The sequence below is a fragment of the Ranitomeya variabilis genome, chromosome 1, assembly GCF_051348905.1.
Source record: "Ranitomeya variabilis isolate aRanVar5 chromosome 1, aRanVar5.hap1, whole genome shotgun sequence".
NCBI lineage: Eukaryota > Metazoa > Chordata > Amphibia > Anura > Dendrobatidae > Ranitomeya > Ranitomeya variabilis.
In genome coordinates, this window is record NC_135232.1 from 1038218324 (window position 1) to 1038290412 (window position 72089).

The following is a 72089-nucleotide window of genomic DNA, read 5'->3' on the forward strand; positions in this document are numbered from 1 at the left end:
TACAGTGAGTGCCCACAGTCTGTATGGAGGCATGTGTGGTACAGTGAGTGCCCACAGCCTGTATGGAGGCATGTGTGGTGCAGTGAGTGCCCACAGCCTGTATGGAGGCATGTGTGGTACAGTGAGTGCCCACAGCCTGTATGGAGGCATGTGTGGTACAGAGAGTGCCCACAGTCTGTATGGAGGTGTGTGTGGTACAGTGAGTGCCCACAGCCTGTATGGAGGCATGTGTGGTACAGTGAATGCCCACAGCCTGTATGGAGGCATGTGTGGTACAGTGAATGCCCACAGCCTGTATGGAGGCATGTGTGGTGCAGTGAGTGCCCACAGCCTGTATGGAGGCATGTGTGGTACAGAGAGTGCCCACAGTCTGTATGGAGGTGTGTGTGGTACAGTGAGTGCCCATAGTCTGTATGGAGGCATGTGTGGTACAGTGAGTGCCCACAGTCTGTATGGAGGTGTGTGAGGTACAGTGAGTGCCCACACTCTGTATGGAGGCATGTGTGGTACAGTGAGTGCCCACAGTCTGTATGGAGGTGTGTGAGGTACAGTGAGTGCCCACACTCTGTATGGAGGCATGTGTGGTACAGTGAGTGCCCACAGTCTGTATGGAGGTTTGTGTGGTACAGTGAGTGCCCACAGTCTGTATGGAGGCATGTGTGGTACAGTGAGTGCCCACAGCCTGTATGGAGGCATGTGTGGTACAGAGAGTGCCCACAGTCTGTATGGAGGTGTGTGTGGTACAGTGAGTGCCCATAGTCTGTATGGAGGCATGTGTGGTACAGTGAGTGCCCACAGTCTGTATGGAGGTGTGTGAGGTACAGTGAGTGCCCACACTCTGTATGGAGGCATGTGTGGTACAGTGAGTGCCCACAGTCTGTATGGAGGTGTGTGAGGTACAGTGAGTGCCCACACTCTGTATGGAGGCATGTGTGGTACAGTGAGTGCCCACAGTCTGTATGGAGGTTTGTGTGGTACAGTGAGTGCCCACAGTCTGTATGGAGGTATGTGTGGTACAGTGAGTGCCCACACTCTGTATGGAGGCATGTGTGGTACAGTGAGTGCCCACAGTCTGTATGGAGGTTTGTGTGGTACAGTGAGTGCCCACAGTCTGTATGGAGGCATGTGTGGTACAGTGAGTGCCCACACTCTGTATGGAGGCATGTGTGGTACAGTGAGTGCCCACAGTCTGTATGGAGGCATGTGTGGTACAGTCAGTGCCCTCACTCTGTATGGAGGCATGTGTGGTACAGTGAGCGCCCACAGCCTGTATGGAGGCATGTGTGGTACAGTGAGTGCCCACACTCTGTATGGAGGCATGTGTGGTACAGTGAGTGCCCACAGTCTGTATGGAGGCATGTGTGGTACAGTGAGTGCCCACAGTCTGTATGGAGGTGTGTGTGGTACAGAGAGTGCCCACAGCCTGTATGGAGGCATGTGTGGTGCAGTGAGTGCCCACAGCCTGTATGGAGGCATGTGTGGTACAGTGAGTGCCCACAGCCTGTATGGAGGCATGTGTGGTACAGTGAATGCCCACAGCCTGTATGGAGGCATGTGTGGTGTGTGTGTCTGTCCCTTGCAGCTGTGTGTCTGGGAAGGTGTGGGCTGCAGACCCCGCCTCTGCCTCTACCTTTCCTTGCACCTGTCCATGCAGAGCATTAGGAGGACCTCCTGCATCCCGATCGCTCCTGTCTGCTTCTCCGGGATCTGAGGACCGGACCCTCTGCTCTGCGCTGCCGCCATCCCAGACGTGTCCAGGTGTCATCCCTCCCTATCCCAGGTGCCATCCCTTCCTATCCCAGGTGCCATCCCTCCCTATCCCAGGTGTCATCCCTCCCTATCATGTCCCCAGGGTGCAGTCGGGGCAGCCTGCAGAGAGATGTGGATTCTGGTGACCATGGCTGTGAGTGACATTACATGTGAATGGGCCTGCACTGGGGAGCAGACACTTTGCACATTGTGAACAGAGGTGTGAAGAAGAAACCCTGAGCTCCAGCTTCATTACCTTATGTCAACTGGGCCCCTATATAAAGTGCCCGCACAGAGAGCTCGGCAGCCGCCTGCCCGGCATCCCAGTATCTGCAGCCGGCGCCAGGTGCGAGCACAGGGACTCTCCAGGACTGCGCCCCGGCGCACACATGGCTCCACTGCTCGAGGTGGGGAACTATCTGGCCGGGCTGGACACCCTGGGACAAGTGGGCGCTCATTTCCTGCTGCCTCCTCCTGCCAGGGACACCCCCCTGTTATACAACGACCCCCTGGGACAACCTGAGCGCCTTTCCCGCAGCGCTCCATCCGACCTGGCGCATCTCCAGGGCATCCTGCGCCGCCGCCAGCTCTACTGCAGGACGGGCTTCCACCTCCAGATCCTCCCAGATGGCAATGTGCAGGGCACCCGGCAGGACCACAGCCGCTTCGGTAGGTGTCCGCTGTGCGCTCCGTGCGGAGGAAGGATTCCCCAACCTCAGCTACAGTTCTCACTGTTACCTCCTGTGATAGAAACGTCTCCTGCCTGACATTATGACTGCACACCTGCCGACAATGCCGTGTATACCGCACTTCGCCTAATTGTACTCACTCTGCAGGATCTTTGGGGTGATCACACATTCATATACCACATTATAAGTCTGCACACCTACCTCTATGCCGCACTATAGGACTGCGCACCTACCGCTATACACCATTCTAGGGTTGTGCACCTACCTGTATGCCGCACTATAGGACTGCACATCTACCTCTATGCTACACTCTAGGGTTGTGCACCTACCTGTATGCCGCACTATAGGACTGCACATCTACCTCTATGGTACACTCTAGGGTTGCCCATCTACCTGTATTCCGCAATTTAGGACTTCACAACTATTTGTATTCCGCATTCTAGAACTGCACACTTACCTGTATGCCGCCCCGTAGGGTTGCACGCTTACATGTACATCGCATTCTAGAACTGCACACCTACCTCTATACCACACTCTATGGTTGTGCACCTACCTGTATGCTGCACTCTAGTATGGGGTCACCTACCTCTATACAACATTTTAGGGTTGTGCACCTACCTGTATGCCACACTTTAGGACTTCACACCTACTTGTATGCTGCACTCTAGTACTGCGCACCTGCCTCTATGCAACATTCCAGGGTTGCACCGCACTCTAGTACTGCGCACCTGCCTCTATGCAACATTCCAGGGTTGCACACCTACCTGTATGCCGCATTATAGGACTGCACATCTACCTGTATGCTGCACTCTAGGGTCGCTCATCTACCTGTATGCCGCACTATAGGACTGCACATCTACCTCTATGCTACACTCTAGGGTTGCTCATCTACCTGTATGCCGCAGTTTAGGACTTCATGCCTACTTGTATTCCGCATTCTAGAACTGCACACTTACCTGTATGCCGCCCTGTAGGGTTGCACGCTTACTTGTACACCGCATTCTAGAACTGCGCACCTGCCTGTATACTGCCCTCTAGAACTGGACACCTGCCTGTATGCCTCACTCTAGGTCACTATAGCACTGCACACTAGAATTGCGCACCTGCCTTTCTGCAGCGTCTATTTTCAAGCTTGCATACCCAACTGCATAACACACTTCCGATTTGCACACCTACCTGTATAACACAATGCAGAGCGGCACACTTATCTTTGTGCAGTGTCTCACCTCTGCGGATCACACACCTGTTTACTGTTCATCAGATTTGCACACATCTGCCTACTGTATATGCAGCGTACAATACACTTTCGGATTGCTCAGCTCCCGGTATACGGCACCACAGACTGCACCCCTGCTCATATTCAGTGTATGTCGCCCTATCGGACCCCCACCTGTGCTGATTACACTTTATTTGATCACATACCTGGATGCTTTCCATCAGGATTGTACATCTATCTGTATGCAGTATATTACATTTTGCAATATCTTTTAGGTGGTACGCAGAAACTGTATATTGACTTAGGGTAATTTAGTGGCTGGTCAATATAAAGACCACCATGCAGCTACATACAAGTGTTGCAGGCACTAGGAGCATCTGATAATAGACATAAAATGTGTTCTGCACATGTAAACGTGACATAAACCAAATAATTCTGTAGATATTATCATATACACAACTGTTATATTCAATATTCTCTATTATTGTAATAACGAAACAATAAAAAATGTAATAATATTTCTATGATTATTAACTTGATACATTTACCTAAAAGTCTGGTCGGAGGACAAGCAAAGGATGTAAATGCTTATCTGACAGGAAGAGTGAATAATGATCAGGGTATTTATTCAATGTTCTTTTTATCTGAACAAACCAACTATTGTTGATAGGCGCTTTCCCCCCCTTTTATTGATTTAGCTGCTGTATAACTGATTAAAATGTTTTCCGTCACTTTCCCATAGCCAAGACAATAAATATCAATTATTCTTAACTCTTTTGATGCCTGACATCAAATAGACGCGGTTGTCGACTGAAGGGTTAATTAATCTTCCGAACTATAATAATCCCAAAGGGGAGGAAATTCATTTCTAAATGAATGGTGGTGCCAGGCTGTCACTCTGGGCAGGCCCAGGTATGAGAAGCACGAAAAGTGTTGTACGGTCTGTGAACAGGGATATTCTGCGAATTACCTGAAGTTGTAGATAGAGATCAAACACGCGTTGTTCTTTTATATCCCTCTCCTTTATGCCGCCCCTATTCTCATCGGAGCCTCCTCTGATGTGGTCTCTCGCCTGGTTGACTCACCTGCTTGTTTTTTTTTTTGTTTTTTTTTTTAAGTCTTGCTTTGAAAAAGATAGCATTAAAAAAGACAAAATACCACCATCCTCTACTGAAAACTAGGCAAAAGAAAGAAAAAAGAAAAAGGCAAGACTCATAGATGACCCAAAAACATGATTTGTGCATATCACATGCTTTCTGGAAAGCTCAGACTAACCACTAGATATTATTATTATTATTATTATTATTATTATTGACACTGACATTTATATCAGACATATTATTTAATAGTTAGGCTGCACACTGAAGAGCAGCTGAAAACACTGAAGAGCAGCTGAAAATTAGAGTTGAGCGAATATGTTCTGAATTTGTCATATTTGTGCTATTTGTGCCGGATTTATGTTTGATGACCGGTTCCGATCATATTTGGTAATTTCTGCTCCCATTGACTCCAATGACGTTCGGCGAATATTGCAAATACAATATTCGCCGCCGATCGTAATTTTGAAAAATTTGCTCAACTCTACTGGAAATGACTTTATAGCTAGAACATCATGTAACCTAGATCAGATGCAGGACACATCAGACATAAAATGGTTAAAATCCGGCACTGTACCCATAAAAAACAAATATTGACGCACACTAAAAATAAATGAAAAAGACGCTTAGTCATTTTGGGACTAATCTAGGTTCTTAGAGTAGATCTGAAATGAATAAGCAACTTTTTCATATTTTTTTTAGATTATTTCTACATTGTTCTGGTTTTATGAAGGTTGCAATGCTGGATATTTTTTTCCATTCTTTGATACATTTCAATTGAAATCTATCCACGCAAAGGAAGAGGCCATTTGGATTGATTGCAATGTACAATCATTGAGGAAATACATTGACAGAACGATAGATGTGACATTTCCAATTAATGGAACCCAGCACAACACACAAATTGTGACTAATGGTTTATTGTGTTTGGGCATATTAATGATGGATGCTCCAACAGGTCCTTTAAATCACTGATTTATAAATTTTATTTTCTGACAGGTATTCTTGAGTTCATCAGTGTGGCCATTGGTCTCGTTAGCATTAGGGGGGTGGACAGCGGTCTGTACCTAGGAATGAATGATAAAGGAGAACTCTTTGGATCGGTAAGTTTGGCAACCTTCGTGGTTCTTTTCTTTTAGAATCAATCAATTAATCAATCTACTAAAAAATGTGTCCTTTTTATAGTAAATTCCCATCTACCTCTATGGTACACTCTAGGGTTGCCCATGTACCTGCATTCCGCACTTTAGGACTTCACACCTATTTGTATTGACACATATAGACACAAAGGATTTCACAACTTCAAAGGTTTTCATTATTTTGACTCGCTTGTTAGTGCTGGTATCATAGCATGATGTTATTGAACTGGTACTAATGAAGTTTTACAGTATTTAGTTTATTCTGAAAGGGTCATTATTTTTAATTTTTTATATTTTTTTTGAGCTGAAATTTAAGGAACTAAAATTGGCTATAATTGTTCCATAAAACAGCCCTGGTACTTTTAAAATTATAGCATCATACTTCATAAGTCTCATTTTGTGGCAGACGTTTCATTATTACTAATACAGCTTCATGGAACTAATCTAAGAAACATTCATCAAAAAACTTCTGTAAGATATTAAATTTTTTTTGTCTTATTTTAAGGAAAAGTTGACTTCTGAATGCATTTTCAGAGAACAGTTTGAAGAAAATTGGTATAACACCTACTCCTCAAACTTATACAAACATGGTGACTCTGGGAGGCGATACTTTGTAGCACTTAACAAAGATGGTACACCAAGAGATGGAGCCAGGGCTAAGAGGCATCAAAAATTCACACATTTTCTGCCCAGACCTGTGGATCCAGAAAAAGTGCCTGAACTTTATAAGGAACTGAATGGATATAGTTGAGAATCTTGACAGCCTATCCACTTGCTATTTCGATACAGCTTTTTTCGCAAGGGAAAAGTGAAGACAGTTCTGTGACAAGACTATGGTCCCTAATAGCCATTGGTGACAATGACCGTAGAATGCTAGCGATCATAGTCAGGGCCACCTACTCCAGGGAAGTGGTCAATGTAACTGGTGGATAAAGCAGAGAGCCAAGACACAATTGCTGCTTATCTATTGAATTGGACCATCTGATTGGCGCTGATGACACCTCCATACCTCTAATTCAGAAGAACTGATAGGACGTGCCAATGTGCCCGCTCAAGTCGGAATGCAAATGTATACAAAGATGGATCTGCAGTTCTGTACCTCCCTACAGACATCTCTCTCTGTCTTGATAAAGATGCAATTTTCAACCTGTGGACTTAGTATGCATATATCTAAAAATATATATTTATTTTTTATACTTATTTATTTAAAATTCTATTTTTTACCAGTGCGTTCATTGACGGGTCTTGGTTCTTTGACCATGAGCTAAACTCGCATTTTAACAGCTGACTATGACATTCCAAATTTCTGACAACTCTGTGAAAGTCATGATTTTTGACAATGAAAACAATAGTTTATCTGATCAGGATACCTTGGGTATTGACAACAAAGGGAGGTACTGGAATCCTGCCATGTATATGAATGCCTTAAAATTGTAACAAACCAAATGTCCATTTTCCAAGGTATTAAACGCTGCGATGAAAGAGCTGGTATTGTTTTGTTTTTTGGCGTTTCTCTTAGCCTTGGTATCTACATCTGTTGACATTAAACATATCCTAAATGACTTTTAATACAGCTGGAGAGCTTGCTACCTGCTTCCATTCATTGTGGTTTGTCATTCCAGCCAATGCTAAAGAACATTATTTTTTTTAATATCTTTCGGAAGATAAGGCTGTGACTTGGCAGCACATTCGCTAGATTGTCATGTGCTTTGTTTTGGCAACTGTATCAAGTGAAAGGAACTCAACAAGTTTCCTTTTAAGTAATGCAGGGAGATAGCAAAGCTGCCAAAATGGGCCCATACAGGTATTAAAATTTCGTATTGCAGTCATGAGAATGGATGAACGTGAGAAAAGGTGCTAGGACTTACCTATCGTATGTAATAAAGACTTTTTATATACATGATGGGATTGGTTAGGAGTCTTGGTGGCTTCTGCAGCATACTAAGTCTCAAGAAAGAAGGAAACTTAATATGTAACACTGAAATTTGAAGGTTTTGTAATGTCTATTACTTGGTCCCTTCATTGTCATGATGGCTGTAAGTCCCAGCTCAATGATTTCTCTCCACCCCCAACCACTGACTTGTTCTATATCCCAGATGGTGAAAACACATTTTTAATTTTATATTTTAAAGTTATAATTTATCAAAGTATTAGATCTAGACCCCTTACGCTCCTGAATTACATTAATCAATACTGAAATTAAAAAAATATTATAATTTCAGAGGCAGAACATACCATTGATGGTTGCGTGGTGCAACAAGTCGAAACATTACCATCAAGTCCCTGTAGGTTGGTAGTCATGTTAGCAAATTCTGTTGGTAGCTACCTGGGCACCTCCAGCTTTGAGTTGTGAGAATAGAATATCATACAGGTTTGGAAATAGAATCTCAAAAAAGAGAAATGATGTTCACTAAAGGGGCATTGAGATATTGGCCTGATTGGTCTGAAGCTCCTGTATTCCCACAGCTCTGAATAGTTGCAGATAGGCAATAATAAAACTGAAGAATCTTTCTAAGCCAAATCTATATTTCTTTGTAAAACAACTGAATCAGTAGGTAACCAATCACCGGGGTTGTCCTTTGAGGAAAAAAAAAAATACCACCTATTCACAGGATGGATAATTGATAGATCTGTGGACATCTGATCACTGGGACCCCACTGTTTGCTTGATTGAGGAATTTTATATCCATTATCTCCATTAAAGCAGTGATTAAAGGGGTATTCCCCCGAACAAAGTACATTTTAATTAATAGATATTGGAATAATAATAATTTCCACAACAGGATGTGTTTAAATAAATGTTCCTGTGCTGGGATAATCTTACAAATGTGCCCCTGCTGTGTACTGTGTAATGGCTGTGTGTGACCGGGGCACGGTCTGATTACACCACAGCTCCTGGGCGGGGGAGGAAGCAAAAGACATTACAGCACAGCATCGCAAATGATTGTTTTTATGAGGCAAAACATTTCACTGCCTATTTTTAAGCAATGTTTTGCCAGAAAGAAGGAATTAGCTGTAATCCCGTGCTCTCCTGTCTCCTACACTTTTGCTTCCCCCCTGCCCAGGAGCAGGGCCTGTTCCTGCACGGTCAGACACAGCCATTACACAGTACACAGCAGGGGCACAGTTATAAGATTATTTCAGCACAGTAAAAAAAATGTAACATCCAATTGTGGAATTTATTATTATTCAAAGATCTATCGTGTAAAATGTTGATTGAAACTAACTTTGTTCGTGGGGAAACCTCTTTTAAGCACCATTTTGTTTGTTTCTATGGGACTGCCAAGCTCTGTGCTCAACTTTCTCCAGAAGCTCCGTAATAATAATAAATTAAAAAATGGATCAAAGATCAAGCATGCGCATTGCCGATCCATTCTAATGAGGATAAAAGTGAAGGAGGGAAGGAGTACAACTTGCCTACATTAGTGCCAATGAGGGAGTACTACCTGTGTTTATGTGATTTACTGGATGAAAAGGGGAGGAAGTACTATCTGTGTCTACATAATTTACAGAAAAGAATATATTGATTCAGCAACACAATCCAAGTACAAGTAGGGGAGGTGGCTATAAATACAGAAAAAAAAATCTTGAGTTTTACATTAACCCCTTTCTGACCTCGGACGTACTATCCCGTCCTAGTTCAGAAGCCCCGCTTTGATGCGGGCTCCGGCGGTGAGCCCGCATCAAAGCCGGGACATGTCAGCTGTTTTGAACAGCTGACATGTGCCCGTAATAGGCGCGGGCAGAATCGCGATCTGCCCGCGCCTATTAACTACTTAAATGCCGCTGTCAAACGCAGACAGCGGCATTTAACTGGCGCTTCCGGCCGGGCGGCCGGAAATAAGCGCATCGCCGACCCTCGTCACATGATCGGAGGTCAGCGATGCTTCTCCATTGTAACCATAGAGGTCCTTGAGACCTCGCATGGCCATATTGACCAAAAAATAAAAAAGTTATGGCTCTGGAAATAAGTGGAGCAAAAAACGAAAACGCAAAAACAAAAATACCTCTGGTCTTGAAGGGGTTAAAGGATGGTGGGAGTGGTTACCAACCAACATCAGCTGACCAGCTTAAAAGAAGTTGCCAGCAAGAGACTCGCAACTGTTGCTGGCCCTAAAGGAATAAAAAACGACATTTAAATTACGGTAGAATCAGAGCTGCCATGAATCCCATAATAAATCGTGACATATAATGTCACCAGTGATCACTGCATTACCTGTTCATTAAAACCATACAGAGCTCCTGTGTATAATGTTTCCAGTGGTAATAACAGTGTTATTAGTATTGTGGTTTTTATTAATTTTCAATATTGTAGTATTGGGTCACTATGAAGTGGTAGTACTGTATGTGGTCTGGTCATGGTTTGACTGTATTTATCCCCTATATGTGGTATTATTCAGTCACTATGTGGTGGTAATATGTGGTCTGGCCATGATGTGGTGGTATTTGTCCCCCTGTATGTGGTATTAAGTATTTGATCCCTTGCTGATTTTGTAAGTTTGCCCACTGACAAAGATATGAACAGTCTTTAATTTTAAGGGTCGGTTAATTTTAACATTGAGAGATATGATATCAAAAATAAAATCCAGAAAATCACATTGTATAAATTTTATAAATGTATTTGCATTTTGCAGTGAGAAATAAGTATTTGATCCCTCTGGCAAACGAGACTTAATAGTTGGTGGCAAAACCCTTGTTGGCAAGCACAGAAGTCAGAAATTTTTTGTTTCAGTTGATGATGAAGTTTACGCACATGTCAGGAGGAATTTTGGTCCACTCTTCTTTGTAGATCATCTTTAAATCATTAAGATTTTGAGGCTGTCGCTTGGCAACTCGGAGCTTCAACTCCCTCCATAGGTTTTCTATCCCCTGTTTGTGATATTACTTGGTCACTATGTGGTGGTAATATGTAGTCTGGTCATGGTGAAATGGTATTTAACCCCTGTATGTGTTATTATTTGTTCACTGTGTGGTGATGATAAATATGTAGCCTGGTCACGGTGTGGCAGTATTTGTTCCTTGCATGTGGTATCATTGGTCTTGGTACAGTGGATTGTGTTGTATATGGAGGGCGCATGCTGTCTCCAATATTAATAAGAGGAAGAATCACCTATCCTAAGGCTATGTTCACAGGCCAGGATTCACAGAATGGTCAGGATTTTACATTATCATTTGTAAGCCAGAGCCAGGAATGGGTGATAAATGCAGATGTGGTTACGTGTTTGTATTATACTTTTCCTGATTGTTCCATTACTGGTTTTGGCTTACAAATACTGATGTAAAATACTGACCAAAAACTGAACTTGGCCAAAGGATAAATGATAAGTTATTGATTGGTGAGGATCCGACTGCTGGGACCTGCACCAATGTGCAGAATGTGCAACTTTTATCCCTATTAGGCTATGTGCGCACAGTCCGCATTTGATGTGTTTTTTTTTTTCCATGCGGAAATGGGCCAAAAAAGCTATGGAATCCTTATGCAAGCTTATTTAATGACAATTCTGAAATGTTGTGCACATGATCAGTAAATTTGCAGTTCGTTTTTTTCTGCAGCATGGCAATTCTTTTTGCGTTTCTGCACCCATTGACTTCAATTGTGTCAGTCAAATCCGCAGCAAAAACGCAGGTTTAAAAATGTTTGCGGATTTGCTGAGTTATTGATTTGTGTTTTACCAGCTTCCTATGGTGTTTCCCAAGCTGTCATCTGTGTGACAGCGTGGGAAACACCGATGCGATAGTTCTTATTGGCAGTAACGCTACCGCCAGTAAGACCGTCGGTCAGAGCGCTGCGGGATCGTGCTGGCAGATGTCAGCGGGACCGCGCAGCTGTGACTGTGACCCGCAGGCATGGGCCAATGAGACTACTGTTCCGATCAGGTTATGTCTGCTGACACTAATAACAGTGACAGCAGGTGCCGCTGATGGGAGACATAGTCTCATCTGCCGGCGCCTGTGCTCACAGTTAAAAAAAAAAGTAAAATTACATACATATTCAAATAAAAATAAAAAACATTATACTTATTTTAATGCCCAATCCCCGATGCTCTCATCTCCTAGAAATAATGTAAAATAATAAACCAACATATACTCACCTGTCCTCCATAGTCCAGGTAATCCGAGTGTCCCACGGCGATCTCATGTGTAGAACAGTCACATTGAGAGATGTGACTGCTCTACCCGGCCACCGGTGATACACTGACAAGGGGTAATCGCTCCCGCAGTGTATCACTGATCTGCCATGAGAGTTCAACGGAGTTCTTCAGCTCCGATGCTCTCACGGCACCGCTGCATGAAAACTTTCCCACACAGCAGTGATGCCGTAAGGGAGATCACCAGAGCCGATGAACTCTGGTGAGCTCTCTCATGACAGCTCAGTGATACACTGCGGGATCGATCACCTCAAAGTGATCAGGATTGTCGTGGGACATTATGGATTATCTTCACGGCGGACAGGTTAGGTATATTGTGGTTTATTATTTTATATTTGTTGCAGGAGACATTGGCTTTGGTGGATTAGGTGTTCGGTAAGTATGGTTTAATTAAGATTATTAAAGGAGTCTCTGTCATTATTTCAAATAAATGACTTTATTCTGGGTGTCTGTTTTATACAATATCACTATGGGGTTACTAATGGATAGGTGTCTTATAGACGCCTCTCCATTACTAGCCTGTAGGCTTGATGTCACCAGACAATACAAAGGTGATATCAAGCCCACAAATATGAACACCACTTACCACCGCTACAGGGCAAGTGGGAAGAGAGAGGCTAAGTGCCAGATTTGGTGCATCTAAGGCTACTTTCACACTTCCGTCAGTACGGGGCCATCGCAAACCGTCGGCCCGACGTACCGATGGACATTGTGCTAAATTTAGCGCAGCGGATACAGTCTTATGACGCATCCGCTGCCCAGTGTGATGAGCGGGGAGGAGGGGGTGGAGTTCCGGCGGCACATGCGCGGTCTGAAAAAGCGGAACCGATGGACAAAAAAACGTTGCATTGAACGCTTTTTTGTGCGTCGCGGCCGCCAAAACACGACGCATCCGTCGCACGACAGATGCGACGTGTGGCCATACGTCGCAATGCGTTGCTAATGCAAGTCTATGGAGAAAAAACGCATCCTGCGGGCAACTTTGCAGGATGTGTTTTTTCTCCAAAACGACGCATTGCGACGTACGCCATAAGACGGAAGTGTGAAAGTAGCCTTATAGATGTGCTTTTTCTGGGGTGGCTGGGAGCTGATGTTTTTAATCTGGGAGGGGCAATATCCATGGCCCCTTGTTGGGCTATTAATATCAGCCCACAGCTGTCTGCCTATCCTTTGCTGGTTAGATTTTATAGAGGGACCCTATGTTAATTTTTTTCTGGGGTCCCCCTGTAAACTAGCCAGTAAAGGCTAAGCAAATAGCTGTGAGCTGATATTAATAGCCTGGGAACCTTTATGGCTATTGGCTCCTTCCCAGAATATTAACAACAGCTCTCAGCTGTCGGCAATTAACAGTTGCTTCCTGATTACAATTTATGTAAAGGTACCTTCACACGAAGCGACGCTGCAGCGATAGCGACAACGATGCCGATCGCTGCAGCGTCGCTGTTTGGTCGCTGGAGAGCTGTCACACAGACCGCTCTCCAGCGACCAACGATGCCGAGGTCCCCGGGTAACCAGGGTAAACATCGGGTTGCTAAGCGCAGGGCCGCGCTTAGTAACCCGATGTTTACCCTGGTTACCAGCGTAAAAGTAAAAATAACAAACAGTACATGCTCACCTGCGCGTCCCCCGGCGTCCGCTTCCTGTACTGTGTGAGCGCCGGCCCTAACAGCAGAGCGGTGACGTCACCGCTGTGCTTTTACTTTCACTTTAGGGCCAGCGCTCAGTCAGAGCAGGAAGCGGACGGCAGGGGACGCGCAGGTGAGTATGTACTGTTTGTTTTTTTTACTTTTACACTGGTAACCAGGGTAAACATCGGGTTACTAAGCGCGGCCCTGCGCTTAGTAACCCGATATTTACCCTGGTTACCAGCGTAAAACATCGCTGGTATCGTTGCTTTTGGTGTCAAACACGACGATACACACCGATCTGACGACCAAATAAGGTTCTGAACTTTATTCAACGACCAGCGATATCACAGCAGGATCCAGATCGCTGCTGCGTGTCAAACACAACGATATCGCTATCCAGGACGCTGCAACGTCACGGATCGTTGTCGTTCTCGTTGTAAAGTCGTTTCGTGTGAAGGTACCTTAAGTTCATTCTGTTAAAGCTCCTACATAGGCTGGTGAGAATGTGTATGTTTATGTGTTTGTGTTTACTTATCAGCTAAGTAGTGAGGGCTGACAACTTTTCATTACTAAGCCTAGAGCTAGGTGTCTATGACAGCTACTGATACAAAGCCCTACTACTGCATCAGCATGAAAAAGGTGATGTTGAACCAGCAAATTACTCCACAAAACTTTGCTTTTAAAATATCTTTATTTAGCTCAAAAAAGCATTCATTGCTGTATAAAAACGCATACATAAAACGTGGCAAAAACGCACCAAAAATGTGTGGTTTTTCGCAGCGTTTTCCCTGCCAAGAGATGAAGAAATCTTGCAGAAATTTCTGCAAGCAAATACTCAATGTGCACACATAGCCTTATTGTGGAGCAGCATGTGTGATTCGACCACTGATCCATTCATTTCCTAAGTAGCTGCACTTGGCTTTTTCTGGAAGCCTCCAAAGAGGATGAATGAGGCTGCAGTCAGACATCCCATCTGCCGCTCTATTTTAAAATGGGGATAAAAGTGCCCTGTCAGGGATAAAAGTTCCTAATTCTTCCGATTGGTGCAGTTTCCAATGGTTGGAGTCCAGTGATCAATAAGTTACCACCTACTTTACCTGTGGATCCATGATAAGTTGTTTTCATCAAGAACCCTTTAATGCAAACTACCATAATTGCACATCCCAGTGATGGTGGCGCACAGTAGATGTGCAGGCGCCTCCTTTGTTTTACAGTCAGTGCTCCACTATAACGGGGATAAGGGCTAACAAGTATTTGCATATAGCCATAGGGTGGGCCCATACCGTCAATTCTCCCTGTTGGCCCTAGACACCCCAGTCGGAACCTGTCCTCTATCCTGGTATATATGTCCCCTATCCTGGGCCCCATCTTGGTATATACAGTGGGGATAGAAAGTATTTAGTCAGCCACCAATTGTGCAAGTTCTCACACTTAAAAAGATGAGAGAGGCCTGTAATTGACATCATAGGTAGTGTCAAAAGGAGAAAAGAAGACATACACAAAACCAGGGATCACAAAAAGTAAATAAATCAAATTGCAAATTTTATTAAGTCATGAAAGACACATAACCAATTAAAAACACTTAAAAACAACAAGAATAGGTACATACCCCAACAAGGGGATGCCCCCCAAAAAGACCTCATAAAGGCTTGTTACCACACAATAAATGCACATAGGGTACAGCAATATACTCAAATGAGATGTATATATAACCTGTCTACATGTGGACCAAAAGATAGCTGCTCCTTAATGTTTCTTAATATTCTCCAGGCATGTAAAGCCTATAGCCTTTCTAGTGTTTACATAAGTATACGGGCATAGCGTTACCACTACAGAAGATGCTACACATGTGTGGCCCAGCACTTATAACAGGCCCAGATACAGTGCATGAAATAACAGAGATGTTGGCACCATGGACAACAGTTTAGATGCCAGAAGTATATAGCACGGTACATAGAATAAATAGATAATAAACCATAAATGTACCTACACACATCCTCATCAGCCAATATTGCAATCTAGAGATGCAAAACAATACTCAACCACACTTAGAACATATAAGTAAAAATACAAGTGTGTAGAACGTGCCATACCAGACCTGCCTGTAAAGACTGGATCAGCTGGACCATAGTGGAAAGAGAAGATCTAAGAAGTATGCATATGCCCTATTAGTCTGCCTGGAGCAGGAGACAACACCCGTGGGGTGTGAAGCCGGTCAAAAAAGGGGGGCACAAGAGCCCAACGCGTGTCGCCACAACTGTGGCTTCATCAGGGGCAATGTAAGGCATTTCTTTGGAGGGCCCTACAGCCCCTCCATGTGATATTCAGAGGTACCCTGACCATATGCAGGTGCATCCTTTTCTGAAGCCGGCAGCTGCCTTAAGCATGCAATTGTTTGGCTGCTGGCCTCTGATTGGCCGGCAGTGTATATTGCCACACACAGACTTGATGAGTCTTTGAGCCGCAATACACTTCAACTGAATGTGCGTTCGAGGATGCACGTCCAGTTGAAGTTTCTGCTGGAGTTGGTAGGCCCGTCACCTGTAAGTTCCCCCACCCGCACGGGCCTGCGGTCGTTATGCCCCTGTCTCCTATCACGGATTGGAAACTAAGGGAAGAAAACCCGAAAGTGGACCCTCTGGGTCACGGCTCCAGAGCCCCCAAGGATGAGCAAACCAGATGGATCCACCCCTATACAGGGAGCGTTAGGAGCAGGCCCAAGGGGGATGGAACCACAACTGCCGGAGCCAAAGGGACGACTGGGGCAAAACGAAGATTGTCGAAAAACGGGAAAACAAAGTAGAATCAGGAACCGAGGGTGGCTGGAGGCTGGGAGCTGGAAAGGAAGGGAAAAAGAAACAAATAGTAAACGGTGGATAAACTAATGGACAACTGAGACACAGGGAAGACAATAGGACAGGGCAAGGATGAGGCAAAGGAATGGAGGGAACAAGACAACCAGGGAAAAGCTTACTAACAGACTAGCAAAAAGGGGAAAAGGCACTGGGCTAGCGAGTGGGCAGCAGAGACATGGGACCTGGGGAAGAAGAGGGACACCTGGGCTAGGCAGGCGCCACTACGGCGAAGATACACAGTGTCTTACCTGGGTAAACGCTGAACAGAAATTCCCCGTGGGCACCGCCATGTTGGGGAGGAGCCACCGGGTCACGACCTCCCAGAACCCCTGGCGGCAGAAGAAGTGCTGCGCATGCACGAACCGCCGAAGCGCCCTAGAAGCCGGGTGGAATGCAGCAAGGGAGCATATCGGGAGCGCGCCGGCCGGACAGGTAAGTATCAGAGGATGTGACATCTCCAATATACATACTAGCACTGGACCTGTTAATGGAAAATTGCTTATGAAAATAAATGATAATCTATATGCAAAAAAAGGGGGTTTCGGTAAATCCTTGGCATGGCCATGAGCTGGGTGCACCGTTACATCCCCCTCATTTTGCGTCTTGAGGACTACTTTACCTTATGAGAGTGCAGCGAAGCCCCCTCATTTGTACCTGTAACAAGTACAGTGCTAGAATGATTTTTTATAGGGGTGAAGTCACCTATAACACTGTATAGTTAGTGTAAAGTTATTTTGTGGGTGACATACTCCCTTTAAATAATAAAATATTTGCTTGAATGTGTGTATATAAAAAATGTAGCAGATATGCAAAAAGTAATGTTTATTCCTATTGTTTTAATTCTATAACTAGAATGAAAATCTTTGTTTTCATGGTAACAGACTGCACACAAGCTCTATGTTGTCTGATCTTGCAGTCATGTTTTCTTTTCTCTCTCCCATACTTCTTGCTAACTTGAAAATATGTTAGCTCGATGTGAAGGACAGATAGATGGGGGTATTACTGAAAAAATTGACTGCACATGATTTGTTCGCTGTCTGTTACCATTGTGACATACATACAGATCTGTATCAAAAACTACAAAGATGCTTTAAATGGTAGCAAAGCTGTACATGTGTTTTGTATAATTTGGCTCCAGAAGTATTTCATATATCAACTGCATATTTAAAAAAGAGAGCCACTGTGAGTGATCTTCGTTTAGTCCGCGTGTAAATTTATATAAAGACCGAAAGAAAAAAATCTGTAATGAATAAACATCGTTTTAATTTTTATTTTAATAAATTAATAGTATACATGAAAATAAGAAACTTTGTAAAATATCTTATCAGAGAAATCTGCTTATTTCTCCGCCAGGACTCAGCATTCATTCTCAATTGTCAGTTCTCAGGTAAAATCTGTATTCAGTGCAGACAAATTGTTACATTACTGAGATAGGAGATGACAGATACTTATAATAGAATTCTATATAGGAGGGAGGAGCTGGGGCAGAGCTCCTCCTTCACCGTCTGCAATATCTGGGTAATGTAATAATCTGTCTTTGTTGAATACAGATTTTACGTCACATTTGAGAATTTTAAAAATGATGGATCAATCCTGGTAGAGAAAGAAGCAAGTATATTACAAAGCTGCTTATTTTCATGTGTTCTATTGATCTAGGAAATAAAAAATAAAACAACGGTTATTCCTTAAGCCGTATCTTCAACAATCGCTCGAAACAAGAATGACGCCCTTCAAGATTTTGTTTTACCACCAAAGAGGAGTGAAGTCAGATCTTTGGAGGGTAGGAACAAGAGGATCCATTTGGGAGTTGTCATTTATATGGGTTCTTCTCTCTCTCTTTCTATTGTTTTCTTTCATCTGCTTCATTGAAGAGGCAGGCAGTCTCACAATTAGATGCCACTTGGATGATGTGGTGCCAGAGAGTGTGTTCTGTAGCCAGAGCTTACCAGTTAGTAATGTTGATCTGCTTTTTTGAGATAGGTCTTAACGGTCTCTCTAACACAGTGTTCCCCAAGTTCGGTCCTCAAGAGCCCCAACGGGTCATGTTTTCAGGATTTCCTTAGTAACGCCCAGGTGAGAACTCCATAATCTAGACAGGCAACAATTCAATCACCTGGGCCATACTAAGGAAAACACGACCTGTTGGTGGCTCTTGAGGACTGGAGTTGGGGAACACTGCTCTAACAGCTTCTTCTGGTCACCCTGTATTCTATGCTCTCGACTCAGTTGAGAATAAAGAACGTTTCTAGGAAGATCTGAGCTGGGTGGAGGGTTCTGTATAACTTTATAAAGACATGAATTTTGATTGCCATAATCATTATTAAGCTACATTTCTTGGAGCGATAGTTTTTACTTACTTTGCAAATGAATCAACACAAATGAGAATATGGTATCTAGAGGAATGTGATATGTTATAACCACAATGAGCACATGAAAATTGGCATTTTCTGTTCATGTTTTTGTGAACAAATAGCATTGATCACTTGTGTCATCATGATACTTTGACTTTGGTTAGAATGAAACTTCACTTTGTGTTATCTGAAAGATGGCATGTCTCGTCTTAGTGTTAACAACCATACCCATTAACATTACAGTCACTTAATCATGCCCCATGAACAATGCAGATACCATTTCACAGCTCATTCAGTGTACTGGGAAAGGGTACTCCTAGGTCAGTGGATACAGCGTGTGTAAGTCACTTGGTAGACAAGGTACATGAATAATGAGATAGCACTTTAAGGAGTTTTGTACATTAGAGTAAAAGAAGCCTGATAGTGATATGTGAATTAAATGCCTGAAAGGAGACCAGGAATATACAGCTCCGGAAAAAATTAAGAGACCATCACATCAAAACCTTGTAATGGGCAGCCCAATCTCCAGACCTGAACCCCATTGAAAACCTCTGGAATGTAATAAAGAGGATGATGTTTAGTCACAAGCCATCAAAGAAGAACTGCTTACATTTTTGCGCCAGAAGCAGCGTGAAAGACTGGTGGAAAGCATGCCAAGACGCATGAAAGCTGGGATTAAAAATCATGGTTATTCCACAAAATATTGATTTCTGAACTCTTCCTGAGTTAAAACATTAGTATTATTGTTTCTAAATGATTATGAACTTGCTTTCTTTGCATTATTTGAGGTCCAAAAGCACTGTTTTTTTATTTTCATCATTTATTCTTTTCAGAAAAAAAATACAAAATTTATTGCTTGGAAATTCGGAGACATGTTGTCAGAAGTTTGTAGAATAAAAGAACAATTTACATTTTACTCAAAAATATACCTATAAAGAGAAAAATCAGAGAAACTGAAAATTTTGCAGTGGCTTCTTAATTTTGCCAGAGCTGTATAGTTATTTTCAACATTGTGGAGAAGTTGCCTAGGAGTGTCAATATATATATAATTGTCTAAGGGTTTTTCCGTCTGTCTGTCTGTCTGTCTGTCTTTCTGTCTGTCTGTCTGTCTGTCCTGGAAATCCCGCGTCTCTGATTGGTCGAGGCCGCCAGGCCTCGACCAATCAGAGACGGGCACAGCATGGCGACGATTATGTCATAAAGGTTGCCTCGACCAATCAGTGACGGGCACAGTCTGCCGTGAATTTGCCTCGACCAATCAGCGACGGGCACAGTATCGACGTACATGTCATAATGGTTGCCATGGCGACGCTGATGTAATAAATGTTGCCTCGACCAATCAGCGACGGGCACAGTCTGCCGCGAATTCTGGAATCATCATTGTCCATACACTACGGGGACATGCATATTCTAGAATACCCGATGCGTTAGAATCGGGCCACAATCTAATATATATATATATATATATATATATATATATATATATATATATATATATATATATATAGCGGGGAAAACATGTATTTGATACAATGCCAATTTTTATATTTCTGCCCACCTACAACGAATTGAAAAAAAAAACTACAGCGCATGTAGAGGTATTGTAACTCCGGAGGAAAAAAGAGCAATCAGGTATAGAAAAAGAAAATATTTTATTAATAGATAATAAACAGAACAACATACAATAAAGTGCATAAAAAATAGCAGGGGAGGACCCAAAGGGAAGCCGCAGGACTCCAAAACTGAGTACCCAGACATTTAGACGCACAGCACAAGTTTAACTCTTAGCCTAGCATAAAGTGCATAGTGCATAGTGCAATAGCGCTGCCACATCTAGGCAGCATATCCACTTATTACCCCGTAAGTAGCCGCATAGTGCTACAGAAATGCAATGATAGGTGACCCCTGGGGGTGGAATGCTTACCAGGCAATGAGTTTAGAGGAGTCCCGGGCCGGGTGTGCATGTCCCGACGCGCGTTTCGCGGGTAACAAGCCCCGCTTTATCAAGGGAATGTAGTAGTAGCCCAGGCAGGACCTTAAATTAGCCTTTGACCCGACATGTGACTTCATGCCGGCCAATCACAGATGGGATTAACGGCGCATGCGCACCGCGATTGCCAGACACTCGGCCAGAGAAGCAGAGCGTCATCGTCGTCACATGAGAGAGGGGAGGAGGAGCAATCCCCCGTCTCATGGAAGAGGATACAGACGCGCCGCTCCACAGCCGAATGCCGGCACCGCAGCACGCACGCGCACCCCCACTGCGCCACCACTATGGAATATGTATATACACAAAGGGTGTCAGAAAGTACAAAGTATAAATACAAATACAATACATATAAATGCAACACCATATAAAAATAAATAAAATATGCCGGTTCCAAGAAGGTCTGGGATATACGGCATCACATGGTGTCCCGTCCTTTGTGCATGTTCAGATATTCCAAAGGCAGAAATGAAAGATAAGGGCGGTTTGATGGTTGACAGCCATATTCAGTGGAGGTATAGTGCCTGGGATAACGAAAGTTATAAAAGATAAACAAACAAAAAAAGTTAAAAACAGTGAATTAAAAGCAAAAACCACACGCCCAAGCCCCGGGGAGAGGGCAAGAAGACAGGAATAATAATTTTTCTTTATTTTACAAGGAGTAGGTATAACTGTACGTATAGACCGAAACTGCTCAAAGAAAAGAGGAAAACGAGAGTGACTCATTTAGTCCTTTTGGGGTCATGGTATCTAGAACCACGATCCATTTAGCCTCTACCTGTGCAAGTAGTTTTTTATAATTCCCCCCTCGAATCCCCAGATGAATAACATCAATACCCCGCACCAACAATGATGTGGGATCACATCCATGAACTTGCCTAAAGTGGCGCGGGATGGTCTTAAGGAGGGATAAATCAGTCACTGTCCTGGCCGCACAAATGTCCCGCACGTGCTCACGCACACGTACTCTAAGTTCTCTTGATGTCAAACCGATATATATTTTTGAACAGCCACACGTGGCATAATAGATGACATTGGTGTTCCCGCACGAGATACGGTGCCTAATATCGAATTCTCTTTTACCATCAGATGATTTAAATGTGGTGCACCGCAGGACATTCGCGCATGCCAGGCAGTGACCACAGGGTATGGATCCAACAGTGGGCCCTCTGGACCCAAATGGATTGGCTCTAAATGGAACATAATGACTCTTCGCCAGGAGGTCTTTTAAATTTTTAGATCTCCTGGCAGTCATAGAAGGACCGATCCCTAATGATGTTTGTAAGGAGGGTTCAGCCCCCAAAATGGACCAATGTTTTTTGAGAATATCTCGCATCTCCTCCCATTCGTGGTTGTAGGTCGAGATATACCTAATTGGGCCATTGTCACGGGTCCCTTTTCTCGTCCTTGAAGGCTGTAGTAGGTCATTACGAAAGGTCTCTCTAGCCCGTTTATAGCCCCGTTTGATGCATCTATTCGAGTAACCACGCGCGGAAAACCGAGTCTTGAGATCCGCACACTGGCTCTCGAATTTTGCATCTGACGAACAGATCCGCCTCATCCTCAGGAACTGACCAACCGGGACGGCCCTAATCGTGGATGGATTATGAGCAGAGGATGCATGGATAAGTGCATTAACCGATGTTGGTTTGCGATAAACATCCGTCTGGATGCGACCAGTGTGGTCCACCTCAAAAGTGACATCCAAGAAATTGACTTTCTTGGTGTCATAGGTATAAGTTAGACGGATGTTTAAAGCATTCTGGTTAAGTGTCCCCATAAATTCCCCGAGCTGCTGCACCGTCCCGTCCCACAAAAAGAAGACATCGTCTATATAACGATGCCAGCACAGCACATGGGAGGCGGCCCTTGGGCCCTCGTCCCCAAATAGAAATCTCTCCCAGGACCCCAGGAAGAGATTTGCGTACGAGGGCGCACAGACCGCGCCCATGGCTGTGCCACGCGTCTGGAGGTAAAAACAATCTTTAAAGACAAAGTAATTGTGGGTAAGGACATAGTGCAGCAACTCGAGGAGAAGCTCACAAAAAGGGCCGTCCCGGTTGGACGCCCCGAGGAAGAGGCGGACAGCCTCAATACCGTGTTGATGGTTAATACAAGTATATAGGCTTTCTACATCTGCTGTCACCAACAGCGTGTCATGATCCACAAGAATGCCATCAACCCTCGCCAGGGCGTCCGTCGTATCACGTACATAGGATGGAAGTGTTTCCACCAAAGGTTTTAAATAAAAATCTATAAATTGGCAAATTGGATCACATAGACTTCCAATTCCTGATACTATGGGACGCCCGGGGGGGTCGATGGCACTCTTGTGGATCTTGGGCAGTAAATAAAAAGTTGAAATTTTTGGAAACCTAACTGTCAGACCCTCAAGGACTTGTTTGGTAATTAGACCCTCATCAAGGGCCCTAATTAGGATTTTTTGAAGATCCAATGAAAAAGTAGATGTGGGGTTAAAGGACAGTCTGCGATAGGTATCTCGGTCCCTCAGTTGGCGAAATGCCTCACGTTCATATTTATCTTGAGGCCAGATGACTATGTTGCCCCCCTTGTCAGCCGCCTTAAAAACAATATTAGGTAATTTTTGGAGATCTGAGATGGCCGTCCTTTCATCTCTTGTGAGGTTATCAAAGCGCCATCTAGTAGACAGTTCCTTGAATTCCTCTGTTACCAATCTCGTAAAGATGTCAATAGCAGGACTGAGTGACAAGGGGGGGAACCTAGTCGATCTGGCCATAATGGAGGATGGAAACCTACTTGTACTAGGGCCCTCCTGCTCCTCCAGGAGGTCCTCCAAGTCATGAAGGGTCTCTCTCTCGATCTCAGACATCAGTTCACATGATTCTTTCTTATGATGAAGTTTTCTGAGAAGTAATTTTCGAGAGAATAAATTGAGGTCCTTCATGGCTGTGAAAAAATTAAACGAATTAGTAGGGGCAAAAGAAAATCCCTTACTCAATACCCTTATTTGGGTCTCAGTTAGTATATGTTGAGAGAGATTCACTACCTGTAATCCTCCCTGCTGATTAGAGTTCCCTCCAGTTTGTTTTGATTTAGTTGTCTGTCTTGTGGTGCGTTTAGTGGTGGATATATTTGTAATAGAACCACCTTGTGAGGGGCCCCTCAATACTGGTTCGTCCTCACCAGACAGATTGGATCTCCTAGAATTTGATCGAGATCTTGAATAGGAGGAATTTCTCGACTGAGGCCTTGACCGATTATACACATTTCGCCACTTATAAACACGTTGGAGTTTCTTGTCCTCCACATCTCTTTGAAATTTCTTCGTTTTGAGCGACTGTACCTCTTGTACCCATTTTTGAGAGAGAGTATCAATTTCCTCATTAAATTTTTTTAAAGCGTCATTACTCAGCTCACGGTGAAGTATCACCTGAATGTCCTCAATCTCTTTTTCCAGAGATATCAAAGTTGCAGAGTTCATATCTCTGAGAAGTTCAAGGAACCCTCTGGAACAGGCATTCGCATAGTTCTCCCATCTATTCTTAAACCCCTCATCCAGGATCGGGAAAGACGGGAAAACCTGCACTCTAAGCCCCCTTGGTATCAGGTCTTTTTGAATATATTTTTCTAGGAACGCATGGTTCCACCAGACTCGGATCCTTTTTCTATACAAATCCTTAAATTTGTTGATATCGTCCTGTACATTCTTATCAATCCCCCCGACATACCCCTCGGGGTCATCCTGCATCACATCATTAATTAAAGTGCGCCACGTATGGTCACGGGCGCGAAAATCCATCTCTGGTTTGAGGTCAGCTGTGAGAAACACAGAAATAATTAATAGATAACACAACCTCAAAGGCATCATGTCAGTGCCACACATGTCACTCAAAAGATATGACAAGAGCCACACAACAAAAGAACCCGCTCAATAGAAAGTATTGTAACTCCGGAGGAAAAAAGAGCAATCAGGTATAGAAAAAGAAAATATTTTATTAATAGATAATAAACAGAACAACATACAATAAAGTGCATAAAAAGTAGCAGGGGAGGACCCAAAGGGAAGCCGCAGGACTCCAAAACTGAGTACCCAGACATTTAGACGCACAGCACAAGTTTAACTCTTAGCCTAGCATAAAGTGCATAGTGCATAGTGCAATAGCGCTGCCACATCTAGGCAGCATATCCACTTATTACCCCGTAAGTAGCCGCATAGTGCTACAGAAATGTAATGATAGGTGACCCCTGGGGGTGGAATGCTTACCAGGCAATGAGTTTAGAGGAGTCCCGGGCCGGGTGTGCGTGTCCCGACGCGCGTTTCGCGGGTAACAAGCCCCGCTTTATCAAGGGAATGTAGTAGTAGCCCAGGCAGGACCTTAAATTAGCCTTTGACCCGACATGTGACTTCATGCCGGCCAATCACAGATGGGATTAACGGCGCATGCGCACCGCGATTGCCAGACACTCGGCCAGAGAAGCAGAGCGTCATCGTCGTCACATGAGAGAGGGGAGGAGGAGCAATCCCCCGTCTCATGGAAGAGGATACAGACGCGCCGCTCCACAGCCGAATGCCGGCACCGCAGCACGCACGCGCACCCCCACTGCGCCACCACTATGGAATATGTATATACACAAAGGGTGTCAGAAAGTACAAAGTATAAATACAAATACAATACATATAAATGCAACACCATATAAAAATAAATAAAATATGCCGGTTCCAAGAAGGTCTGGGATATACGGCATCACATGGTGTCCCGTCCTTTGTGCATGTTCAGATATTCCAAAGGCAGAAATGAAAGATAAGGGCGGTTTGATGGTGGACAGCCATATCCAGTGGAGGTATAGTGCCTGGGATAACGAAAGTTATAAAAGATAAACAAACAAAAAAAGTTAAAAACAGTGAATTAAAAGCAAAAACCACACGCCCAAGCCCCGGGGAGAGGGCAAGAAGACAGGAATAATAATTTTTCTTTATTTTACAAGGAGTAGGTATAACTGTATGTATAGACCGAAACTGCTCAAAGAAAAGAGGAAAACGAGAGTGACTCATTTAGTCCTTTTGGGGTCATGGTATCTAGAACCACGATCCATTTAGCCTCTACCTGTGCAAGTAGTTTTTTATAATTCCCCCCTCGAATCCCCAGATGAATAACATCAATACCCCGCACCAACAATGATGTGGGATCACATCCATGAACTTGCCTAAAGTGGCGCGGGATGGTCTTAAGGAGGGATAAATCAGTCACTGTCCTGGCCGCACAAATGTCCCGCACGTGCTCACGCACACGTACTCTAAGTTCTCTTGATGTCAAACCGATATATATTTTTGAACAGCCACACGTGGCATAATAGATGACATTGGTGTTCCCGCACGAGATACGGTGCCTAATATCGAATTCCCTTTTACCATCAGATGATTTAAATGTGGTGCACCGCAGGACATTCGCGCATGCCAGGCAGTGACCACAGGGTATGGATCCAACAGTGGGCCCTCTGGACCCAAATGGATTGGCTCTAAATGGAACATAATGACTCTTCGCCAGGAGGTCTTTTAAATTTTTAGATCTCCTGGCAGTCATAGAAGGACCGATCCCTAATGATGTTTGTAAGGAGGGTTCAGCCCCCAAAATGGACCAATGTTTTTTGAGAATATCTCGCATCTCCTCCCATTCGTGGTTGTAGGTCGAGATATACCTAATTGGGCCATTGTCACGGGTCCCTTTTCTCGTCTCGCGCATGTAGAGGTCTGTAATTTTTAGCATAGGTACACTTCTACTGTGGGATGCGGAATCTTTAAGAAAAAAATCGAGAGGATCAAATGTATGATTTTTAAATAATGATATTGCATTTTATTGCAATAAATAAGTATTTGATCACCTACCAACCAGCAAGAATTCTGGCTCTCACAGATATATTAGTGTTTCTTTAAGAAGCCTTCCTACTCTGCATTCATTACCTGTATTAATTGCACCTGTTTGAACTTGTTACCTGTAAAAAAGAAACATGTCCACACACTCAGTCACACTCCAACCTCTCCACCATGGCCCAGACCAAAGCGCTGTCTAAAGACACCAGGGACAAAATTGTAGACCTGTACAAGATGGGGATGGGCTACAGGACAATAGGCAAGCAGCTTGGTGAGAAAACAACTGTTGGCACACTTATTAAAAAATGGAAGAAACACAAGATGACTGCCTATCTTCCTTGGTCTGGGGCTCAATGCAAGATCTCACCTTGTGAGGTAAGGATGATTCTGAGAAAGGTCAGGAATCAGCCCAGAACAACATGGGAGGACCCGGTGAATGACCTGAAGAGAGCTGGGACCACATGGATTAAAATCTTGCAGGACAGGCAAGGTCCCACTGCTCACCCCAGCACATGTCCAGGCCCGTTTAAAGTTCACCAATAACCATCTGGATGATCCAGAGGAGGCATGGGAGAAGGTCATGTGGTCAGATGAGACCAAAATAGAAACTCCACTCGCCGTGTTTGGAGGAAGAAGAAGAGTACAAACCCAAGAACACTGTCCCAACCATGAATGATGGTGAGGGAAACATCATAATTTTAGGGTGCGTTTCTGCAAAGGGAACAGGACGACTGCGCCGTATTGAAGGGAAGATAGATGGGGTCATGTATAGTGAGATTTTGGCCAACTGCCTTTCTTCAGTAAGAGCATTGAAGGCTTTGTTGTGGCTGGGTCTTCCAGCACAAAAATAACCCAAAACACATAGCCAGGACAACTAAGGAGTGGATCCATAAGAAGCATTTCAAGGTCCTGGAGTGGCATAGCCAGTCTCTAGACCTGAACCCAATACAAAATCTTTGGAGGGAGCTGAAACTCAATGCTGCTCAGTGACAGCCCTGAAACCTGAAAAATCTGTAGAAGATGTGTTTGGAGGAGTGTGCCAAACGTGGTTAAGAACTACAGGAAACGTCTGACCTCTATAATTGCAAACAAAGGTTTCTTTACCAGATAATTATGTTCTGTTGTTATATTGAATCAAATACTTATTTTATGCAATAAAATGCAAATTAATGATGTAAAAATACTACAATGTGATTTTCTAGATTTCTTTTAAATTCTGTCTCTCACAGTTGAAATGTATCTACGATAAAAAGATAAAAACTACAGACCTCTCCATCCTTTGTAGGTGGGAAAACCTGGCAGTGTATCAAATACTTATTTTCCCCACTGTATATATATATATTGCTCAAAAAAATAAAGGGAACACTTAAACAACAGAATATAACTCCAAGTAAATCAAACTTCTGTGAAATCAAACTGTCCACTTAGGAAACAACACTGTTTGACAATCAATTACACATGCTGTTGTGCAAATGGAGTAGACAACAGATGGAAATTATTGGCAATTATCAAGACAGTACCAATGCTTTCTGGCTGATGTTTTGGTCACTTTTGAATGCTGGTTGTGCTTTCACACTCGTGGTAGCATGAGACGGACTCTACAACCCACACAAGTGGCTCAGGTAGTGCAGCTCATCCAGGATGGCACATCAATGCGAGCTGTGGCAAGAAGGTTTGCTGTCTGTCATCGTAGTGTCCAGAGGCTGGAGGCGCTACGAGGAGGCAGGCCAGTACACCAGGAGACGTGAAGGGGGCCATAGAAGAGCAACAACCCAGCAGCAGGGCCGCTACCTTAGCCTTTGTGCAAGGAGAAACAGGAGGAGCACTGACAAAGCCCTGAAAAATGACCTCCAGCAGGCCACAAATGTGCATGTGTCTGCACAAACGGTCAGAAACCGACTCCATGAGGATGGTCTGAGTGCCCGACGTCCACAGATGGGGGTTTGTCCTCACAGTCCAACATTGTGCAGGGCGCTTGGCATTTGCCACAGAACACCCTGTGCTCTTCACAGATGAAAGCAGGTTCACACTGAGCACATGTGACAGACGTGAAAGAGTCTGGAGACACCATGGAGACAGATCTGCTGCCTGCAACATCCTTCAGCATGACCAGTTTGGCAGTGGGTCAGTAATTGTGTGGGTTGGCATTTCTTTGGAGGGCAGCGCAGCCCTCCATGTGCTCGCCAGAGGTAGCCTGACTACCATTAGGTACTGAGATGAGATCCTCAGACCCCTTGTGAGACCATATGCTGGTGCGGTTGGCTCTGGGCTCCTCCTAATGCAGGACAATGCCAGACCTCATGTGGCTGGAGTGTGTCAGCAGTTCCTGCAAGATGAAGGCATTGAAGCTATGCACTGGTCCGCCCGTTCCCCAGACCTGAATCTGATTGAACATATCTGGGACATCATGTCTCGCACCATCCACCAATGTCACATTGCACCACAGACTGTCCAAGAGTTGTCGGATGCTTTAGTCCAGGTCTGGGAGGACATCCCTCAGAAGACCATCCGCCGCCTCATCAAGAGCATGCCCAGGCTTTGTAGGGAGATAATGCAGGCACGTGGAGGACGCACACACTACTGAGCATCATTTCCTTGTCTTGAGGCATTTTCACTGAAGTTGGATCAGCCTGTAACTTCATTTTCCACTTTGATTTTGAGCATCATTCCAACTCCAGACCTCCGTGGAATATTAGTTGTGATTTATGTTGATCTTTTTTAGCTTTTATTGTTCTCAACACATTCCACTATGTAATGAATAAAGATTTACAACTGGAATATTTCATTTAGTGATATCTAGGTTGTGGGATTTTAGTGTTCCCTTTATTTTTTTGAGCAGTGTATATATATATATATATATATATATATATATATATATATATATATAAAAATATATATATACAGTATATATATATATATATATATATATATATATATATATATATTGTATATACACACACTCACACACACACACACACACACACACATACCCAAGAACACCATATCCACGGTGAAATATGGTGGTGGCATCATCATGCTGCTGGGATGTTTTTCGGCAGCAGGGACAGTCGAAGGGAAGATGGATGGTGTGAAATACAGGGATTTTCTTGAGCAAAACCTGTTTCAGTATGTCAGTGATTTGAGACTGGGACAGAAGTTCATCTTCTAACAAGACAATCACCTAAAGCATACTGCTAAAGCAACACTCAAGTGGTTTAAGGGGAAACGTGAAATTGTTTTGGAGTGGCCTAGTCAAAGTTCAGACCTTAATCCAATTGAGAATCTGTGGTCAGGCTTGAAAATTGCTGTTCACCAGAGAAAACCATCTAACTTGATAGAGCAGTTTTGCCTTGAGGAACAGGCTAAAATCCCAGTGTCAAGATGTGGAAAGCTCATAGAGAGTTTTCCAAAGCGACTTGCAGCTGTAATTGCCGCAAAAGGAGGCTCTACAAAGTACTGACTTTAGGGATGAATAGTTGTGCACAATGAAGTTTTTAGTTATTTTGTCGTATTTTTTGTTTGCTTCACAATAAAATGAAAACCAAACGTTCACAGTTTTAGGCATGTTCTTTATATGAACAGATGCAAATCCTCTAAAAAAATCAGTGAGGCAGCAAAATGCAAAAAATGCCAAGTGGGTGGGCTGTGAATAATTTTGAAAGCCACTGTGTATGTATATATATATCAGGTACAGACTGGGGCTGAAATTCAGTTGTGGCATTTGAAATCTCACAGGCCCATGTTGTCCCCATTCCCATGAACCAGATGGGATATATTACTAATATTATCCTGGATGTAGGAAAGGAAGATTTTCTACAAGACCAATATTTCTAATGATACCCATGGCCTGTTGGGGTAAGTGACGGAGTCAGCAACTTTGTGCTCCATCACAACTCTTAACAGTATGGGTATCTTGAGAACACCGATTCTGTTAACAACGTAGTAGACAAGGCAGCCCATGACCAGACAGGCCCTTCTGGCATTCCCAGAATTGCCCGATGGCCAATCCGGCCCTGATATACATATATTATGTGGTGCAGTGACCAATGTTACAGCCAGGGGGCGCTGCATGTGCACTTCAAGATGCGCTTGGATGTATAACTGTGGTGGTGAGACAAAGACCAGCAGGGTTATAAATGTCCGATATGTGTGTCGCAGAGGAAGACACTCTGTGCTGTCAGTCTAAAGTTATGTTGTGTTCTGGGACCTGTAGTCCCACAAGTAATTGTGTAGTTCTAATGGGAGACTGGCAGGGCTAGTTATGAGAGATGGGAGGGTCAAACTAGCCACACACACCCACACTCCCACCCAGGGGAGAGGTTACAGGTATGTAATGTGACCAGGGTGTGGGTCACATGGTTCCTGTGTTTGGATCTGAATGGTCCAAGTGCAAGGCCCTGGAAGCCTGTGTTAGAAATCCTGGGAATTCCTGAATAGCGCATGGTTGGGCTTTGGCACTGAGTGGCCTGTGTGCTGTAGGTCCTGGATGGTCAGTGTTGGAGTCTCCTGGGAGTGGAGACGTCCTGGAAGCACCTAGAGAACGTGGACCTGGACGGTCAGTGTTGGAGGCTCCTGGGAGTGGAGACATCCTGGAAGCACTGTGGGACCGTCGACCTGGACAGTCCGTGTTGAGGACCTGGGACTGACGTGGAGTCAACCTGTGGAGCAGGAGCTCCTGAGAGGTAACCCCTAGTATGGGGAAAAGAACTGTGTGCGCTAACATAGGACAGTTGCTGAACTGTGCAGTCACCGGTGACTGGAGAGATGCAGGCTTGAATAATGAATGATTTGTAAAGCCATATGTAGCGCCCCCACTGCCGCAGGGCCGAGGGGTACCCGGGACCGGGCCTCTGAGTCTCTGCTCTGGGGTTGTCACGGCGGCTAGGCCCCGGTCCGTGACCCTGCCGTGGGGCGCACAGTCTATAGGACTGGAGTGTGGTGATAGTGGTGCAGTTGTGGGGTGCAGGTCGCGGTAAATAACGAGGACACCAGGTTGCAGTCTCTTTACCTCTTTACTGAAGATCTCTGGGTCCTCAGTCCAGAATACGGTTCACCAGGCTGCGCAAGTCCGGCCGGTCCAATGGCACCTCCAGAGTTCTCTTCACAGGAGGAAATCGGTGCCTTCCCCCTAGCGCTATGTGTTGTGGTCCTTCCCTGCTGTGCTTACGGAAAGTCCCCACAACTGTTGTGTCTGTTTCTTAAGTTCCCTCACAACTCGATTAGATGATGTTCTGCTAATCCTCCGTCCCTCCCTGATGTTCTGGTTGGGACGGCACCCGTTTGACGGGTAGGCTCGGAGCTCTTCCGGGACCCTAGAGTCGCCCCTCTCCACAAGTTGCCCCCCAAGACTGCATAGGTGATTTTAGTTAGACAGCCCGCCTTAGACTGACTGCCCTGCCGCTGTTTGAAGTATTGCTTGAAGCTGAATGTTATGATACTTCCTCGGCGTTCCGGCCACCGGTAGTGCGCCTCAGCAGGATGTTGCTTCGATCTTACAGCACGACTCCTACTGGTATTTCTCCTTTGCGTGATCTCGTTTCTCACTCAGCACAATCTATCTCTCTTCTAATCCTTTCTTGGGCACCGCCGCTACACGGAGCAGGCACGGTCCCGTTACGTTCGTTCTTCTTGCCAAGCCTCTGTCAGGATCCCACCCCTGACAGAGACCCTACTGTATCTTCCCCTACAACACCCTCTGCCACAAGGTGTTGCCTGGTTCCAACCCAGTCAGCTTTCTCATCTAACTTCCTGCCTGACCCCCAGTTTACCCACTATGGTGGGGAGTGGCCTAATGAATAGCACCCTTAGCTCCCCCCGGAGGCCCGGCTGTGAAATGTATTGGTGTCTGTGATACCTGATCAGATGAACTCCTTCAGTGCCATCAGACGCACCATAGCTCCCCATAGTGGCGGAGCCACAGTACTGCAACGACCAGGACTCTGGGGCGCTGCACTCCCCCCTGGTTAAACACAGTACTCCGGGACTGGGAAGAAAACAACAATACAAGTTAGCAAAAAGACATACAGTTTTGTTGAGTGCAATAACGATAAGTATACTGGAACAGGCTTCCCTTTATGGGAGGTGAGGACACTTGAACGTTACAAACATAATTAAACGTTATAAATTACAAGCTATAAATAACTGGCTTTTACCCAACCGGGTATTCTACTAAGTGCAAAATTGTTGAACAATAATTTAACATTGCCTTTAAGGACTTACACTCGGAGTCCACTAAAGACCTTCTTATAATCACATTATAAGGCAGTTTTTGTTTTTTGTTTTTTAACTTTTTCATTCTCCTACTTTAAATCTGCAGGACCGCCTGTCCTATCGGCACCAGACCTACTGCCTCTCCTTTCTGTTACAGGACCGCCCCGTTCAGCCAGGGCCTACTGCCTTTTCAACTACTATACACAGTATAGAACATAACATTCTTTCAGTTTAGGACCACTGAGCCATCTTCGTATGGCTCCTAGGAGGACTCACTACCTAACCCCTACGGGTTCACTATCTGTCCTCTGTAACACATTATTAACTCTCTCTTTACAATAAACTAACTTTCTATGGAGGACTCAGGGTTTACCTTCTATCCCCACTTTCTATCAACATTATCAATCATTCCCTTTCTTCCGAGAAACATCATCATCATTTCTTCACAATTAACTGGTTGGATACATATAACTTTCTCATGTACACATTATCATCACTTTCTTTCATCAAACATTATTGCTACCTGTCTTAAAGCAATATCACCGTTTAAGTGCAACAATTGAACATCCCCTTTAAGAAGGGACCAAGTCTCTATGAGGTAGCATTTCTTCTCAAGCTACCAGTCCACGACCAGGACTCTGGGGCGCTGCACATATATCAGAGGTGTATCTAGGGTTTCTGGCACCTGGGGCAAGAATTCAGTTTGGTGCCCCCCCCCCCCCAGAACGTATGCGATTTTCACACTTAGCCATGTACCGACGAGCTCCTCTCCCTAATGCTCTCAATGTTCAGTGAAAAACTGAGAGAAGCAGAAGAGAAGCTCATTGTCACAGGACCATACATATGAAAATCGCATATGAGTGAAGTGTCCATGTGACGACGACTGGAACCTGCAGAGCTGAATCCTGACATCGCAGCTTCTGAATTCTCACAACGCATGCACTGCACACTTTTAGGATTCTCCCTGGCCAGTGGACAGTCATGTCAGCACAAGCATGCGATTTGTATACCTCTGGCCACATTCTGACTAGACGTGCCCGGCCTCACTCAGTTCATTTTCATTGACGGAGGCCACACATGTCTAGTCAGCATGTGACCACATGTACGTAAATCACCAGCACCAGAGAATCCTGACAGCGTGCAGTGTGCACTGTGAGAAGTTAGACGTTTGCAGTAACAAAGAATGACTGCAGACTCATCACAAACCTGGACATTCCCTTTAATGCTCCTAACATAAATAAAAACATGAGTGTTAGTCAGTATCACACATAACATTTATATCCAGGTACCTTATAGATGACGTCGTCTCTGGAGCCGTTCTCCTTTTCTTCATCTTGTCCAGACCCCATGATGAGTTTTCTCATCCACAGCTCATCTCTGCAGACCTCCATCTTCTCTGCTCTTTTGCAGAAAATCTCCACATGATGCCCTTAAAGATAGAAGTGTCATTAAAATGCTCCTGAATGAAAAATTGCCCCTCACTATATTGTCTGCATAAAATATGACCCCCACACTGTCCCTCTTATGGTACATGCTCTTTACACGGACCTCCCCTTTCCATACCGGCGCCCATTTTCACACTGTCCTCTCACACTGTGTCCCCCCTATAGGGCCCAGTATTTATACTGTACTCTCTCATCACACTCCCCCTCCTTTGGTATACTGTCCCCTCCTGGCTGTGCCCTTACACTGTCCCTCCATGCTACGCATGCACACATCCCAACACCCTCACTCCCCGTACTCTGTGCACATACGTTTTTCACATCGCTACCCATACTGTGTCTGCATACATTCCCCCGTTTGCTCCCCAAACTGTCTGCACCCATCCCCCATACTGTTTCCTCATATATGCCCCCCATTCCCCGGTATTGTTTCCTCATACATGCCCCCCCATCTCCCCCTTTGCTCTTTATTTTGTGTCCTCAAATCTCCCCCACACATTAAATCCCCCCATCCCAACTCCAAATATCACCCCACACCTTAAATCCCCCCTCCCCATGACAAATCTCCCCCCACTCACATTCAATCCCCCATCTCCACTCCAATTCTCCCCACACACAATAAATCCCCCCATCTCCACTCACATTAAATCCCTTCCCCACAATAAATCCCCCCATCTCCACTCATATTAAATATCCCCCATCCAATAATCCCCCCATCCCCACTCACATTAAATCTCCCCCCCACAATAAATCCCCCCATCTCCACTCACATTAAATCTCCCCCCCACAATAAATCCCCCCATTTCCACTCATATTAAATATCCCCCCATCCAATAATATATCCCACCATCCCCACTCACATTAAATCCCCCCCGCACCTTCGGTGTCTTCAGCTCCACTGGAGCACTTACCACCGATGCGTCTCTGCCTCTGCTCTGCCTCTGCTCTGCCGCGCGGGTGAGTGACGTCAGCAGCGTGATCACATGACCTGATCACGCTGCTGGCGTTGCTCTGACCCGGCAGTCAGAGCTTCAATTGTACTCACATCTCAGATGCAGTACAATTGAACACTGGGAGCCGGCGCGCTGCAGCTTCTCTGTGCCGGCTGTCAGCTTGACATTCGGCACAGAGAACAGCTGACTCCCAGTGCGGGGGGCGGCAGAATGCAGCCGCCGGGGGAGACACTGCGGACTGCCGCTTTAGGCGGCCCGACTGCGCCCCCCTGCCGGCTGCGCCCGGGGCACAGGCCCCGGCTGCCCCCCCTAGATACGCCACTGCCATATATGAAGTAAAGGACTATGTGAGGTCTGTGATACGTAACATGGCCTACAGTGGTTTATGCTGAGAGTATAATAAACCACATGGACTGTTTATCTGAAAAACCGTGCCTGTCTATGATTATTCTGCTGCCAAGCGAGTGTCCACCAAGACATGTAGTGGGCGAAACGCTACAATATATATATATTTGGCCAAAATATGCAAGGTCGTACCCACGTCACGGGTCCCCACGTTTACGAGTCCTAACGCTAAACAAATATAGCACAAAAAGAGGATTCAGAGATCCTCCAAAAATTCAGAAAACAGCAAAACGGCAGAGATGCTTACCTCTGCCGTTTTGCTGTTTTCTGAATTTTTGGAGGATCTCTGAAAGCACATTGTGGCCAAAACCAAACACAAAACCTATGTATAACAATAAATGACAACACTCTCGACTCTGCCCTGTCCTTCAAACATGCCCTACTACCTGTTTCCACCTCCAACTCAAAGTTTTTTTCAACAATTTGTCCTTTCCTCAATTCTTAATCTACTAAAATGTTAGTGCATGTTCACATCATCTCCCACCTGAACTACTGCAATATCCTCCTCTGTGGCCTCCCGACTAAGACTCTTGTGCCTTTCCATTCTGTTATTAAATCCGCTGCCAGAATAATGCACCTCTCCTTTCATTTCTTTTCTGCCTCTCCTCTCTATCAATCCCTTCCCTGGCTTCCCCAGTAAATCAAGTTCAAAGTACTAATCTGATACTTCCTCACTCATAATCTTCAGTTCTCACAAGACCTCCTTATCTCCTCTGCTCTCAGGCTGTGTGCACACGTAGCAGATTTTTTGCGTTTTTTTCGCGGTTTTTCGCTATAAAAACGCTATAAAACCGCGAAAAAAACGCTAACATTAAGCATCCTATGTAACAGAATGCAATCCGCATTTTTTGTGCACATGCTGCATTTTTTTCCTGAGCGGAATCGCAATCCAGAAAAAAACGCAGCATGTTCATTAAAATTGCGGAATCGCGGCGATTCTGCACCCATAGGAGTGCATTGATCTGCTTACTTCCCGCACGGGGCTGTGCACACCATGCGGGAAGTAAGCAGATCATGTGCGGTTGGTACCCAGGGTGGAGGAGAGGAGACTCTCCTCCATGGACTGGGCACCATATAAGTGGTAAAAAAAAAAGAATTAAAATAAAAAATAGTGATATACTCACCCTCTGGCGGCCCGACCTCCTCAACGGCTTCTGTGGTGTGTGTGAAGGACCTGCGATGACGTCACGGTCACATGACCGCGGGTCACGTGACCGCTAAGTCAATGGAAGGTCCTGAACACACAGCATTAGGAACGGACGCCGCTGAGGTCTGCAGGTGAGTATAACCTTTTTTTTATTTTTTAAATTATTTTTAACATTCTACCTTTTACTATAGATGCTGCATAGGCTGCATCTATAGTAAAAAGTTGGTCACACTTGTCAAACACTATGTTTGACAAGTGTTACCAACCTGTCAAACAGTTTTCCAAGCGATGCTACAGATCGCTTGGAAAACGCTAGCTCTCTGCAAGCTAATGCTTGCAAAACGCTAGTTTTCTGCGGGTATATGCATGCTAATTCTGCATGCGATATACCCGCGGCAGGAGGCGCAGAATTGCCGCGGAAATTTCCGCGGCAATTCTGCTACGTGTACACATAGCCTCATACTTTCCTCACCCAATTGCCTCCAAGATTTTTCCTGAGTATCCCACATCCTCTGGAAATCAGCACCTAAGCTTGTCCCATTCTCTCCCACACTTGGAAACTTCTGACATAACTTGCAAACTCATCTCTTCAGAAAAGTCTACAGCTAACAATAATCCCTCTGCCACTTCACTACCACTGGAGATGCTGCAACCCCCGACCTTCTGTCTTTCCTCAAAATCCTGTATATTGTAAAACATGAAGGCAGGGTCCTCTCCCCCTTTGTACCATTTTGTTTATTGTATTTTATATATGTTTTATATCTATGTAAACCCTCTTCACATGTAGAGCACAATGGAATTAATAGTGCTTTAAAAAAATAAAATAATAATAACGATAAATAGTTAAATAATAGATTGTGACTTGTAGGATCGCTACTTCCAACAGGTGGCACTATAGAGTTAAGTCCTCTTTTTCTCAGAAGAGGCAGTTTGAATATTTAATTTCCCAGAGGAGCATTGCACGGCGAATAAGCCTCCTTACCTTGACAAGCCAGCTGGTATGTCACTCTCCATAAGGAGAAACGTTACCCCTTAGACCCCAGTCCAGAGCCTCTCACCTAGCCAAATCAGTTCTCATGCTTTGCACTGACGAGGGCCAACAGCCCGAAACACCGTGTCTGCGAATTGAGATGCTGATTTGGCTTTTACCCTAAGTCATATTGTACGACTCATTAAAGGGGTTGATTGTGACTTGTAGGATCACTACTTCCAACAGGTGGCGCTATAGAGTTTAAGTCCTCTTTTTCTCAGAAGAGGCAACTTGAATATAACGATAAATAGTAACTCTAAAAAGTCTTCACCTTTTTGATTGCTTTTAACACAGAATAATTATCAAAAATATTTGCATGACTGTATGTGAGGTATGGCCAGAGCAGTAGTCGTGGCCACCATCATCTGAAACAGTGTGCCCTGGCCTCCCATCACATAAACACGCTGCCAATCATCCTGCATACCTGCAGCGTCTTCTTCAACCCCATCAGGGACCTCAGCACGTTTCAGGAGGTTCTCTGGCTCCACTTTGGAATAAATAAATTCACAGTCCATTCCAACTTTAACAAGAACTTCTTTACTAGGACTTGTGCACAGCATATTCATATTCTTTACAGTATCATCACCATCAGGGGTTACAGCAATTAACTCCTCTTCTGTCCCTTTCCTTCTCTTCCTGCCGCTAAGCTCGCTTCCGGGATGGACGGTATCTTTCCATCCCTCAGTGTCCTCTCTGTCCAGATTCCTTGCCTCATGTGGAGGTTCAATCAACAGCTGCTTCGCCCCAGCTGCGAGGGCATCAGCCCACGCAATCATCTGCCACATGATGAGCAACCTGCCCATACTGCTTAGCCTTTTCTTAGCAACTGCAGACCCACTTAAACTGCACTGCAAGCACTGCTGCTGTATCTCCCTCCTGTGACAATCCAGGTCCTGAATATCTGCTGGGTTCTGTGCCTTAATAACGTTGCGTGGCATGGTGTTGCCCAGGGCTAGCCAGCACTCCTGAGATAATGGGCTGTCATGGTTCTCAACACACAGAGAACATAGTTGAGCATACAAAAAGGACTAGCTCTTGGAAGATGGGAACTCGAGCTGACCGTGAGCTAAACCTATCACAACAACTGAAAGTGGCCGGGTAGCGTGCCTACGTTTTATCCCTAGACGCCCAGCGCCAGCCGGAGAACTGACTGACCCTAGCAGAGGAAAATACAGACCTGGCTCACCTCTAGAGAAATTTTCCCCAAAAGGCGGACAGTAGCCCCCACAAATATTGTCGGTGATATTAGAGGAAATTGACATACGAAGTATGAAAATAGGTTTAGCAAAATTGAGGTCCGCTTACTAGATAGAAGGAAGACAGAAAAGGGGACTTCACGGCCAGCTGAAAACCCTATTCAAAATTCCATCCTGAAATTACTTTAGAACTCTAATATCAACTCATGACACCAGAGTGGCAATTTCAGTTCACAAGAGCTTCCAGTCTCAGAAATATTCAAACACAGAGAACTGGAACAAAAATGCAAACAAACTTAGGACAAAAATCCAACTTAGCTGAAAGTAGTCTAGGAGCAGGAACATGCAACAGAAATGCTTCTGGTAACATTGTTGGCCGGCATAGAAATGACTGAGGAGCAAGGCTAAATAGAAACTCCCACATCCTGATGGAAACAGGTGAACAGAGGAGATGACAAACCCACGTTCAGTACCACCAGTGACCACCGGGGGAGCCCAGAAACCAAATTCACAACAATGGGCGCCATCGCCCCGACTGACTCCTAACAGGAAGTCCTTCTTAACTTATCCCACCGTGCCCCTCCTATGTGAACCATAACTATTTACTATGCCCCATCTAGTGGCCAATCTGAGGTAATTCACTTTCCCTACTAATCAGTGAATGTTCAAGACACAATCTAGTAAATATACAGCAGTAATGCACATACAAACAGCATCATGAGAATAAGGGATGTTTGCACAATCCCGGCACATCCCTTACATGTAGTGATTGGCGAGTAGCATTGTTGCTCGGGTCTCCCCGAGCATGCTCGAGTGATCTCCGAGTATTTTTGCGTGCTCAGAGATTTAGTTTTCATCGTCTCAGCTGCATGATTTGCGACTTGTAGACAGGCTAAATACATGTGGGAATTACCTAACAAACAGGCATTCCACACATGTATTCAAGTTGTCTGGCAGTTGCAAATCATGCAGCTGAGGAGAGGAAAACTAAATCTCTGAGCACGCCAAAATACTCAGAGACCACCTGAGCATGCTCGGAGGAGACCCGAGAAACGAGTATACTCGCTCATCACTACTTACATCATGTACTCCAGTGGCCATCTCAGTAATCTTTGGCTGGGCCGTGGGACTACAGCTATTTCAACTTCTGACTACCCCTGCTGATATCATAGCGACCTTGTTATCAGAAAAGTTTCTGGCAGTAGGAAGTAGGAGGTTTGCAGTTTTGTGGACCAATGATCAAGGACTATTAATGTGTCTTCTGGAGCATGATCCTGTTAATATTTTTGTTCAACTCTACTCACCACCTATCAGTCCTATATTCATCATTGCCAATGCAACTTTTTTGTTTAGTTTTATCTGTTTTTTTGCCCTTTATCAGTTTGCACCCAATTCATTATTCTATTTGCACCTTTTTTTTAAGTCTATTTTGTATGTTCTCGCTTGTGTTTTTTCTACATTCAAATGTTTTCGCCTAATTCATAAATTCCAACTTTTTAAAAAGTCATAAAACTTGGCTCAACCACGGTCTCTCCATGGTGTATTTTTGAGCACATCAATATTTTGAAGCAGTTTTTGCAGCATTTTGAATAGCGTTGTGAATTTTGATGTGAAAAGTCACAAAACATTTCAAGCCATTATTCTTTCATCTTTATTCTTTAACCCCTTCATGACCCAGCCTATTTTGACCTTAATGACCTGGCCATTTTTTACAATTCTGACCAGTGTCCCTTTATGAGGTAATAACTCAGGAACGCTTCAGCGGATCGTAGCGATTCTGAGAATGTTTTTTCATGACATATTGGGCTTCATGTTAGTGGTAAATTTACATCGATATTTTTTCCGTTTATTTGTGAAAAAATGGAAATTTGGCGAAAATTTTGAAAATTTAGCAATTTTCAAATTTAGAGTTATGTGACACAAAATAGTTAATAAATAACGTTTCCCACATGTCTACTTTACATCAGCACAATTTTGGAAACAAAATATTTTTTTGCTAGGAAGTTATATGGGTTAAAATTTGACCAGCGATTTCTCATTTTTACAACAAGTTTTACAAAACCATTTTTTTAGGGACCCCCTCACATTTGAAGTCAGTTTAAGGGGTCTATATGGCAGAAAATACACAAACGTGACACCATTCTTAAAACTGCACCCCTCAAGGTGCTCAAAACCACATGCAAGACATTTATTAACCCTTTAGGTGTTTCACAGCAGCAGAAGCAACATGGAAGGAAAAAATGAACATTTACCTTTTTAGTCACAAAAATTATCTTTTAGCAACAATTTTTCTATTTTACCAAGGGTAAAAGGAAAAACTGGACCCCGAAAGTTATTGTCCAATTTGTCCTGAGTACGCCGATACCCCATATGTGGGGGGAACCACTGTTTGTGTGCATGACAGCGCTCGGAAGGGAAGGAGCGCCATTTGACTTTTTGAATGAAAAGTTGGCTCCAATCTTTAGCGTACACCATGTCGCGTTTGGAGAGCCCCTGTGTGCCTAAACATTGGAGCTCCCCCACAAGTGACCTCATTTTGGAAACTAGACCCCCAAAGGAACTTATCTAGATGCATAGTGAGCACTTTAAACCCTCAGGTGCTTCACAAATTGATCCGTAAAAATAAAAAAGTACTTTTTTTTCACAAAAATTTTCTTTTAGCCTCAATTTTTTCATTTTCACAGGGGCAACAGGATAAAATGGATCCTAAAATTTGTTGGGCAATGTCTCCTAAGTACACTGATACCTTATATGTGGGGGTAAACCACTGTTTGGGCGCACGGCAGGGCTTGGAAAGGAAGGAGCGCCATTTGACTTTTTGAATGGAAAATTTAGCTCCAATCGCTAGCGGACACCATGTCGCGTTTGGAGAGCCCCTGTGTACCTAAACATTGGAGCTCCCAAAAAGTGACCTCATTTTGGAAACTAATCCCCACCAAGGAACTTATCTAGATGTGTGGTGAGCACTTTGAACCCCCAAGTGCTTCACAGAAGTTTATAACTCAGAGCCATTAAAATAAAAAATCATTTTTCTTTCCTCAAAAATGATTTTTTAGCCCACAATTTTTTATTTTCACAGGAGAAATTGGACCCCAAAAGTTGTTGTCCAGTTTGTCCTGAGTACACTGATACCCCATATGTGGGGGTAAACCACTGTTTGGGCACACGTCGTGGCTCGGAAGGGAAGTAGTGACGTTTTGAAATGCCGACTTTGATGGAATGGTCTGCGGGCATCATGTTGCGTTTGCAGAGCCCCTGATGTGCCTAAACAGTAGAAACTCCCACAAGTGACCCCATTTTGGAAACTAGACCCCACAAGGAACTTATCTAGATGTGTGGTGAACACTTTGAACCCCCAAGTGCTTCACAGAAGTTTATAACGCAGAGCCCTGAAAATAAAAAAAATAATTTTTCTTTCCTCAAAAATGATTTTTTATTACGCAATTTTTTATTTTCACAAGGGTAACAGGAGAAATTGAACCCCAAAAATTGTTGTCCAGTTTGTACTGAGTACGCTGATACCCCATATATGGGTGTAAACCACTATTTGGACACACGTCAGGGCTCGGAAGGGAAGTAGTAACGTTTTGAAATGCAGACTTTGATGGAATGGTCTGACGGCGTCACGTTACGTTTGCAGAGCCCCTGAAGTGCCTAAACAGTAGAAACCCCCCACAAGTGACCCCATTTTGGAAACTAGACCCCCAAGGAACTTATCTAGATATGTGGTGAACACTTTGAACCCCCAAGTGCTTCACAGAAGTTTATAACGCAGAGCCGTGAAAATAAAAAAATCATTTTTCTTTCCTCAAAAATGATTTTTTAGCCCGCAATTTTTTATTTTCACAAGGGTGACAGGAGAAATTGGACCCCAAAAGTTGTTGTCCAGTTTGTCCTGAGTATGCTGGTACCCCATTTGTGGGGATAAACGACTGTTTGGGCACACGTCGGGGCTCGGAAGGGAGGGAGCACCATTTGACTTTTTGAACGCAAGATTGGCTGGAATCAATAGTGGCGCCATGGCGCGTTTGGAGACCTCCTGATGTACCTAAACAGTGAAAACCCCTCAATACTAAGCCCAACACACCCCTAACCCTAATCCCAACTCTAACCATGACCCTAATCACAACCCTAACCCCAGACAATATCTGCCCAGTAAGAGGACCAGGTACAGAATAAAACTGTACAGACTGTGCAAGAGTACCTCAGGGTACACCCACAGATTTAGGGTCTACGAGGAAAAAGACATCCAGATTAACCCCCCAGAATGCCCCCCCCCCCCCCCCGTCCTGGGGGTGAGTGGGAAAATTGTGTCAGAATTCCTGCACCCACTGCTGGATAAGGGTTATCACCTCTACATTGATAACTTTTTCACCAGCATCCCGCTCTTCAAGACCCTATTTACCAGAGGTACAGTTGCATGTGGCACCATGTGAAAAAATCACCAAGGCCTGCATAAGTCGCTAATTGGGCAAATGCTGAGAAAAAGCGAAAACAGAGCCCAATGCAGTGACAACATGCTGGTAGTCAAGTAAAAGGACAAAAGGGATGTCCTTTTCTTGACCACCGTATACCGTGACAACAACCCCCTTGTCACTGCTCGTGAGACCACAACACAAGTCCTAAAGCCAGATTGTGTCTTGGATTACATTCGGTACATGGTACATGTAGATCTTTCAGATCAAGTCCTCAAGCCATACAGTGCCATGCGAAACATCAATGTATGTTACAAAAAATTGGCCGTGCACATTGTACAGATGGCAAAGTACAATCCTTTTGTGCTGTTCCGATCTGCAGGTAATACCGGGACCTTCCTTCAGTTTCAGGAGGTAGTTACCAAGGCCTTAATGTTTGGCACTCAGATGGATGAGGGCAGGGGCGTACATAGATTTCACAGGGCCCCATAGCAAAATTGAGCAAAGGGCCCCCCCCCCCGAAGAAGGGAGGGGAATAGGTGGCGCGCGTAGCGCGTCGAAAATTTGCATGTTAAGCCACGCCCCCTCCACAGCCACACCCTCTCCACAGCCACACCCCCCAATTACTAATTTATATGGCGAAGGCAATAAAAAATAGACTTACCAGAAAGCAGCATTGCAGGAGAAAGCAGCATTGCATTGCAGTAATAGATAAAATGAATTCAACCTAAAAAAGTGAAACTATTATTATTTGCCATCCCCAATACAGTGTGATCCTAAACATTTATTCACTTTAGTATGATACATTTGTGTATATTTGAGGATACACCAGAATAAGCAGCGTACATTATATGTGTACATGTGAGGACACACCAGTATACACCAGTATAAGCAGTGTACATTATATGTGTACATGTGAGGACACACCAGTAGACACCAGTATAAGCAGCGTACATTATATGTGTACATGTGAGGACACACCAGTAGACACCAGTATAAGCAGCGTACATTATATGTGTACATGTGAGGACACACCAGTAGACACCAGTATAAGCAGTGTACATTATATGTGTACATGTGAGGACACCCCAGTAGACACCAGTATAAGCAGCGTACATTATATGTGAATGTAAAGTGCTGTGCCTGTTTGACATGTGAGGACACCCCAGTATACACCAGTATAAGCAGCGTACATTATATGTGAGGACACCCCAGTATACACCAGTATAAGCAGCGTACATTATATGTGAGGACACCCCAGTAGACACCAGTATAAGCAGCGTACATTATACCGTGTTTCCCCGAAAGTAAGACCCTGTCTTACATTAATTTTACCCCAATAAGTGCCACCCTGTCTTACTTTCGGGGGAGGTCTTACATTAGCCGAAGGTAACTGCAGCGGCTTCGTCAGGGGAAGTGAGTGTAGTGGTGGTAAGAACCTACATACCATATATACGGACCAATCATCATCCGGAGTGTATACAGCTGGGTTGCCGCCATGCAGGAGGCGGAAGTGAGGAAATGCGCGCTGATCGCATAGAGGGAGGAATAGACGCCGGAAGTATAAGAAGTCTCCATGGAGATACCCAGACCCAAGGAAATGGGCCGACCGGAACGAGGACGGGGGAGAAGGGAAAGAAAGGGGAGGAAGAAAAAACACACTGAGCTGTGCTGGGGCTTGTAGTCTGCCTGCAGGAGATCACTGCTCCCATATGGGTCTGCAGGCATTGGTGCACTGTGCCCCTCTCTCTGCTCCTGGCATGGCTGCACTATGGGGCCCCACATGGGAAAAGTGCCTGCACCACACAGCTGTGGCCCCTGGTGCACGTGGCCTGTATGGAGCGGCCGTACTTGTCTCCATCGCCCTAAGATGCTGATCCTCAGTGAGGTAAAGACCCCACTAGTGCGACACTGGCTGCTCCGTATTAGGGAAGCGCTCCTTCCTGGCTCCACACTCCCCCATCATGGTATATTTATTAGGGAAGACCTCCAGGCCTCCTTGTATACATTGTTGGTGCTCGCTCTCTAGAGGGGCCGGATGTGGAGTCAGGGTCTCGCACGGTAGAGGGGCTGGCTGCGGTGTAGGGGGCTTGCACAGTAGATGGGCCGGCTGCAGAGTCAGGGTCTCTCACAGTAGATGGGCCGGCTGTGGTGTCGGGGGCTCTCACTGTAGAGGGGCCGGCTGCAGAGTCGGGGGCTCGCACAGACAGCTCTCTCCATGTAAAAAAAAAAACGCTACATACGCACCTTCTGTCGTCCTTCATGTCCCTCGGCGCTTGCCGCACTGACTGTCTCAGCGCCGGCCGGCCGTAACAGCGGTGCCCAGCGGTGAACCGCTGTTACTGCAGGTTCACCGCTGGACTCTGCTTTACGGCCGGACGTCGCTGAGACAGTCACTACGGCAAGCTCCAGGGGACGTGACGGACAACAGACGGTGAGTATGTAGTGTTTTTTTTTTTTACTTTTACCATGGTATCCATGGTAAATATCGGGTTACTAAGCGCGGCCCTGCGCTTAGTAACCCGATGTTTACCATGGATACCAGTGAAGACATCACATTTCACAGCGGCCCCCCAACCCTGCCTTACATTCGGGGGAGGCCTTACATTGAAGGACCCCCCCGTAACCCCCACCCTGTCTTACTTTCGGGGGGGTCCTACTTTCGGGGAAACACGGTATGTGAGGAGTCCAGGAGCGAGCAGCCGTCGGTCGCAAAGGGTGCACGGTGACGTCACTTCCGGTCGCTCGGAAATGAGATCACCGCGCCCCCTATGTGACCTTCCCCCTCCAACTGCAGCGCAGCACCGTGGGGAAGCTTCCTGCTTCCCCACACGCTCATCTCCGACAGGGCCCGACAGCAAAGCCCTGTCGCCTCGCCGCGCGCGCCCCCCCCCCGGGACGACTGGTCCCCGACCCGAGCAAAAAAAAATTAACACAAAAAAAAAAAAAATAGGTGGCGTACACACCATGGGGCCGGGCAGCACCGGGCCCCCCCGGCCGTGGGGCCCGGATGCGGCGGCACCCGTCGCATACATGGTGTGTACGCCACTGGATGAGGGTCCCACTACTTCTGAAACTGAGAGTGCATGTATTGTCCCGGGTCAACATTTTCCAGGACAGGTTCTCCAAGTAGCGAGGAAAGGATGATCACAAAAACGTTGCAGAGAGTGCTCCAAGAGGGTAATCTGAAAGGACACAACTTACCATTGTAAAACCTGCCCTAAGAAACCTTTGCATTAAAGGGAACCTGTCACCCCCAAAATGGAAGTTGAGCTAAGCCCACCGGCATCAGGGGCTTATCTACAGCATTCTGAAAATGCTGTAGAGAAGCCCCTGATGTAACCTGAAAGATGAGAAAAAGAGGTTAGATTATACTCACCCAGGGGCGGTCCCGCTGCGGTGGGCGTCGTGGTCCGTTCCGGGGCCTCCCATCTTCTTACGATCACATTCTCTTCTTGTCTTCCCGCTGCCGCTCCGGCGCAGAATGCTGTAGATAAGCCCCTGATGTTGGTGAGCTTAGCTTAAGGATTGCTTCAACGTGTACCACACGTCCACAAATTAATAAAATTAGCTTATACCCTGCTGACACAATACACTTTTATAATCTGATGTACCCCGCACATGTTACACATAACATCACATTATAAATTCATACACCAGTAAAACCAAAAGCATTATAATTAGTGATGAGCGAGTGTACTCGTTGCTCGGGTTTTCCCGAGCATGCTCTGGTGATCTCTGAGTATTTGTTACTGTTCGGAGATTAAGTTTTCATTGCCGCAGCTGAATGATTTACAGCTATTAGACAGCTTGATTACATGTGAGGATTCCCTAGCAACCAGGCAACCCCAACATGTACTCAGCCTGGGTAGTAGCTGTAAATCATTCAGCTGAGGCGATGAAAACTAAATCTCCGAGCAGTCATAAATACTCGGAGACAACCCGAGCGTGCTCGGGAAAACCCGAGCAACTAGTACACTCGCTCATCACTAATTATAATCATTACTATAAAACTATGCCTCTGGATAAATTCCTTCAGGGGTATAGTTTCGAAAATGGAGTCACTTGTGGGGGATTTCCTCTGTTTAGGCACATCAGGGGCTTTGCAAATGCAACATGATGCCCACAGACCATTCCATCAAAGTCTGTAATCCAAAACATCATTCCTTCACACAATGAATGCAATGAATAGCCAGGTCTTTCACCGGGAAGGAACAACCACGGGAAGGGCAGCATCCAATAAAGGAAAACCACCTATGCCAAAACATGGTATCCATCCACAGACAGCTGTTTCGGGGTATTTGCCCCTCATCAGTATGGAGTAGGAAACTGGCTATTAGGAGCAGTGCTGTCTGTGGATGGATACCATGTTTTGGCATAGGTGGTTTTCCTTTATTGGATGCTGCCCTTCCCGTGGTTGTTCCTTCCCGGTGAAAGACCTGGCTATTCATTGTTGCGTTGAGAAACACGTGATGGTGTCTCCGCGGCTTTTCTACATGCATTTGCATATTTCCCTTTAGGGATGGGGGCAGTGTTCTGGATCACTGCGTTGAGAAACACGTGATGGTGTCTCCGCGGTGTTGGATGTTTTGATCTCCCCGAGGTCATTCACCCTTATGTTTATAGTCTTTTCATCTGAATGGGAACCTAATGTGTGTCCTCTCTTAGACTAAAATATCTCTCTCTCTGTGGAGGGGTAATGGACCTGCTGTGATTAAAAACACCTGTGGCTAGAAGGCGGAGAGCTCAGTCAGAAGGCTAATGAATACAAACTTAAAAAAACTGACCGTCACATCCAAACATAGACTAAGTGTGAACAGGTGCTGAACCTAGAGTCACCATCTCATATACTTTGAAACAAAAAGGCAGCACACTGTAGCGCCATAGCATGCAAATATGAAAATTAAATTGCATTACTGCATTAGAAATATGAAAAATATGAAAAAAAATTAAAAATATGAAAAATTAAATATGAAATATTAAAAATTGAGAAAGTTTAGCGCATAAATTGGCCAATTCATGTGTACCTGGAAGCCACGATAAGGCATTTCTCATTTCAAGGGCCTAAACAATTCCATTCCTCTCTGAGAATAAAGTCTTCATCTGAATTGGAACCTAATGTGTGTCCTGTCTTAGACTAAAGTATATCTCTCTATGTGGAGGGGTAGTGGCCCTTCTGTAATTAAAAACACCTGTGGCTAGAAGGCGGAGTGTTGAGAATTCCGTTCTTGGGCTCCATCCTGTGGTTGCTGATGGTATTTTTGGGAGTTCTGCTCTTGGGCTCCCTCTAGTGGTTTCAAGTGGAACTTAGCAGCTGCTTTCATTAATCGGTTCCCTGGCCTTGTTATTTAACTGGGCTTTTGGCTGTAGTTGATGCCAGCTGTCAATGTTCTCCTGTGGATTCAGTCCTTTCCTGGAAGATCTCTGTTGGCCAGTCCATTTCAGCTTAAGATAAGTTTTGCTAGTTTTTGGGTGTTTCCCTGCTTATGACCTTCTGTTCAGTTTAAGTTATGTCTCTTTTGTCCAGCTTGTCATTATGAAATATTCCGGCTAGTTGGAAGCTCTGGGGTTGCAGATTTGCCCCCTCCACACCGTGAGTCGGTGTGGAGGTTATTTTTGCAAACTCTGCGTGGACATTTAGTTTTTATACTGACCGCACAGTAACCTTTTCTATCTCTGTCTATTTAGATAGTATTGGCCTCCTTTGCTAAAATCTAGTTTCATTCTGAGTTTGTCATTTCCCTCTTCACTCACCGTCAATATCTGTGGGGGGCTATCCTTCCTTTGGGGGTTTCTCTGAGGCGAGATAGTTTTCCGTTTCCATCTTCAGGGGTAGTTAGTTCTTAGGCTGTGAAGAGGCGTCTAGGCAGAGATAGGAACGCTCCACGGCTATTTCTAGTGTTGGTGTTAGGAGTAGGGGTTGCGGTCAGTAAAGCTACCACCTCCTCAGAGCTAGTATATTATTTGTTTTACCCACTAGGTCATTTCAGTGCTGCTTTGTAATCACTAGGTCATATTGGTGATTACTGTCTGTGGAGCTGCCACCTCCTCTGAGCTTGTCCATGATTGGTTTTACCCACCAGGTCATCTCAGTACCGCTCCGTAACCACCAGGTTATAACAGTACAGCTGGCCCACAATGTGTTAAATGCATCTCAAAAGAGGGAAGAGAAAGTTCTGAGTCATTGTTTTTTTTTTCCTTGTTGCTTGTTTCGCCTTTTTTTCCCCTTGATTTTTGGATGGTGCAGGAGCTTGGTGCTGATATGGAGGTTCAGGGTCTGTCTGCGCGTGTTGATCATCTCGCTGCAAGGGTACAGAGTATCCAAGACTATGTTGTTCAAACTCCTGTTTCTGAGCCTAGAATTCCTATCCCTGATTTGTTTTCTGGGGATAGATCTAGGTTTCTGAACTTTAAAAATAATTGCAGATTGTTTTTTGCTCTGAGACCCCGTTCCTCTGGTGACCCCATTCAGCAGGTGAAGATTGTTATTTCTCTTCTGCGTGGCGACCCGCAGGATTGGGCATTCTCCCTTGAGCCAGGAGATCCTGCATTGCTCAATGTAGATTCGTTTTTTCAAGCACTTGGATTGCTTTATGACGAACCCAATTCTGTGGATCAGGCAGAAAAAATTTTGCTGGCTCTGTGTCAGGGTCAGGAAGCGGCAGAGATGTATTGTCAGAAATTTAGAAAGTGGTCTGTGCTTACAAAATGGAATGAGGATGCCCTGGCGGCTATTTTCAGAAAGGGTCTTTCTGAAGCTCTTAAAGATGTTATGGTGATGTTTCCCACGCCTGCTGGTTTGAACGAATCAATGTCTCTGGCCATTCAGATTTATCGGCGCCTACGTGAACGCAAGGTTGTGCACCATATGGTGGTGTCCTCTGGGCAGAGTTCTGAGCCTATGCAATGTGATAGAGTTTTGACGAGAGCAGAACGGCAGGAGTTCAGACGCCAGAATGGGCTGTGTTTTTACTGTGGTGACGCTACTCATGCTATCTCTGACTGCCCGAAGCGAACTAAGAAGGTTGCTAGGTCGGTTACCATCAGTACTGTACAGCCTAAATTTCTCTTGTCTATTACCCTGATTTGCTCATTGTCGTCCTTTTCTGTAATGGCATTTGTGGACTCTGGCGCTGCCCTGAACTTAATGGACCTAGAATTTGCCAAGCGCTGTGGTTTTTCCTTGGAGCCTTTGCAGAATCCTATTCCCTTGAAGGGGATTGATGCTACGCCATTGGCCAAGAATAAACCTCAGTACTGGACACAGTTAGCCATGAACATGGCTCCAGCACATCGGGAAAATATTCGCTTTTTGGTGTTGCATAATTTGCATGATGTGGTTGTGCTGGGGTTTCCATGGTTACAGGTACATAATCCAGTGCTGGATTGGAAATTTATGTCTGTGACTAGTTGGGGTTGTCAGGGAATACATAGTGACATTCCTCTGATGTCAATTTCCTCGTCCCCTTCTTCTGAAGTTCCTGAGTTTTTGTCGGATTTCCAGGATATATTTGAGGAGCCTAAATCCAGTCATCTGCCTCCTCATAGGGACTGTGATTGCGCTATTAATTTGATTCCTGGCTGTAAGTTCCCTAAGGGTCGACTTTTCAATCTGTCTGTGCCAGAGCATGCCGCTATGCGGACTTATGTAAAGGAGTCCTTGGAGAAGGGGCATATTCGCCCGTCTTCGTCACAGCTGGGAGCGGGGTTCTTTTTTGTCGCCAAGAAGGATGGCTCCTTGAGGCCCTGTATAGATTATCGCCTTCTCAATAAGATCACGGTCAAATTCCAGTACCCTTTGCCTTTGCTCTCTGATTTGTTTGCTCGGATTAAAGGGGCTAGCTGGTTTACCAAGATTGACCTTCGAGGGGCGTATAATCTGGTCCGCATCAAACAGGGTGATGAATGGAAAACAGCATTTAACACGCCCGAAGGCCATTTTGAATATCTTGTGATGCCTTTCGGGCTCTCTAATGCTCCATCTGTGTTTCAGTCCTTTATGCATGATATTTTCCGGGAGTATCTGGATAAATTTATGATTGTATATTTGGATGATATTTTGTTTTTTTCCGATGATTGGGAGTCTCATGTGAAGCAGGTCAGGATGGTATTTTAGATTCTTCGTGCTAATACACTGTTTGTGAAGGGGTCTAAGTGCCTTTTCGGAGTTCATAAGGTTTCTTTTCTGGGGTTCATTTTTTCTCCCTCGGCTATTGAAATGGACCCTGTTAAGGTCCAGGCTATTTATGATTGGACTCAACCTACATCTGTGAAGAGCCTTCAGAAATTTTTGGGCTTTGCTAATTTTTATCGCCGCTTCATTGCTAATTTTTCTACTGTGGTTAAACCTCTGACCGATTTGACCAAGAAAGGTGCTGATGTGGTGAATTGGTCCTCTGCGGCTGTGGAGGCCTTTCAGGAGCTTAAGCGTCGTTTTACTTCTGCCCCTGTGTTGCGTCAGCCAGATGTTTCTCTCCCTTTTCAGGTTGAGGTTGATGCTTCTGAGATTGGGGCAGGAGCTGTTCTGTCTCAGAGAAGTTCTGATGGCTCTGTGTTGAAGCCGTGTGCTTTCTTCTCCAGAAAGTTTTCGCCTGCTGAGCGTAATTATGATGTCGGCAATCGGGAGTTGTTGGCTATGAAGTGGGCATTCGAGGAGTGGCGACATTGGCTTGAGGGAGCCAAGCATCGTGTTGTGGTCTTGACCGATCATAAGAATCTGATCTACCTTGAGTCGGCCAAGCGGTTGAATCCTAGACAGGCTCGGTGGTCTTTGTTTTTCTCCCGTTTTGATTTTGTTGTCTCGTATCTTCCGGGATCTAAGAATGTGAAGGCTGATGCCCTGTCTAGGAGTTTTTTGCCTGATTCTCCTGGAGTCCGTGAGCCGACTGGTATTCTCAAGGAGGGGGTGATTCTTTCTGCTATCTCCCCTGATTTGCGGCGGGTGCTTCAGAAGTTTCAGGCTGATAGACCCGACCGCTGTCCTGTGGGGAAATTGTTTGTTCCTGATGGTTGGACTAGTAAGGTGATTTCTGAGATTCATTGTTCGGTGTTGGCTGGTCATCCTGGGATCTTTGGTACCAGAGATTTGGTTGCCAGGTCCTTTTGGTGGCCTTCTTTGTCACGGGATGTGCGTTCCTTCGTGCAGTCCTGTGGGATTTGTGCCCGGGCTAAGCCCTGCTGTTCTCGTGCTAGTGGGTTGCTTTTGCCTTTGCCTATCCCTGAGAGGCCTTGGACGCATATTTCCATGGATTTTATTTCTGATCTTCCTGTTTCTCAGAAGATGTCTGTCATCTGGGTGGTTTGTGACTGGTTTTCTAAAATGGTCCATTTGGTACCTTTGCCTAAGTTGCCTTCCTCCTCTGATTTGGTTCCTTTGTTTTTCCAGCATGTGGTTCATTTGCATGGTATTCTGGAGAATATTGTGTCTGACAGAGGTACCCAGTTTGTTTCTAGGTTTTGTCGGTCCTTTTGTGGTAGAATGGGCATTAATTTGTCTTTTTCTTCGGCGTTTCACCCTCAGACAAATGGACAGACAGAGCGAACCAATCAGACCTTGGAGACCTATTTGAGATGCTTTGTGTCGGCTGATCAGGATGATTGGGTTACCTTCTTGCCGTTGGCCGAGTTTGCCCTTAATAATCGGGCTAGTTCGGCTACCTTGGTTTCGCCTTTTTTTTGTAATTTCGGTTTTCATCCTCGCTTTTCTTCAGGGCAGGTTGAGCCTTCGGACTGTCCTGGGGTAGATTCTGTGGTGGACAGGTTGCAGCGGATTTGGACTCATGTGGTGGACAATTTAACATTGTCTCAGGAAAAGGCTCAACGTTTTGCTAACCGTCGTCGGTGCGTTGGTCCCCGGCTTCGGGGTGGGGATTTGGTCTGGTTGTCTTCTCGTCATGTTCCTATGAAGGTCTCTTCCCCTAAGTTCAAGCCTCGTTTTATTGGTCCTTATAGGATTTCGGAAATTATCAATCCGGTGTCTTTTCGTTTGGCCCTTCCAGCTTCGTTTTCCATTCATAATGTGTTCCATAGATCTTTGTTACGGAGATATGTGGTGCCCATGGTTCCCTCCGTTGACCCTCCTGCTCCGGTGTTGGTTGAGGGGGAGCTGGAATATGTGGTGGAGAAGATTTTGGATTCTCGTCTTTCAAGGCGGAAACTTCAGTATCTGGTCAAGTGGAAGGGTTATGGCCAGGAGGATAATTCTTGGGTTTTTGCCTCCGATGTCCATGCTGCCGATTTGGTACGTGCTTTTCATTTGGCTCGTCCCGATCGGCCTGGGGGCTCTGGTGAGGGTTCGGAGACCCCTCCTCAAGGGGGGGTACTGTTGTGAATTCCGTTCTTGGGCTCCATCCTGTGGTTGCTGATGGTATTTTTGGGAGTTATGCTCTTGGGCTCCCTCTGGTGGTTTCAAGTGGAACTTAGCAGCTGCTTTCACTAATCGGTTCCCTGGCCTTGTTATATAACTGGGCTTTTGGCTGTAGTGGATGCCAGCTGTCAATGTTCTCCTGTGGATTCAGTCCTTTCCTGGAAGTTCTCTGTTGGCCAGTCTATTTCAGCTTAAGATAAGTTTTGCTAGTTTTGGGGTGTTTCCCTGCTTATGACCTTTTGTTCAGTTTAAGTTATGTTTCTTTTGTCCAGCTTGTCATTATGAAATATTCCGGCTAGTTGGAAGCTCTGGGGTTGCAGATTTGCCCCCTCCACACCGTGAGTCGGTGTGGAGGTTATTTTTGTAAACTCTGCGTGGACATTTAGTTTTTATACTGACCGCACAGTAACCTTTTCTATCTCTGTCTATTTAGATAGTATTGGCCTCCTTTGCTAAAATCTAGTTTCATTCTGAGTTTGTCATTTCCCTCTTCACTCACCGTCAATATCTGTGGGGGGCTATCCTTCCTTTGGGGGTTTCTCTGAGGCGAGATAGTTTTCCGTTTCCATCTTCAGGGGTAGTTAGTTCTTAGGCTGTGAAGAGGCGTCTAGGCAGAGATAGGAACGCTCCACGGCTATTTCTAGTGTTGGTGTTAGGAGTAGGGGTTGCGGTCAGTAAAGCTACCACCTCCTGCTAGTGGTGGACACCGCGTCGGTCACATCACCCCCGCACGGGCTTTGCCTAGTCAGCCGTTTACAGACTAATAGTCTGCATCTTCATGGAAGTTACCAACCTTTTGCCTACACGGGCACATTTTCCTCCAAACCTCTGCACAGCACGTAACTGAAGAAGGTCCAGTTTGAGACCGAAACATTTTGTTGTTGCTGACAATTAAATAAATCTCAAGTTCAATAAGTTGAGTGCCAGGTTTATCTTTACATATTTATGGTGTTGGAACCTACCTGAGCACCGCTAATACTAAGGCAGTGCACAAGTTTATTTTTCTATATTGGTGATTACTGTCTGTGGAGCTGCCACCTCCTCTGAGCTTGTCCATGATTGGTTTTACCCACCAGGTCATCTCAGTACCGCTCCGTAACCACCAGGTTATAACAGCGGAGTGGTCAGTCAATAGGCTAATTAATTCATCTGTATGGGAACCCACGAATACTCTCTTAGGCCGGTTTCACACGTCCTGATATTTCCGGTATCGGAAAAACTGGTACCGGAGATATCAGTGTCCGTGTGTCTGTCTGTGTACTATGTGCGGCACACGTGTGGTAACCGTATGCCACCCATGTGCCACATCAGTACCACATAGACGGCCGCCGGGGAAGCAGCGCTACAGTAAGCTCTGTTCCATTGCATGTGGTGCTGAAGCTGGCTGTCATCCCTTCTCCTCTTCTCGGCTGCCGAGCAGCTTGAGCAGAGGAGAATTAATGAATGAGAAGCAGCGGGCACAGGTTCAGTAACTAGCGCTGACATCACTGAGTCTGTGCTTGCTCGCCGGCATGAACTCGTGTGGCCTCAGGACCGTGGGAGAATGTAAGTGATGAGGTCACTGTGACAGAGCTTGAACTGCCGTGACCTCATCACTTGAATTCTCCCACGGTCCTGAGGTCACAGGAGTTCATGCCGGTGATCGAGCCCAGACTCAGTGACGGCACCACTAGTTACTGAGCCTGCGCTGCGTATCATTAATTCCGCAGTAGTTTACAGCCGGGAGCCGTCAAATTAGCACCGCTCCCTGTTGTAAACTATATATTCCCCCAGATATGGATTATGGCGTGGGACTGACTGAACGCTGGCCAGGTATGGTATATTGTTGGTTTGTTATTTTTACTTTTTTTTACAGGAGATCGAGGGCTTCGCTTGAAATGGCACACTAATAAAGATGGGACACTTTGTTGTGTATATCTGACACTAATATCTGATGCTAATAAGCTCAACAAACTTATCAAGAAGGCAAGCATGGCTGTTGGCCTCCATCTGGACTCTTTTGAGGATGTATTGGAAGATAGGATTGAGATGAAGTGTAGGGCTATAATGATCAATAATACACACCCACTATACAAGCTGTTCTTGAAGCAGAAGAGCACATTCAGCAGCCGTCTAATCCTACTAAGGTGCAAGAAGGAGAAATTCAGGAAATCGTTTGTACCTACTGCTATGGGGATGTATAATAATTTCCTAAGGGTGGTAGACAACAATGATTGATTTCTGGTGTACTAATGTCAATTAACAGCGACTTATATACCTGAACTACCCACATTTATTTGTTATGTAATGTTGGCATACTTGTGCAAAATTTGTGTCCTAATATTTTATGTATTGCTGTTTGTATTGCTGCTGTAATACCCCCGGGATCAATAAAGTGTATCGTATCATATCGTATCGTTTTATTTGCAGATCTCATGTATTCAGTGTTAGCATGTACTTTGGTCCTTATAGAGTGCTGCTGTGCTCCTCGTTTTACATATTGTGCAGTTATTGCAGCTTGCACCTATTCACATTGCATGGAGGTGCTGGTCAGGTTTTTGTTTTCTGTAGTTTACTGTTGGAGGTGGTGACTGCCTCCTTTTCTGAATCTGCACTCATCCCATCAGCCTAAGGGAGCTTCTAATTAGTGTTGGTTTCTACCTGCCCATTTAAAATGTAGGCATATAGCCATGAGAGGCATGTTTGATAAGTATCAGAGTATTTACCCATCAGAGAAATGTCACCTTGCCGTGGTTTATGGGCACACATGAATTGGACAATTTATGCGCTAAGAACCTTAATTTTTGCAAGTTCGTGTTATATTTGCAGTCTGAGAAATATAGCTTGGGAACATTGAGAAACAACTTCTCTAGTGCGGTCTGCATTAGCAGAGCTACTGAACTTAGTGATTGGCTGCAGCGATGATCTGCAGTGGCAAAGAAGCAGAGCTGGGCAAAAGGAAGCTGAGTAACTGCTGTGCTTGTTATTTTATATGACCACAAGCATTTGGGACCAACCTCAGTATTTTCCTAATTCCTAACAGGATTTTGGATGTCTTTTAGGAATTTAAAGGGAACCTGTCACCCCCAAAATTGAAGATGAGCTAAGCCCACCAGCATCAGGGGCTTATCTACAGCATTCTGTAATGCTGTAGATAAGCCCCCAATGTATCCTAAAAGATGAGAAAAAGAGGTTAGATTATACTCACCCAGGGGCGGTCCCGGTCTCAGTCCGGTCAGATGGGTGTCGCGGTCTGGTCCAGCGCCTCCTATCTTCATCAGATGACGTCCTCTTCTTGTCTTCTCTCTGTGGCTCCGGCACAGGCGTACTTTGTCTGCCCTGTTGAGAGCAGAGCAAAGTACTGCAGTGCGCAGGCGCTGGGCCTCTCTTACCTTTCCCGGAGCCGCAGCGTGAAGACAAGAAGAAGACGTCATCGTAAGAAGATGGGAGGCCCCGGACCACGATGCCCATCGGACCGGACCGCAGCGGGACCACCCCTGGGTGAGTATAATCTAACCTCTTTTTCTCATCTTTTAGAATACATCGGCGGCTTATCTACAGCATTACAGAATGCTGTAGATAAGCCCCTGATGCCGGTGGGCTCAGCTCACCTTCGATTTTGGGGGTGACAGGTTCCCTTTAACTGAGTTGCAATTGTTTTGTGGTATTTCCAAGAGATGGCACATATAACACTAAATGGTTGGTTTAACCCCTTTCTGACCTCGGACGGGATAGTACGTCCGAGGTCAGATACCCCGCTTTGAAGCAGGGCTCCGGCGGTGAGCCCGCATCAAAGCCGGGACATGTCAGCTGTTTTGTACAGCTGACATGTGCCCGCAATAGCGGCGGGTGAAATCGCGATTCACCCGCCGCTATTAACTAGTTAAATGCCGCTGTCAAACGCAGACAGCAGCATTTAACCGGCACTTCCGGCCAGGTGGCAGGAAATGAGCGCATCACTGACCCCTGTCACATGATCGGGGGTCAGCGATGCTTCTGAATAGTAACCATAGAGGTCCTTGAGACTTCTATGGTTACTGATCGCCGGTAGCTGTGAGTGTCACCCTGTGGTCGGCGCTCATAGCACACCTGCATTTCTGCTGCATAGCAGCGATCTGATGATCGCTGCTATGTAGCAGAGCCGATCGAGTTGTGCCAGCTTCTAGCCTCCTATGGAGTAAAAAAAAAAAGTAAAAAAAAAATAAAAAAAATCTAAAAGTTTAAATCACCCCCCTTTCGCCCCATTCAAAATAAATCAATAAAAAAAAAATCAAACCTACACATATTTGGTATTGCCGGGTTCAGAATTGCCCGATCTATCAATAAAAAAAGCATTAACCTAAACAGCGTAGCGAGAAAAAAATTCGAAACGCCAGAATTACGTTTTTTTGGTCGCCACGACATTGCATTAAAATGCAATAACGGGCGATCAAAAGAATGTATCTGCACCGAAATGGTATCTTTAAAAATGCCAGCCCAGCGCGCAAAATATAAGCCCTCAACCGACCCCAGATCATGAAAAATGGAGACGCTACGGGTATCGGAAAATGACGCAATTTTTTTTTTTTTTTTAGCAAAGTTTGGATTTTTTTTTCACCCCTTAGATAAAAAAGCACCTAGTTATGTTAGGTGTCTATGAACTCGTAATGACCTGGAGAATCATAATGACAGGTCAGTTTTAGCATTTAGTGAACCTAGCAAAAAAGCCAAACAAAAAACAAGTGTGGGACTGCACTTTTTTTGCAATATCACCGCACTTGGAATTTTTTTCCCGTTTTCTAGTACACGACATGCTAAAACCAATGATGTCGTTCAAAAGTACAACTCGTCCCACAAAAAATAAGCCCTCACATGGCCATATTGACGGAAAAATAAAAAAGTTATGGCTCTGGGAAGGAGGGGAGCGAAAAACGAACACGGAAAAACGGAAAATCCCAAGGTCATGAAGGGGTTAAAGTAATGGAAATTATCAGCGATTCCTTTCTAGTAGACACTTTATATTAAGAAAATTAAGCCTTGCTCAGATACAGTGGTTCTGAGTATTGTGACTAGGCGGCCATATCGATTTACTGTCTGCATCGCTCTGATTTCATGATGTGATAGCGTTCTCCCGGCTTGTAGTATCCAAAGGTTAGCTCATTTCAGTGGTTTCTAAGGAAAATGTATTTCTTTCCCAGGACTTATTTTAAGTTTAACCCCGTTAACGACCAGAGGTATTTTTGGTTTTGCGTTTTCATTTTTTTCTCCCCTTCTTCCCAGAGCGATAACTTTTGTATTTTTTGGTCAAAATTACCATGTGAGGGCTTGTTTTTTGCAGGACGATTTGTACTTTTGAACAACACCATTGGTTTTACCATATAGTGTACTGTAAAATGGGAACAAAATTCCAAGTGCGATGAAATTGCAAAAAAGTGCAATCCCACAGTTATGTGTTTGTTTTTTTTTACCATGTTCGCTAAATGCTAAAACGTACCTCCTGCCATTAAAAAAAAAAAAAATTGCACCATTTTCCAATACCCATAGCGTCTCCATGTTTTGTGATCTTGTGTTTGGTGAGGGCTTATTTTTGGCGTGCCGAGCTGACGTTTTAAATTATACCATTTTGGTGCATATACAGTTAGGTCCAGAAATATTTGGACAGAGACAACATTTTTCTCATTTTGGTTATAGACATTACCACAATTTAATTTTAAACAAAACAATTCAGATGCAGTTGAAGTTCAGACTTTCAGCTTTAATTTGAGGGTATCCATATTAAAATTGGATGAAGAGTTTAGGAGTTTCAGCTCCTTAACCTGTGCCACCCTGTTTTTTCAAGGGACCAAAAGTAATTGGACAATTGACTCCAAGGCTATTTCATGGACAGGTGTGGGCAATCCCTTCATTATGTCATTCTCAACTAAGCAGATAAAAGGCCTGGAGTTGATTTGAGATGTGGTGCTTGCATTTGGAAGGTTTTCCTATGAAGTAAACATGCGGTCAAAAGTGCTCTCCATGAAGGTGAAACAAGCCATTCTTAAGCTGTGAAAACAGAGAAAAAAACCATACGAGAAATTGCTACAATATTCGGAGTGGCAAAATGTACAGTTTGGTACATCCTGAGAAGGAAAGAAAGCACTGGTGAACTCATGAATGCCAAAAGACCTGGGCGCCCACGGAAGACAACAGTGGTGGATGATCGCAGAATAACCTCCATGGTGAAGAGAAACCCCTTCACAACAGCCAACCAAGTGAACAACACTCTCCAGGAGGTAGGCGCATCAATATCCAAATCTACTATAAAGAGAAGACGGCATGAAAGTAAATACAGAGGGTTCACTGCACGGTGCAAGCCACTCATAAGTGTCAAGAATAAAAAGGCTAGACTGGACTTGGCTAAAAAAATCTAAAAAAGCCAGCACAGTTCTGGAAGAACATTCTTTGGACAGATGAAACCAAGATCAACCTCTACCAGAATGATGGAAAGAGAAAAGTATGGCGAAGGCTTGGTACAGCTCATGATCCAAAGCATACCACATCATCTGTAAAACACGGTGGAGGCAGTGTGATGGCTTGGCCATGCATGGCTGCCAGTGGCACTGGGTGACTAGTGTTTATTGATGATGTGACACAGGACAGAAGCAGCCAAATGAATTCTGAGGTATTCAGAGCCATACTGTGTGCTCAGATCCAGCCAAATGCAGCAAAACTGATTGGTCGTCGTTTCATACTACAGATGGACAATGACCAAAACATTTAGCCAAAGCAACCCAGGAGTCTATTAAAGCAAAGAAGTGGAATATTCTTGAATGGCCAAGTCAGTCACCTGATCTCAACCCAATTGAGCATGCATTTCACTTGTTAAAGACTAAACTTCAGACAGAAAGGCCCACAACAAACAGCAACTGAAAACCACCGCAGTGAAGGCCTGGCAGAGCATCAAAAAGGAGGAAACACAGAGTCTGGTGATGTCCATGAGTTCAAGACTTCAGGCAGTCATTGCCAACAAAGGGTTTTCAACCAAGTACTAGAAATGAACATTTTATTTAAAATTATTGAATCTGTCCAATTACTTTTGGTCCCTTAAAAAAACAGGGTGGCACATGTTAAGGAGCTGAAACTCCTAAACCCTTCATCCAATTTTAATGTGGATACCCTCAAATGAAAGCTGAAAGTCTGAACTTCAACTGCATCTGAATTGTTTTGTTTAAAATTAAATTGTGGTAATGTCTATAACCAAAATGAGAAAAATGTTGTCTCTGTCCAAATATTTCTGGACCTAACTGTACAATCTTTTGATCGCATGTTATTGAATTTTAATGCACGGTTGCGGTGACCAAAAAAACTTAATTCTGGCGTTTTGGCTTTTTTTTTTTCTTGTTACTCCGTTTAGCGATCGGGTTAATTTTTTTATGTTGATTGGGCGATTCTGAACTCAGCGATACCAAATATGTGTGTATGTTTGATTTATTTATTTTTTTGTAATTGTTTTATTTTGAATGGGGTGAAAAGGGGAGATTTGAACTTTTATATTTTGCTTATTTTTTTAATATATTTAAAAACATTTTTTTTGCTATTGGCATGCTTCAATGATTGCCTGTATTTAACAGAATTGCTCACTTCTTATGAGCACCGAACACCGGGCATAGTAATCCAGCAGTGACAACCATAGAGGTCTGCTGGAGACCTCTGGTTGTCATGCCAACCCATCGCTGACCCCCGATCACCGATTTCCAGTGTGCTTGCTGAAACTGCACGTTAAATGCTGCTGTCAGAGATGGACAGCGGCATTTAACTAGTTAACAGCCGCGCGTGGTTCATGATTCCACACGCGGCTGTTAGAGGCACATGTCAGCTGTTCAAAACAGCTGACATGTGCCAGGAAGATGTGGGCTCAGCGCTGAAGCCCACATCAAAGGGAGGGAGTCCAACATTTGCATACTATTACGCCCAATGTCAGAAAGGGGTTAAAATAAAAAATAAAAAATATTTGCCTAAAATTTTTGCAAAAATGTATGTCTAAAGATGTTTCTTTTATACCATCTATGCTATGTATTATGTAACTATGACAGCTGTGTACGATGAACTAACATTATTTCTAATTTTTTTAATTGCTGACTATGGTTCATGCAGTTCTTTCATAATGCATGATGTTCTTTTATACATATTTTACTAATAAAAGGAGGCAAAGTAGATTTCACCAGAGACCCAAAATGTAGGGAAATTTATATTAGGACTGGCGTGAGACTGGTCTAGTTCGTAAAACTTTAGTGGACAGGGATGTGTAAGTTGAGCTCCATAATCATATCTTCTGCTCTAAACGTAATACATTAGAATTAGTGTTTTATTTTTTACATTTTTGGATAAAGATTTATGTTTTGCATATATCCACATTGATTGCACTTGTATTCATACCTCCCACCTTTTAAAGAAAACAAAGAGGGACAAGCTACGCATTGCATGCAGCTGGCCTTGTCCATATTTTGGGCTGTGCCAATTCTATTCTCTAAGAAAAATGTTAGAAATAAGGCTGTTAGAATCTGCTAAACCCTTGCGTTGTCCTGTCCCATTATAGGAACAGAATAGTGGGGACAGATTCAGCATACCAGCGGAGCTCAACTGTGTCCACTGACTATAATGAGCTCCATCAAATTGTTGTAAGATTCCCATCATATTTCACAACTAAGTTTTTGTTCTCATAATTCCTCATTTCCAGGGTCGGCTCCAGGTTTTTATGGGCCCCGGGAGAAAGAATCTCAGTGGGCTCCTTTAACACATAGGACAATTCATGATGCACAGGTACAGCAGAGAAATATAGATATAGTACAGTGCCATGCCAAAGATTTAATTTACTTCTTACATTACATGAGTGATATTTATTGTAAGTAGTGATGAGTGAATATACTCGTTACTCAAGATTTCCCGAGCATGCTCTGGTGTCCTCCGAGTATTTTTTTAGTGCTCGGAGATTTAGTTTTCATCACCGCAGCTGAATGATTTACATCTCTTAGCAAGCTTGATTACATGTGGGGATTCGCTAGCAACCAGGCAACCCCCACATCTACTTATGCTGGCTAACAGATGTAAATCATTCAGCTGCGGCGATGAAAACTAAATCTCTGAGGACACCCGAGCGTGCTCGAGAAATCTCGAGTAACGAGTATATTCGCTCATCACTAATTGTAAGTTAGACAATAGGTCAGAAACTGGCGAATCCTCGCAGCGCACAGTGTGTGCACTGGGGGTATTCAAAAGTCTGCAGAGTGTGACTGCAGACTTTTCATTTTAGACCAGACAGTATACTCATCCATACAGTATTATGGGCACCACATCGTACTTCATACAGTATTGTGGGCCCCATATAGTCCTCCATACGGTATTATGAGAACCACATAGTCCTCCATACAGTATTATGAGCACCACATAGTCCTCCATACAGTATTATAGGCACCACATAGTGCTAAACATAGTATTACACAGTATAGTGGACACCATATGTTGCTCCATTCAGTATAATGGACTCCTTACAATGCTTCATACAGAAAAATATATCCCATATATTGTTCCATACAGAATAATGGGCCCCATATAATGCTCCATACAGAATGGGCCCTAGATAATACTCCATGATGAATAATTTGCCTCATATAATGCTCCATACAGAATGGACCACATATAATGCTCTATACGGAATGGGTCTTAATGCCCCATATAATGCTCCATACAGAATGTGCCCCATTAAACGCTCCATACAGTATGTAATTGGTCCCATATAATTCTCCATACAGAATGGCTTCCATATAATGCTCCATACAGAATGAGCCCCATATAATGCTCCATACAGAATGGGCCCCATTAAAGCTCTATACAGAATTGGCCCCATAAAATGCCCCATACAGTATGTAATGGGCCCCATATAATGCTCCATACAGAATGGGCAACATATAAAGCTCTATACAGAATTGGCCCCATAAAATGCTCCATACAGTATGTAATGGGCCCCATATAATTCTCCATACAGAATGGGTTCCATATAATGCTCCATACAGAATGGGCCCCATATAATAATCTATACATTATGGGCCCCATATAATTCACCATACAGAATGGGCTCCACATAATGCTCTATACAGAATGGGCCCTTTATAATGCTTCATACAGAATGTATTGTGAATTCCGTTCTCGGGCTCCCTCCTGTGGTCGTGAATGGTACTTTGGTGAGTTCTGTCCTTGGACACCCTCTGGTGGCTTTGAGTGGAACTGCTGATCTTTAAGGTTGGCTTTCTCAGCTGTCCTCGTTTATTGCTTCTGCTCGCTTCCCTATTTAACTCTGCCCAGGTCGTTAGTTCATGCCAGCTGTCAATGTCTCAGTACTGGTTCAGATCTCTCTTGGATTTCTCAGATGACCTGTCTACTCCAGCAGAAGCTAAGTCCTTGCTAGTCATTTGCTGTTTATCGGTTTTTGAATATATTTTTCAGTACATGCTATGTTTCAGTCCAGCCTGCTATTATGATATTTCCTTGCTAGCTGGAAGCTCTGGGGGTGCAGAGCTGCACCTCCACACCGTGAGTCGGTGTGGAGGTCTTTTTGCACACTCTGCGTGGTTTTTGTAGTTTTTAATACTGACCGCATAGTTCCCTTTCCTATCCTCTGTCTTTCTAGAGAAGATTCGGCCTCCTTTGCTAAAATCTGTTTCATTCCTGTATTTGTCACTTCCCTCTTAACTCACAGTTAATATTTGTCAGGAACTACCTTTACTTTGGGGAATTTCTCTGAGGCAAGGTAGGCTGCTATTTCTATCTTTAGGGGTAGTTAGCTCTTAGGCTGTGAAGAGGCGTCTAGGGAGAGTTAGGTACGCTCCACGGCTATTTCTAGTGTGTGTGATAGGATTAGGGATTGCGGTCAGTAGAGTTACCATCTCCTCAGAGCTCGTCCCAGGTTTTCTGTTTTAACCATCAGGTCACTTCGGGTGCTCCTAACCACCAGGTCCATAACAAGAATGGACCCATATAATGCTCTATACAGAATGGGCCCCATATAATGCTCTATACAGAGACTCACGAGCACCATAGCTTGCCAATTTCCCCAACGGTGAGTGGACTTGCTCGCTTGCTCGAGGCCTCGGCACTTGCCCGGGTGCGCTAGGTGGTGATTACAGCCCTGCTCATTCGGGTCATCTCCTTAGTGTGCCTCTGCCCTCAGGTCTTCTCAGCATTCCTCTCAGCATTCCTCTCTGATCTCTGGTGATCTCTTCAGCGTTTCTCTCTGCCCCCAGGCTGTCTCCTCACCATTCGACTCTTGCCTGATGCCCTCTCCTCGCCATTCTTCTCTGCCCTCAGGCTGTCTATTCATCATTCCTCTCTGCCCTCAGACCATCTCCTTCAGGCCAAGGTACATCACAACTTTGAAAGGCACATTGTTCCCTGCACCAAGGACAGAGAGGAACGTCTTAAAAGGGGCTGTCTACATAGTTCACTCCTTAAAGAGGTGTTCACCATTCAGCTTACTTGTGTTAAAAATAATATATTCACCTTTTTCTGCCCCAGTACCATCACTCCACCACTGCTCTGATCTTTGTTTACAGGCTGCAACTGTAATATCATGTCTTTAGCTCATGTGACTGCTGCAGCCAATCACTGAGTTCAGAAGCTCGTGCCAAGTAAACTGGCATAAGTTCTGCCTTCTGACTTCTCAAGTGTAAAACAAGGACACTGTGGCTCCATACATCTACAGTGAAGATACTGGGTCAGACTGGCCATCTGTAACAGCATCATTGGGGGTACCCTGAAATCAGGCTCTGTGGTCGCACTCTGCATAAAGGCAGTGCAATAATCTTCTGGACACTCTCTGTTTACAGGCTCTGTAATACTCTGCAGTTTTTTATGGTGCAAAGATTGAAGAGAGCATCAAACCGGATGTAGCGGTGGTACTGCTGGGGGTGGTGCAGCTGCTGCAGGCTGAGGATGTGGTCAATTTATGCTTGTTATGTGCCCAAATGAAACACCTTCCTCTGATGCACGCAGGTGACAGGACGTTCTGCGTAATTTCATAGGCACAAAAAACTTCAGCACAGTCAGGGGGAAACAACAGCAGGCTCTTCTAAAACTCATCGGTTTGGGGGGAAAATTCCAAACCGCGCAGGAGCTGTGGATGGGGATTAAACAACAGGCCGATGAGTGGTTGGTGCTGCTGAACCTGAAGCCCAGCCTGGTGGTGTGCTATAGCGGGCAAAATCTGTGGGCCTAGCTGGTTTGATGCACATCCCTTGCGTGACCCATTTGCTAAATTGCGTGGTGCATAGCTTCCTGAAAAATTACCCCAAGATGCTAGAGCTGCTGCAGAAAGTGCAGTCCATGCACGTGCTTTTGGAGTTCTCATCCTGCTGCTGCTCGCCAGTCTGTGCTGTAGCATCACTTCTGCCTTCCCACTCACCACCTCATATGCGATGTACCCACAAGGTGGAACTCCACCTTGTATATGCTTGAGAGACTGTGCGAGCAGCAGCAGATGATAGTGAAGTTTCACCTGCAGCACGCATGGGTCATTCGGTCTGTGTGCCGTGTTGTGCTGCTTTGAGTACTGCACGAACATGACCAGCAATGATGATGCCATCCCCAACTTCTATGCCTCCTTGAAAAAACACTTTAGGAGATGATGGGTGAGGTGGTGGCACAGGAGGAAGACAAGGAGGAACAGGGAGCATTCACAACAAATATTAAGCCAGTCGTCCACACATGGCTCGGAGGGTGGGTTCCTGTACCAAAAGCAAACAGGTACACAACTGTCCTGCCAGAAGACAGTTTTGGAGGAGCAATCGTGTTCACAGCAGGGTGGCACTGAAAGCAGCTCGTAGGCATCACTGGAGCATGGCTGGGGAGATACAGAGGACACAGTCGATATACCCCATGTCCCACGAGGACAGCTTGTTGTTGCTTCTTGGCAGCCTGGCACACATGAGTGAATACATGCTGCTGTGCCTACGCAATGACCACCGAGTTGCCCGGATTGTTACAAGTGCTGATTACTTGGTGGCCACCCTGCTGGATCCCCCCTACAAGGACAATGTGTTATCTTTATTTCTGTCACAGAAGCATGATCGAAAAATGCGAGAATACAAGCGCCCTCTGGTAGACAAACTACTGATGGCGTCCCAACCTGACAGTGGGGGCTCAGTGGAAGCACAAGGCAGAGGAGGAGGAATGTTGTGAATTAACCTTTTGGCTCCCTCTAGTGGCTACTAGTGTTTTTACTCTGGGTATGTCTATCATCCCTTGTATGCTCACCTGGGTCGTTAGGTCAGGGGTGTTGCTGTATTAGCTCCCTGGACCTTCAGTTCAATGCCTGGCAACGTTGATATCAGAGCTAATCTGTAGTGCTCTTGTCTACTGATCCTGGTTCCTGCTTGATTAAGTTAAGTCTGCTTTCTTGCTTTTTGCTATTGTTTTTGTTTGCATTTTTGTCCAGCTTGTACATAATCTGTATCCTATCCTTGCTGGAAGCTCTAGGGAGGCTGGAGTTCTCCCCCCGGGCCGTTAGACGGTTCGGGGGTTCTTGAATCTCCAGTGTGGATTTTTGTTAGGGTTTTTGTTGACCATATAAGTTATCTTACTACATTCTGCTATTAGTGAGTGGGCCTCTCTTTGCTAAACCTAGTTCATCTCTGTGTTTGTCATTTCCTCTTACCTCACCGTTATTATTTGTGGGGGGCTTGTATCCAACTTTTGGGGTCTATTCTCTGGAGGCAAGAGAGGTCTTTGTTTTCCTCTTCTAGGGGTAGTTAGTCCTCCGGCTGGCGCGAGACATCTAGCGATCAACGTAGGCATGTTCCCCGGCTACTTCTAGTGTTGGCGTTAGGAGTAGATATATGGTCAACCCAGTTACCACTGCCCTATGAGCTGGATTTTTGTACTTCGCAGACTTGCTGATATCTCTGAGACCCTCGCCATTGGGGTCATAACAGTTTGCCAGGCCAGTATTAAATGTTAAATGCATTGCAGAAGCGGGATTATAAGAAAGAAAGTTCTGAGTTTTTTTTTCTCTCTCTCATTTTTTTTTCTTTTCCCCTTTACCTCTGAGTGGCTTGTGATTGCTGCAGACATGAATGTCCAGACCTTGATTACAAGTGTGGACCAGCTTGCTGCTCGTGTGCAGGGCATACAAGATTATGTTACCAGAAAACCTATGTCAGAACCTAAGATACCGATTCCTGAACTGTTTTCCGGAGACCGATTTAAGTTTAGAAATTTCAGGAATAATTGTAAATTGTTTTTGTCCCTGAGACCCTGTTCCTCTGGAGACTCCGCTCAGCAAGTGAAAATTGTTATTTCTTTTTTACGGGGCGACCCTCAGGATTGGGCTTTCTCGCTGGCGCCAGGAGATCCGGCATTGGCTGATATTGATGCGTTTTTTCTGGCGCTCGGTTTGCTTTATGAGGAACCCAATCTTGAGATTCAGGCAGAAAAAGCCTTGCTGGCTATGTCTCAGGGCCAGGACGAGGCTGAAGTGTATTGCCAAAAATTTCAGAAATGGTCCGTGCTGACCCAGTGGAACGAGTGTGCATTGGCTGCAAATTTTAGAAATTGTCTTTCTGAAGCCATTAAGAATGTGATGGTGGGTTTTCCCATTCCCACAGGTCTGAATGATTCTATGGCCCTGGCTATTCAAATCGACCGGCGGTTGCGGGAGCGCAAAACCGCAAATTCCCTCATGGTGTTGTCTGAACAGGCACCTGAATTAATGCAATGTGATAGAATCCTGACTAGAAATGAGCGGGAAATTCATAGACGCCAGAATGGCTTGTGTTACTACTGTGGTGATTCTACACATGTTATCTCAGCATGCTCTAAACGTCTTACTAAGGTTGTTAGTCCGGTTGCCATTGGTAATTTGCAACCTAAATTTATTCTATCTGTAACTTTGATTTGCTCACTGTCATCGTATCCTGTCATGGCGTTTGTGGACTCAGGTGCGGCCCTGAGCCTTATGGATCTGTCATTTGCCAAGCGCTGCGGATTTGTTCTTGAGCCATTGGAAAATCCTATCCCTCTTAGGGGTATTGACTCTACGCCATTGGCAAAAAATAAACCGCAGTTTTGGACACAGGTTACCATGTGCATGACTCCCGAACATCGGGAGGTAATACGTTTTCTTGTTCTGCATAAAATGCATGATTTGGTTGTTTTGGGTTTGCCATGGTTACAGACCCATAATCCAGTCTTGGACTGGAAGGCTATGTCAGTGTCAAGTTGGGGCTGCCATGGAATTCATGGAGATTCCCTGCCCTTGTCTATTGCTTCTTCTATGCCTTCGGAAGTTCCGGCGTATTTGTCTGATTATCAGGATGTCTTCAGCGAGTCTAAGTCCAGTGCACTGCCTCCTCATAGGGAATGTGACTGTGCAATAGATTTGATCCCTGGCAGTAAGTTTCCTAAGGGGAGACTGTTTAATCTGTCGGTACCTGAACATACCGCGATGCGTTCATATATCAAGGAGTCTCTTGAGAAGGGGCATATCCGTCCTTCTTCTTCCCCTCTTGGTGCGGGATTCTTTTTTGTGGCCAAAAAGGACGGATCTTTGAGGCCTTGTATTGACTATCGGCTTTTAAATAAGATCACTGTCAAATTTCAGTATCCTTTGCCGCTGTTGTCAGATTTGTTTGCCCGGATTAAAGGTGCCAAGTGGTTCACCAAGATAGACCTTCGTGGTGCGTACAACCTTGTGCGCATTAGGCAGGGCGATGAATGGAAAACCGCATTCAATACGCCCGAAGGTCATTTTGAGTACTTGGTGATGCCATTTGGGCTCTCTAATGCACCTTCAGTTTTTCAGTCCTTCATGCATGACATTTTCCGGAAGTATCTGGATAAATTTTTGATTGTTTATCTGGATGATATTCTGGTTTTTTCTGATGATTGGGACTCGCATGTGGAGCAGGTCAGGATGGTTTTTGAGATTTTGCGTGAAAATTCTTTGTTTGTAAAAGGCTCAAAGTGTCTCTTTGGTGTACAGAAGGTTCCCTTTTTGGGGTTCATTTTTTCCCCTTCTGCTGTGGAGATGGATCCAGTCAAGGTCCGAGCTATTCATGATTGGACTCAACCCTCGTCAGTTAAGAGTCTTCAGAAGTTCTTGGGTTTTGCTAACTTCTACCGTCGTTTTATCGCAAATTTCTCTAGCGTTGTTAAACCGCTGACGGATATGACCAAGAAAGGCTCTGATGTAGCTAACTGGGCTCCTGCTGCCGTGGAGGCTTTCCAGGAGTTGAAACGCCGGTTTACTTCGGCGCCTGTTTTGTGCCAGCCTGACGTCTCACTTCCCTTTCAGGTTGAGGTGGATGCTTCGGAGATTGGGGCAGGGGCCGTTTTGTCGCAGAGAGGCCCTGGTTGCTCTACTATGAGACCTTGTGCCTTTTTCTCTAGGAAGTTTTCGCCGGCAGAGCGAAATTATGATGTGGGCAATCGGGAGTTATTGGCCATGAAGTGGGCATTTGAGGAGTGGCGTCATTGGCTCGAGGGTGCTAAGCATCGGGTGGTGGTCTTGACTGATCACAAAAATTTGATGTATCTCGAGTCTGCTAAACGCCTGAATCCTAGACAGGCCCGCTGGTCATTGTTTTTCTCCCGTTTTGACTTTGTGGTCTCGTATTTACCAGGGTCTAAGAATGTGAAGGCCGATGCTCTGTCTAGGAGCTTTGTGCCTGATGCTCCTGGAGTCGCTGAACCTGAGGGTATTCTTAAGGAAGGAGTTATCTTGTCAGCGATTTCTCCAGATCTGCGACGTGTGTTGCAGAGATTTCAGGCTGGTAGGCCTGACTCTTGTCCACCTGACAGATTGTTTGTGCCTGCTAAATGGACCAGCAGAGTCATTTCCGAGGTTCATTCCTCAGTGTTGGCAGGGCACCCGGGAATTTTTGGCACCAGAGATTTGGTGGCCAGGTCCTTTTGGTGGCCTTCCTTGTCAAGGGATGTGCGGTCATTTGTGCAGTCCTGTGGTACTTGTGCTCGAGCTAAGCCTTGCTGTTCTCGTGCCAGCGGGTTGCTCTTGCCCTTGCCTGTCCCGAAGAGACCTTGGACACACATCTCTATGGATTTCATTTCGGATCTCCCGGTGTCTAAAGGCATGTCTGTCATCTGGGTGATATGTGATCGTTTCTCCAAGATGGTCCATCTGGTTCCTTTGCCTAAGCTGCCTTCCTCTGCTGATCTGGTTCCTGTGTTCTTCCAGAACGTGGTTCGTTTGCACGGCATTCCTGAGAATATTGTGTCGGACAGAGGATCCCAGTTTGTTTCCAGGTTCTGGCGATCCTTTTGTGGTAGGATGGGCATTGATTTGTCGTTTTCGTCCGCTTTTCATCCACAGACTAACGGACAAACGGAACGAACTAATCAGACTCTGGAGGCATATTTGAGGTGTTTTGTCTCTTCTGATCAGGATGATTGGGTGACCTTCTTGCCGTTGGCTGAATTTGCCCTTAATAATCGGGCTAGTTCTGCCACCTTGGTTTCGCCATTTTTCTGCAACTCCGGTTTCCATCCTCGTTTTTCCTCGGGACATGTGGAGCCTTCTGACTGTCCTGGAGTGGATTCTGTGGTGGATAGGTTGCAGCGGATCTGGAATCATGTGGTGGACAACTTGAAGTTGTCACAGGAGAAGGCTCAGCGTTTTGCCAACCGCCGCCGCGGTGAGGGTCCCCGACTTCGTGTTGGGGATTTGGTATGGCTGTCTTCTCGATTTGTTCCTATGAAGGTCTCCTCTCCCAAATTTAAGCCTCGATTCATTGGTCCTTACAAGATATTGGAGATCCTTAATCCTGTATCCTTTCGCCTGGATCTTCCGGTGTCGTTTGCCATTCACAACGTATTTCATAGGTCCTTGTTGCGGCGGTACGTTGTGCCTGTGGTTCCTTCTGCTGAGCCTCCTGCTCCGGTGTTGGTTGAGGGCGAGTTGGAGTACGTGGTGGAGAAGATCTTAGATTCTCGTCTCTCCAGGCGGAGGCTTCAGTACCTGGTCAAGTGGAAGGGCTATGGTCAGGAGGATAATTCCTGGGTGGTCGCCTCTGATGTGCATGCGGCCGATTTAGTTCGCGCCTTTCACGCCGCTCATCCTGATCGCCCTGGTGGTCTTGGTGAGGGTTCGGTGACCCCTCACTAAGGGGGGGGTACTGTTGTGAATTTACCTTTTGGCTCCCTCTAGTGGCTACTAGTGTTTTTACTCTGGGTATGTCTATCATCCCTTGTATGCTCACCTGGGTCGTTAGGT

The 72089-nt window shown here is 45.0% G+C and overlaps 1 protein-coding gene across 1 annotated transcript; it reads left to right on the plus strand.

Moving 5' to 3' along the window:
• The first annotated feature begins 1866 nt into the window (after positions 1 to 1866).
• Positions 1867 to 7292, plus strand: FGF20 (fibroblast growth factor 20). The gene is made up of 3 exons (XM_077273530.1): positions 1867 to 2418; positions 5751 to 5854; positions 6396 to 7292. The coding sequence occupies exons 1-3, from the start codon at positions 2139 to 2141 to the stop codon at positions 6639 to 6641; spliced, it is 630 nt and encodes a 209-aa protein (XP_077129645.1). The 5' UTR covers positions 1867 to 2138; the 3' UTR covers positions 6642 to 7292.
• The last annotated feature ends 64797 nt before the right edge of the window (positions 7293 to 72089 follow it).

Bases quoted from the DNA above. Each gene is read 5' to 3' on its own strand.
- FGF20 (XM_077273530.1), top strand. From the start codon at position 2,139: ATGGCTCCACTGCTCGAGGTGGGGAACTATCTGGCCGGGCTGGACACC. The intron at 2,419-5,750 runs GTAGGTGTCCGC...ATTTTCTGACAG, and splicing joins GCAGGACCACAGCCGCTTCG to GTATTCTTGAGTTCATCAGT. The intron at 5,855-6,395 runs GTAAGTTTGGCA...TCTTATTTTAAG, and splicing joins AAGGAGAACTCTTTGGATCG to GAAAAGTTGACTTCTGAATG.